The sequence below is a fragment of the Oncorhynchus mykiss genome, chromosome 11, assembly GCF_013265735.2.
Source record: "Oncorhynchus mykiss isolate Arlee chromosome 11, USDA_OmykA_1.1, whole genome shotgun sequence".
NCBI lineage: Eukaryota > Metazoa > Chordata > Actinopteri > Salmoniformes > Salmonidae > Oncorhynchus > Oncorhynchus mykiss.
This window is the reverse complement of record NC_048575.1, coordinates 27,703,892-27,775,980: the sequence shown is the minus strand read 5'-3', so window position 1 is coordinate 27,775,980 and position 72,089 is coordinate 27,703,892. Positions and strand designations below refer to the sequence as shown.

Below are 72,089 nucleotides of genomic sequence, written 5' to 3'. Positions count from 1 at the left end.
ACCAGAGCACCTTCTTCCACGTTTGGTGTGTCTCCCAGGTGGCTTGTGGCAAACTTTAAACGACACTTTTTATGGATATCTTTAAGAAATGGCATTCTTCTTGCCACTCTTCCATAAAGGTCAGATTTGTGCAATATACGACTGATTGTTGTCCTATGGACAGAGTCTCCCACCTCAGCTGTGGATCTCTGCAGTTCATCCAGAGTGATCATGGGCCTCTTGGCTGCATCTCGTCTTCTCCTTGTATGAGCTGAAAGTTTAGAGGGACGGCCAGGTCTTGGTAGATTTGCAGTGGTCTGATACTCCTTCCATTTCAATATTATCGCTTGCACAGTGCTCCTTGGGATGTTTAAAGCTTGGGAAATCTTTTTGTATCCAAATCCGGCTTTAAACTTCTTCACAACAGTATCTCGGACCTGCCTGGTGTGTTCCTTGTTCTTCATGATGCTCTCTGCGTTTTTAACGGACCTCTGAGACTATGACAGTGCAGGTTCATTTATACGGAGACTTGATTACACACAGGTGGATTGTATTTATCATCATTAGTCATTTAGGTCAACATTGGATCATTCAGAGATCCTCACTGAACTTCTGGAGAGAGTTTGCTGCACTGAAAGTAAAGGGGCTGAATAATTTTGCACGCCCAATTTTTCAGTTTTTGATTTGTTAAACAAGTTTGAAATATCCAATAAATGTCGTTCCACTTCATGATTGTGTCCCACTTGTTGTTGATTCTTCACAAAAAAATACAGTTTTATATCTTTATGTTTGAAGCCTGACATGTGGCAAAAGGTCGCAAAGTTCAAAGGGGCCGAATACTTTTGCAAGGCACTGTATATATAGAGAAAAGAGTCGGCCCGAGAACTGAACGCTGTGGCACCCCCATAGAGACTGCCAGAGGACCGGATAGCATGCCCTCCGATTTGACACACTGAACTCTGTCTGCAAAGTAGTTGGTAAACCAGGCAAGGCAGTCATCAGAAAAACCGAGGCTACTGAGTCTGCCGATAAGAATATGGTGATTGACAGAGTCGAAAGCCTTGGCAAGGTCGATGAAGATGGCTGCACAGTACTGTCTTTTATCGATGGCGGTTATGATATTGTTTAGTACCTTGAGCGTGGCTGAGGTGCACCCGTGACCGGCTCGGAAACCAGATTGCACAGCGGAGAAGGTACGGTGGGATTCGAGATGGTCAGTGACCTGTTTGTTGACTTGGCTTTCGAAGACCTTAGATAGGCAGGGCAGGATGGATATAGGTCTGTAACAGTTTGGGTCCAGGGTGTCTCCCCCTTTGAAGAGGGGGATGACTGCGGCAGCTTTCCAATCCTTGGGGATCTCAGACGATATGAAAGAGAGGTTGAACAGGCTGGTAATAGGGGTTGCGACAATGGCGGCGGATAGTTTCAGAAATAGAGGGTCCAGATTGTCAAGCCCAGCTGATTTGTACGGGTCCAGGTTTTGCAGCTCTTTCAGAACATCTGCTATCTGGATTTGGGTAAAGGAGAACCTGGAGAGGCTTGGGCGAGTAGCTGCGGGGGGGGCGGAGCTGTTGGCCGAGGTTGGAGTAGCCAGGCGGAAGGCATGGCCAGCCATTGAGAAATGCTTTTTGAAGTTTTCGATAATCATGGATTTATCGGTGGTGACCGTGTTACCTAGCCTCAGTGCAGTGGGCAGCTGGGAAGAGGTGCTCTTGTTCTCCATGGACTTCACAGTGTCCCAGAACTTTTTGGAGTTGGAGCTACAAGATGCAAATTTCGGCCTGAAGAAGCTGGCCTTAGCTTTCCTGACTGACTGCGTGTATTGAATGACCTGCAGCAAGCTGGGACCAAAGTAACAAAGCCTACCATCAGTAACACACTACGCCACCAGGGACTCAAATTCTGCAGTGCCAGACGTGTCCCCCTGCTTAAACCAGTACATGTCCAGGCCCGTCTGAAGTTTGCTAGAGAGCATTTGGATGATCCAGAAGAAGATTGGGAGAATGTCATATGGTCAGATGAAACCAAAATATAATTTTTTGGTAAAAGCTAAACTCTTCGTGTTTGAAGGACAAAGAATGCTGAGTTGTATCCAAAGAACACCATACCTACTGTGAAGCATGGGGGTGGAAACATAATGCTTTGGGGCTGTTTTTCTGCAAAGGGACCAGGACGACTGATCCGTGTAAAGGAAAGAATGAATGGGGCCATGTATCGTGAGATTTTGAGTGAAAACCTCCTTCCATCAGCAAGGGCATTGAAGATGAAACGTGGCTGGGTCTTTCAGCATGACAATGATCCCAAACACACCACCCGGGCAACAAAGGAGTGGCTTCGTAAGAAGCATTTCAAGATCCTGGAGTGGCCTAGCCAGTCTCCAGATCTCAACCCCATAGAAAATCTTTGGAGGGAGTTGAAAGTCTGTGTTGCCCAGCAACAGCCCCAAAACATCACTGCTCTAAAGGAGATCTACATGGAGGAATGGGCCAAAATACCAGCAACAGTGTGTGAAAACCTTGTGAACACTTACAGAAAACATTTTACCTCTGTCATTGCCAACAAAGTGTATATAACAAAGTATTAAGATAAATAAGTATTTGGTCAATAACAAGTTTTCCACCATAATTTGCAAATAAATTAATTAAAAATCCTACAATGTGATTTTCTGGATTTTTTCTTCTCATTTTGTCTGTCATAGTTGAAGTGTACCTATGATGAAAATTACAGGCCTCTCATCTTTTTAAGGAGGAGAACTTGCACAATTGGTGGCTGACTAAATACTTTTGCCCCACTGTATCTCCCTCACTAGCTTTAAGCACCAGCTGTCAGAGCAGCTCACAGATCACTGCACATAGCCAATCTGTAAATAGCCCACCCAACTACTTCATCACCATATTGTTATTTATTTTGCTCCTTTGCACCCTAGTATCACTACTTGCACATTCATCTTCTGCACATCTATCACCCCCGTGTTTAATTTGCCATACTGTAATAATTTCGCCACCATGGCCTATTTATTGCCTCACCTCCCTTATCCTACCTCATTTGCACACACTGTATATAGACTTTCTCTATAGTATTTATTGACTGTATGTTTGTTTATTCCATGTGTAACTCTGTGTTGTTGTATGTGTCGAACTGCTTTGCTTCATCTTGGCCAGGTTGCAGTTGTAAATGAGAACCTGTTCTCAACTAGCCTACCTGGTTAAGTAAAGGTAAAATAAAATGTTACAAATGGTAATGGTTAGAGGTTAGCATGTCTTGGGGTATCATATTTGCGCGTCTAACTTTCTCACTCATTATTCACAATTAATTCAGGACTATCCGTAATAGCATACCACATTAATGTAGATGTGTTTAGAAACATTTCTATTCTAATTTACAATAAAAGTGACTCCAAATTCACAACACATAATTTACCATTCATATCTATTGGGCACAAAATAGAGATCTGAAACACAGCCAAAGCAAACAGCAAACGCATCCAACAAGTTTGTAAAGTCAGAAGCTTGATATAATCATTGCGTACTAGGAATATGGGACAAAATACTAAACTTGACTACTTTAATACACAAGTCAATTTGTCCCAATACTTTTGGTCCCCTAAAAATGGGGGACTATGTACAAAAATGACTAAAAGGTTCACCCAATATGGATGAAAATACCCTCATTTCAAAACCAAAGTGCTGGAGTAGAGCCAAAACAACTTTTGGTCTTCAGAATAGGGGATGCAGCAATAAAAAAAAAAAATGTTTTTATATATAAAAAAAAAACTGCTGATCTAGGATCAGTTTCACCTGTCAGAACATAAGATCATAAAGGACAGGGGGGGACCTGATCCTAGATCAGACAGTAATGAACCTGTAAAGTCACATCCCAGAAGCTTTAACAAGAAGTAGTCACCGCTCTGTGAGTGAGTATGTGTGTAATGAGTTGATGGAGCCTTCGTTAACCAGAGACTGAACCTGCACCAGGAAGCCGATAGAACTGTAATTACACAAGCTAAACTAGGACGGATTTAATTGGAGCCAATCAGGAATGTGGGAGTAGAGAGGGGAGTAAAGGGGGGGTGGGCAGCGTATTACTTCATATCAGCATTTTCCATATTTTCCCTGATTCTGCAGGGGGAAAAAAAGAAGAAAAAAAAAAGAGGTTGAGGAAAAGAGGGAGGACATATCTGGGGAATAAGGAGAAAAGTCTACGTGCATTCTGTATCTCTTCTGTATGCCATTTCTCCTCCACTGTACTTTCAAATCCCTCAGCCAATCAGATCTTGCAGAGTGGACACGGAACTCATCACACTGCGGGGGGTGTGACCAATGACCAGTGAAAGATTGCTGTATCTACGCCACTGATTGTCCGAGACAATAGACAGCTGACAATAGAGAATAATGTCTCCCAGCCAGCAAAGCTACCCTACTTCTGACGGTGGGTGTGAAAAATAGTTTCAGACAGGGCCTCTTTTGTCCCTCTCACACACTTCCTGCCCTGTTCTGTCCCAGCTAAGCTGACCAGATAAAAGGTGCTTGTCCACACACACACACACACACACACACATCTCTCAACGCGCACAGCCAGAAGGCGGGTGACATTGGTCGACGTCTCTGAACACCCAACAGACAGACCCCAGCAGCAGAAAACCCTTCCTATGTGCCGTCTTAGGTTACATTGGCTGTGGTTTGTTCATACAGTAACAGTGGGTAATGGAATTCATTCTGGGAAACCATGGACCCACATAGGCTCTGTCACTACAATCATACTAGTAAGTCCCTCCTTTTACTCCCTTTCTTCACACCACATTTCATTCCTATTCCCTCCCTGCTAAATGTTTCCCTTCAGTGGTATTGTTCATGCTCAATACAGAGCATAGGCCACCTCCCTTCCCCCACCAGTCCAATTCCACAAAATACATTAGACCCCCTCCTCCTCCTCGGACGATTCATTTCAGATGTATGTGGCCGCTGAATTCCTTATATAGCTTCCTCTTTTTAGTCTAGTCAGTCAGACTTCCAGTAACAATGAATCCTGATCAGAATCAGCGGTCATAGGGAAAGTGAACTAAACGAATCAGACTACCATATGGTATTGTAGCTAGCTAACAGCCCCTTGTTATTCAAACTTACTCACTGCCCTCATTCTGCTGGTCCAAACAAGAGAGGGAAACGGTTGTGTTTGGCTAATTGAAGTGGTATGGTACAACAGAAGTCAGATTAAAAGGATGAATGGATCTCAAGAAGGCTATATTTGGTGTGGTAGTAATTGTGTCCCCTGATAGTGGTTGGTCAGACAGTCTTAAAGTATGGTGGTTTATTAGGGCAATGGGAGGTGGAGATGAGGTGTGTGTGTGTAGGGGAGCCAGGAGCTAGGCTCTCTCTCAGTTCTGGCTGATTATGAAAAAGAGAGGGAGGAGATCTGGCTCTGGCGGATTCTGATCATCTAGTTGGCATAGAGCCATTCGCCAGCTACCCTCCCTCAGCCCATGGACAGACTGTTCCACCCACCTGGATGTATCCTGGATCCTACCAGTGTCCAGGGCAACCACAGAAAGGCCCGCACTGGGCACACAGAGCTTTGCATTGAGACCAACCAACCGGGGGGGGACCAAACAGCTGCTCTTCACAGGGCACTCAAATAGGCAGTACAGGTAGCCTACCAGTCCCAATCTTCATCGCAAACAATGCTAGATTTAACCACAGCCAGGATGTACAGTAACAATGTTGTAAACATTTTGCCATCACATCCTTTTCCAATGAGCAGCTGACCCCTATGAGAAGCCATCCTCGGCCAGCCACCAGGATTCGTCCCAAACGGCACCCTCTCCCCTATATACTGCACTTCTTTTGATCAGGAGCCGGGGCCCTGGTCAAAATTAGTGCACTATATAGTGAATAGGGTGCCATTTGGGAGGCTGTGAAAGTGTTCCGGAGAGGGTGTTACCATGGAGACGGACTCACCCCTTGTCCTTCATTCCGGTAGGGGTAGGTATCTGGTACAACGGTGTCTGTATGTGGCGTGGGCCCATCCTCCAATTCATTTTATTAATTAAAGCCATACAGATGTTGAATCAATAGAAGGCTACTGAACGGGTGGCCTTCTCGGTCACCCACCCTAGCTACTGAATGGGTGGCCTTCTCGGTCACCCACCCTAGCTACTGAATGGGTGGCCTTCTCAGTCACCCACCCTAGCTACTGAATGGGTGGCCTTCTCGGTCATCCACCCTAGCTACTGAATGGGTGGCCTCCTCGGTCACCCACCCTAGCTACTGAATGGGTGGCCTTCTCTGTCATCCACCCTAGCTACTGAATGGGTGGCCTTCTCGGTCACCCACCCTAGCTACTGAAGTGTGGCCTTCTCAGTCATCCCTCCTAGCTACTGAATGGGTGGCCTTCTCAGTCATCCACCCTAGCTACTGAATGGGTGGCCTTCTCAGTCATCCACCCTAGCTACTGAATGGGTGGCCTTCTCGGTCATCCACCCTAGCTACTGAATGGGTGGCCTTCTCAATCATCCACCCTAGCTACTGAATGGGTGGCCTTCTCAGTCATCCACCCTAGCTACTGAATGGGTGGCCTTCTCAGTCATCCACCCTAGCTACTGAATGGGTGGCCTTCTCAGTCATCCACCCTAGCTACTGAATGGGTGGCCTTCTCGGTCATCCACCCTAGCTACTGAATGGGTGGCCTTCTCGGTCATCCACCCTAGGTCTGCTATGACGGATATAAAGGTGCAAACAACTACGGTGCCACCATCCAATTTATTAATAAAAAAATCAGCAATTAAGCAGAGATCCCAAAAGTTCACATTACAGTCCGTAAGTCCTATTAAACAAAACATCTACAACCAATCACCATCATCAATATCTACATAGAAAAAGTTGGAAAAAATTCAATTACCAACTAGGGCAAGGCAGCAGAGCGCCCTGAACCCTGACCTGAAGCAATTGCCCTTTTGGTACAGTGAGACAGAGGCATTCCCTTCCACTGTTCACATTGCTTACATAGTTGGCCAAGTCGCCAATGGCTACCTTTACTCTGCTTTCTTAGAAGTGAAAACGGTTTCCCATAGTTTAACTGCGATAGCTAGTTTTTTTTGGTTCCAGACCTGGTAGCTTTCAGTGACTGAAAATGAAAGCTAGACTGACGTGCCACCGCAACTAGGAGAACTTGAGAGGAGATACACACACTGATAACCTCATGGGACCAGAGTCTGCTCTACCTACACCCCTCCCATGAGAGAGAGACAGGCTAAATGGCATATACAATACAAATGAAAGAGAGACAGACAGACAGACAGGAGGGTAGAGGAAGAGAGAGAGAGTAGTTGGGAGAGGGACAATTCTGCTTGGTTGGATGACGGGGGCGCGGGTGTTGTGGATTAAAATGAGGATTGGTGGAGCTATACACTGATACACTGCCTGGGAGACTTGGGACAGTTGTCCGTATGTCCCGCAACACATGCTGTCAGAATAATTCATGGAACTGGGAGGGGAAGTGATTGGAGATAAAAAAAAAAAAATTATCCACTACTCACAGGTCTCTGTAAACTGAGAGTACAACCCAAATGGCACCGTATTCTCTACATTAGGGTTCTGACGATACCAGTATCATGACACTCGTTAGTACCGTGGCAAGGAAAGTAAACAAACCATATTTAACAACTTTAAACATCGTTGTCATCTAGAGTCGCATGTATTTATTTTCCAAGCTGTAGCACACTATTCTACATAAAGCAGGTTTTTAAAAGGACCAAATAGTTTGGTCTGCTTCGTGTTTTCATTTTTGGAGTGGAGAAAAAGTGATATTGGTATTGTCAAAGCCCTACTTTGTAGAGGGCACTGCTTCTGACCAGAGCCGGTCAAAAGTAGAACACTATAGAGGGAATAGGGTGCCATTTTGGGACACAGCATGTGTGTGGAGCCTGGGGAGTACATGGATCAGATGGTTTGATCAAAGTGGTTCTAAAGAGGCCAAATAAGGACTAAAATGGCAGCCTATTCCCTATATGGCGCACTACGTCTGACCAGAGCCCTATGGGCCCCACGAGCCCCTGGTCAAACGTAGTGCCGGGGCACTATTTGAGACATAAGGTGGCATTTGAGAGACACACTATAGCACTGGAATGTGTTTTCAAACAAATTACAAAAATAGGTTATTTCTGAAATTACAATAAAAACTGCACTCTCAGTGGTCAACTGTTTCACACCAGGTTTTAAAAGGATACATTTAATCTTAGTGTAAAAAAAAAAAAACTAAAGAAATTGTTAAAAGCGTGCAAAATAAAAGCTTTTAAAAGTGGAATTCCAAATCCAACTGCAAGCCAAGACCATTTTTTAATCCTGTTTTCCATCTGATTTTTGCCCCCAATCCCTCCTTTTTTCAAAACCTCAATCCACACCCTTTTAAATTCCTTTAAGGCTCTGAAGGGCGAGCAGCTTGGAGCCAAGAAAATCCCCAAGTAACAAACTGACCAGACCTGGCTTCAACTATATTAAATAATTTCAACTATTCTAGCTGGGCTTGATTGAGCTTGCTTGTACTGTGGAAATAAAACAGTTGTACAACAGAGACCCCCTTCCAGCTATCACTGTAGGCAGGCTAAAACGAGCACTAATAATATTTGCAAGATTTCAAATACTATTTGAACCCACGTCCACGGCGTGTTCGCCGCTAGAACCTCCCGAGTTCCTCTGAGTGTTCCAATCCAGCGGCGACCTATCACCACGTTGGCTCATAAATCAGAGCCGACGGTGTGCTGCCCGCAGACACTGGGGATGGGGGCCAGCGCTGGCAGGTTAGCCAAACACACCCCTTGAGAATCCCAAGAGCAGCTAGACACACTGCACCCTCTTCAGAAGGAGTACCCCTGCACAGAGAGTGAGGGGTGTCTCTCAAATGGCACCCTATTCCCCATTTAGTGCACTACTTTTGACCAGGGCCCATATGGGGAAGTACTGCACTATGTAGGGAATGGGCTATCATTTAGGAAACACCCCCCCTTTCTCTGTGGAGTGGTACGACTTCTGCAGAGGACAGACATGCGGGTGGGCTACATACGGGAAGAACCAGTCAGTTACATACCATAGGTACACATTAAGAGAAGGTATAACACAGTATTATTGTGACCCGGAACCTTCCCACCTCTCTGTTGAGGAAGTATTGGCTCATGTCCGCAAATGGTCAGAAACTACGATTGTATAACAACGTGAATACCTACGGTACCTACATAGCGATACATCTAAGAGAAGAGTTTGTCATGTTAAATCATTGTTCTTGTGTAAGAATACATTCCTAATAGTACGCCGGTCATAATTAAGTACAGAATTAAGGACAGAAAATCTGATTATAGTATGTTTTGCTAAATGAATTTCCATCTCAACGTTCTGTTAAGCTGCACCCTCCTGAACAAACCTCAAACACAAGCTCTCTAAACCTACAGCTACTCAGACGGGGTAGAGAGGGGGGAGGGGGGGGGGGATCAGTGAGAGGAGGAGAGAAGTTAAGTTCAAAGCTATCCTGGCATGAGTGTATAAAATGTATTTGTGTATGTAGTCAATCAGTGTATAAAGTGTGTGTGTGTGTGTGTGTGTGAGTGAGAGAGGAGGCAGTTGGTGCTCCTCTCCTTCCCGTCTCAGAGGAGGAACCGTTAAAACTGGATCCCTTTTCACCCCCTAACCTCCCGCTGCACAGAGTGGAAAAACAGCTGTGGGGCCACCGCACACTCCTGCTCCTGAACCAATCTCCTGGGACCTTCATGCACATACCCACTCTCACTGTCTCAAAACACACCCACACTCTCACTCACTCTCTCAAAACACACCCACTTTTTAGCATGAGTCCTACAGTAGTACCTCTATGGTTTGAAGAACCGCAAATGAGGCAGAAACGTACAGTAGCTGGAAAAAAAACACACATTCCCTTTCCCTAACGGCAAACTATTCAGTGAGTAGGGGGTCATTCACAGAGAGTGCTTAGGTGGCAAGAAGTTTTGATGAAATAACGGTCTAAGTGGCCTGATCTTGTGTACACAGTTCACCAAGCTTATCAGGGCTTGGAAATGCCACATCTCTAATCAACATGACTGGCAATCAGGCATTGTGAGCAGATTCTGTAAAAACAACATTAAGGCCCTGTCTCTCTCCCCGTCTCCACCGAGAAAACGAAGGACCTGTGTTTAAAGTGGAATGTGCCTACTCTCTAGCTACATATTTGACATGTTAGCTTAACCAGTAACCAGGAAGAGGTCAATCCATTTGACAAAATAACCACACCGCTGGTTCCTCTCTGCTCCAGACTGACTGGACAACCAACGGTATGGACTAAGTTGTCCAATGACGCATGAGTGCGTCATTGCAGGTGTCCCAAATGGCATCCTATGCCCTATGTAGTGCACTACTTTTCATAGGGCTCCGGTCAAAAGTAGTGCACTATATAGGGAATAGAGTACCATTTGGGGCGAAGATATTGCTTTTCGACAGTTGATGGTAAAAGTTGAATCCAGAAATAACAGATCCCTTTAGCACATTGAATGAGTGACTGTCATACTGTTCATTATCCTCCAAACATATTTCAATAAACTTGACCACAACCGTTTTTATTATGTCATTAAAAAGTCTTAGTCCATTTTGTGACACTGATTTCAAGGTCCTGAACAGTCAAAGTGATGTTTTTCATGAAATGTGATGATATTTGAAGGAAACCAGATCAAAGTATGAAAAATAACTGTTTCTTCTACACTGATAAAGTTTGATCATAAAGTTACTCTGGTCCCCTCCCCGATGTCAAACACTTGGATCCATTATTAAGGGGACATCAATTTAACACATTTTAATACACCAATGGTAACATATTCTCTTACCTAATTTAAATAAGTAGCACCAACAGAGAAGGCGTGTTTGCAGAGAGGCTAAATAGCTACTCTACTGGTGCCAAAATTTGACTGTAGGGTGTCAGAAAATCTTATTAAAAGTTTACCTTGTTCATCTATGGCAAAGATACTTACACATTTCCCCTTTCATCTGTGTCTGGTGTTAGCTAGTTACTGGCTAGCTAGGGCTTGTCAAGTGAACACAGTGCTGCTGTGAACCACATCACAAGAGACATGCCAAAATGGGGAGATATATTTTTTATTATGTAAACAATGCAATTAAAAAATATATTTTTTAACCCCTTTTTCTCCCCAATTTCATGGTATCCAACTGGAAGTTACAGTCTTGTCTCATCGGTGCAACTCCCGTACGGACGCGGGAGAGGCGAAGGTCGAGAGCCGTGCGTCCTCCGAAACACAACCCAGCCAAGCCGCACTGCTTCTTGACACAATGCCCACTTAACCTGGAAGCCAGCCGCACCAATGTGTCGGAGGAAACACCGTACACCTGGCAACTGTGTCAGCGTGCACTGCGCCCGGTCTGCTAGAGCGCGATGGGACAAGGACATCCCTGCCGGCCAAACCCTCCCCTAACCCGACGTCGCTGGACCAATTGTGCGCCGCCCCATGGGTCTCCCGGTCGTGGCCAGCTGCGACAGAGCCTGGACTCGAACCCAGAATCTCTAGTGGCACAGCTAGCACTATTATGTCGTGCCTTAGACCACTGCGCCACTCGGGAGGCCTAATTGATGCAATTTCAATGTTGTTTGAGTTGCTTTGTGTCTCACAAAATTTGCTTGAGATGATTTCACTGCAACACTGCTAACTGCATCCAAGTTGCTTGACATAAGCGTTTCAAAGAGCTGTCAGTCAAGGCGAGCTCATGAATATAAGCTCCCCGCCCACTCAGCCCGCCTTTTCAAACTTCCTGGTAGTTAGCCATGAGAGAATGACTTTTCAGAATGACTGTTCAGGATCTTTAATAAAAAACATCTGAATACATCGGCTCTAAATGTATACAAACAAAAAGATGTCAGCGGACGCTATAACTTCAAGTCTTTATGTACATCGATGTGCAAACGTCGCCATGTAGAGTAGTCAGACTTTCTTATAACGAGTCTGGTCACAGGTACCCTTTTCACACTACCGTGCTGAACAAAACCAAACTGTTGTCACATTGTCCTTTTCAGGTAGGTTGCAGCAACCATGGCGCAAGCCATATCAGTACAGCTTGGTTTGGCTCTGATCGGTTATTTGCAGTTGTGTGAAAAGCAATTGGACAAGTCCTCACAAGTCCATTCTTTACGGCCATGTAGCCACTGTTACCCATAGACCCAGAACTCACCAGTGACCTCTAGTGGGGCTGTACTGCATGGCCGCTCTCTAGCTCTTCACCTCACTGTTCTTTAGAGACTCCAGCAGGCCCTTTATCCTCTCGCTGGCCGGCTCCCTCTTCCTCTTCTTACGACCTTTAACCCCGGCCACCTGGGAGACCGAGGGCATGAGGAGCGCTGCCAGGCCCCAGGGGGCGTTGTTTCCGGTAGCGCTGCCGCTGTGCGGTACGTTGAACTCCCGCTGCTGCAGCATCCAGGCGCTCTCCCGACACAGCGCCACGAAGCGCTCCAGCTGCGTTCCGTTAACATTCTTACTGACGTTCAGCGCGGGCTCAAAGGGGTTCTGGATGTGCAATGGGGACATCTCGGGTTTGTTTTGCTCCCTGCCCTGTGAGACAGAGAGAAAGAAAGAGAAAGTAAGAGATTGAACGAGAGCAAGCGAGAGAAGGAGAAAGCGTGAGATGGAGAGAGAGAAAAAGAGAGAAAAAGTAAGAGGGAACGAGATGGTGAAAGTGAGAAAGAGCTGTCAAAACACCAACTGGTCTTTATACACGGTCCATCTATCTTATTGGTCACGCTGGTGAGGTCAGGTGTTTTGTGGCTGTTGTTATCTATGCCACATGGGCCCAGATAGAATGGATAGGGCTGGTCTGAGTCTGGCACACCTCTCCTCTTCCCAGGCCAGGCTAACACGTGGATGTGTCCGCGTTCTAATTGGCTCCCTATTCCCTATATAGTGCCCTACAATTGACCAGGGCCCATAGCGCTCTGGTCAAAAGTGGTGCACTATGTAGGGAATACGATGCCATCTGGGACACAGCCAGTGTCAGCTTAGCTATGAGGAACGAGCCTGGGGGCAGCACCAGCAGGGTAGACACAGATTCACCACGCCTCATCTATCATACCACTGACCCTCTCTGACACCATCACTAGGCTGGTCCTAGATCTGTTTCTGCCATCTTGCTAAGTCCTTGTCACGCATGACAGCAAGGCTACACCATTGCTGCTTTGGATAATGTGTCTGTGGCACGGGGATAGGGTGCCATTCGGGACGTAAGCAGAGCCCTCCAAGGTTCTATGCACGCAACCTACCCACCTGGGTTCAAATAGCGTTGGTTTTCTTTCAAAAGCTTTAGCTGCTGCCTGATCGAGCTTGCCTGACGAAATGGAACCAATGGAATAGTCACAAAGGTGCAACACTCCTGTCTGGCTCAGTCTGAACCACACAAGGTATTCGACACTAAACAAGTACTGTTTGAATTCAGGTCAAACATGGCCTGCAAAACATCTAACTCCTATCTAAGCCTGGGGTTGTAACAAATAAATAAAAAAGGCTGACTGGATAGACGGCGAGAGAAAGAGAGAGATGGAGGCTCCAGCTCCATTGGATGGAAGGATTGATGACCATGGAGCATAAAGCCATCAGTCAGAGAGAGAAGTGGAGCAGGTAGAGAAGAGGGGGGAGAGATGGTAGGTAGAGGGAGACAGGAGAGAGACAGCACACAGTAAAGATGATTGATGGTGGTTTCTCAACTACTGAAAGGCAATGGCCCCCAAGCTTCCTACAGGCCTTCCTTCATTACGTCAATCCTGACCCTGGGACATGCACACGACTGACCCCAGGTTAACGTCTTTACTACACTATATCTTTAGACTAAGGAGGAGCGACAATGAAAATGAGCAACCAAGCCAAAAAACTAACTGGGTAAATGGTATCCAAATGAACAGGCGTCTATGACTGAATAAACACGTTGTGTGTTTTTGCTTACTGAGCGCGAAGAACTAGAGGTTGGGTTCATATAGAGATGGGTGGAGGAGGAGCAGTCATCAATCACACAGTCCTCGGACGGCTGTAGTCTTAGCAGGTACCGAGGGACGTCAGTGTGATGTTGGTGTGTGATCGACAAACAACACTTTACGACTACTAGCTTCCCTCAGAGCTGGCCATTTATAAACTATGGCAATTAGGCACAGGGGTGAAAGAGTCTGTGTAGAGCTAAAAGAAAGAGGTAATTTCTGTTTAAAGCTTTCAGTGAAGCACTGTCCCCTTATGTCTAAGGATGAATGGAGAAACAGAATGACTTGCTAGTTGACGCAGATTAAAACAAAAATGTTGTGTGTGTGCACGCACATGCTTTATACTTAAAAAAATATATAATTGAACCTTTATTTAATTAGGCAAGTCAGTTAAGAATAAATTCTTATTTACAATGACGGCCTACACCGGCCAAAACCAGACGATGCTTAGGCCAGTTTGTGCGCCGCCCTATGGGAGTCCCAATCACGGACGGATGTGATGCAGCCTGGATTCGAACCAGGGATCATTGTAAACCTGCCACACACACACACACACACAATACATTTATTAAACATAAGAATGAGTGTGAGTCGTCACAACCCGGCTCGTGGAAAGTGACAGAGCTCTTCTAGGACCAGGGCACAAATAATAATAAGAATCAATAATTTTGCTCTTTATTTAGCCATCTTACATATAAAACTATTTGATCATTGAAAATTGTGAATAACCACAGGTTATAACTCTGCAATGTTGGTTTGTATTGGAGTGAGTCTCTGTCTGAAATAATTTTACACACACAGCCTGTACCTGTATTTAGTGTTCATGCTAGTGAGGGCTGAGAATCCACTCTCACATAGGTTCATGGTTGTAAAGGGCATCAGTGTCTTAACAGCGTGATTTGCCAAGGCAGGAAACTCTGAGCGCAGTCCAATCCAGAAATCTGGCAGTTGCTTCTGATTAAATTCAATATTCACAGAACCGCTTGTTGTAATTTCGATGAGGCTCTCATGTTCAGATATCGGTAAGTGGACTGGAGGCAGCGCATGAAAGGGATAACGAATCCAGTTGTTTGTGTCATTCGTTTTGGGAATGTACCTGAGCAATTGTGCACCCAACTCACTCAGGTGCTTCGCAATATCAGACTTGACAATGTCCGTAAGCTTGAGTTCATTTCCACACAAAAAATAATACAATGATGGAAAGACCTGTGTGTTGTCCTTGTTAATGCAAACAGAAGAGAGCTCCAACTTCATAATCATGGCCTCAATTTTGTCTCGCACATTGAATATACGCTACCGGTATAAAGTTTTTGAACACCTATCCATTCAAGGGTTTTTCATTATTTGTACTATTTTCAACATTTTAGAATATTAGTGAAGACATTAAAACTATGAAATAACACATATGGAATCATGTAGTAACCAAATAAGTGTTAAACATATTTAAATATACACTGCTCAAAAAAATAAAAGGAACACTTAAACAACACAATGTAACTCCAAGTCAATCACACTTCTGTGAAATCAAACTGTCCACTTAGGAAGCAACACTGATTGACAATACATTTCACATGCTGTTGTGCAAATGGAATAGACAACAGGTGGAAATTATAGGCAATTAGCAAGACACCCCCAATAAAGGAGTGGTTCTGCAGGTGGTAACCACAGACCACTTCTCAGTTCCTATGCTTCCTGGCTGATGTTTTGGTCACTTTTGAATGCTGGCGGTGCTTTCACTCCAGTGGTAGCATGAGACGGAGTCTACAACCCACACAAGTGGCTCAGGTAGTGCAGCTCATCCAGGATGGCACATCAATGCGAGCTGTGGCAAGAAGATTTGCTGTGTCTGTTAGCGTAGTGTGCAGAGCATGGAGGCGCTACCAGGAGACAGGCCAGTACATCAGGAGACGTGGAGGAGGCCGTAGGAGGGCAACAACCCAGCAGCATTACCGCTACCTCCGCCTTTGTGCAAGGAGGAGCAGGAGGAGCACTGCCAGAGCCCTGCAAAATGACCTCCAGCAGACCATAAATGTGCATGTGTCTGCTCAAACTGTCAGAAACAGACTCCATGAGGGTGGTATGAGGGCCCGACGTCCACAGGTGGGGGTTGTGCTTACAGCCCAACACCGTGCAGGACGTTTGGCATTTGCCAGAGAGCACCAAGATTGGCAAATTCGCCACTGGTGCCCTGTGCTCTTCACAGATGAAAGCAGGTTTACACTGAGCACATGTGACAGACGTGACAGAGTCTGGAGACGCAGTGGAGAACGTTCTGCTGCCTGCAACGTTCTCCAGCATGACCGGTTTGGTGGTGGGTCAGTCATGGTGTGGGGTGGCATTTCTTTGGGGGGCCGCACAGCCCTCCATGTGCTCGCCAGAGGTAGCCTGACTGCCATTAGGTACCGAGATGAGATCCTCAGACCCCTTGTGAGACCATATGCTGGTGCGGTTGGCCCTGGGTTCCTCCTAATGCAAGACAATGCTAGACCTCATGTGGCTGGAGTGTGTCAGCAGTTCCTGCAAGAGGAAGGCGTTGATGCTATGGACTGGCCCGCCCATTCCCCAGACCTGAATCCAATTGAGCACATCTGGGACATCATGTCTCGCTCCACCAACGCCACGTTGCACCACAGACTGTACAGGAGTTGGAGGATGCTTTAGTCCAGGTCTGGGAGGAGATCCCTCAGGAGACCATCCGCCACCTCATCAGAAGCATGCTCAGGCGTTGTAGGGAGGTCATACAGGCACATGGAGGCCACACACACTACCGAGCCTAACTTGTTTTAAGGACATTACATCAAAGTTGGATCAGCCCGTAGTGTGGTTTTCCACTTTAATTTTGAGTGTCACTCCAAATCCAGACCTCCATGGGTTGATAAATTTGATTTCCATTGATAATTTGTGTGATTTTGTTGTCAGCCCATTCAACTATGTAAAGAAAAAAGTTTTAATAAGAATATTTCATTCATTCAGATCTAGGATGTGTTATTTTAGTGTTCCCTTTATTTCTTTGAGCAGTGTATTTTATATTTGAGAATCTTCAAATAGCCACCCTTTGCCTTGATGACAGCTTTGCACACTCTTGGCATTCTCTCAACCAGCTTCACCTGGAATGTTTTTCCAACAGTCTTGAAGGAGTTCCCACATATGCTGAGCACTTGTTGGCTGCTTGTCCTTCACTCTGCAGCCCGACTCATCCCAAACCATCTCAATTTGGTTGAGGTTGGGTGATTGTGGAGGCCAGGTCATCTGATGCAACACTCCATCACTCTCCTTGGTAAAATAGCCCTTACACAGCCTGAAGGTGTGTTGGGTCATTGTCCTGTTGAAAAACAAATGATAAGGGCAAAGCAGATGGGATGGTGTATCGCTGCAGAATGCTGTGTTGGTATGATGGTTAAGTGTGCCTTGAATTCTAAATAAATCACAAGCAGTGTCACCAGCAAAGCACCCCCACACCATAACACCACCTTCTCATTTTTTTTAAACTCCAGACCAAAAGGACAAATATTCACTGGTTTAATGTTCATTGCTCGGGTCTCTTCTTATTGGTGTCCTTTAGTAGTGGTTTCTTTGCAGCAATTTGACCATGAAGGCCTGATTCACCCAGTCTCTTCTGAACAGTTGATGTTGAGATGTGTCTAACTTGAACTCTGGAAGAATTTATTTGGGCTGAGGCTGGTAACTCTAATGAACTTCTCCTCTGCAGCAGAGGTAACTCTGGGTCTTCCATTCCTGTGGCGGTCCTCATGAGAGCCAGTTTCATCATAGCGCTTGATGGTTTTTGCGACTACACTTGAAGAAACTTTCAAAGTTCTTGACATTTTCTGTATTGACTGACCTTCATGTCTTAAAGTAATGGACTGTCATTTCTCTTTGCTTATCTGAGCTGTCCTTGCCATATAATGGACTTGGTCTTTTACCAAATAGGGCTATCTTCTGTATACCCCCCTACCTTGTCACAACACAACTGATTGGCTCAAACGCATTAAGAAGGCCAGAAATTCCACAAATTACCAGGCACGCCTGGTAATTGAAATTCATTCCAGGTGACTACCTCATGAAGCTGGTTGAGAGAATGCCAAGAGTGTGCAAAGCGTGGCTATTTGAAGACACAAATATAATATATATTTTGATTTGTTTAGTTTAACACTTATGGTTACTACATGATTCCATATGTGTTATTCATATGTTATGTGTTATTCATATTCGTTGTGATGTCTTCACTCTCATTCTACAATGTAGAAAATAGTAAAAAATTCAAATTAAAAAATAAATTTAAAAAAACCTTGAATGAGTAGGTGTTCTAAAACTTGACTGGTAGTGTAGTTCCGGAGAGTCATTCAGGCGAGAAAAATCCCCCAGATAGGCCAGTCGTGTGACAAACTCATCATGCAAGCGGTCAGACAAGTGAAAATGATGGTCAGTAAAGAAAACAAACTAATCTCTCAATTTAAAAAAAAAACATGTCAATACTTTGCCCCTTGATAACCAGCGCACTTCTGTATGTTGTAAAAGCGTTACATGGTCACTGCCCAAATCATAGCATAACATAGAAAATACACGAGCGTTCAGGGGCTTTGCTTTAACAAAGTTAACCATTTTCACTGTAGTGTCCAAAACGTCTTCCAAGCTGTTGGCAGCAAGAGCCTCTCGGTGGATGCAGTAAAGTGCCCAAGTGAAGTCGGGAGCAACTGCTTGCACGCACGTTACCACTCCAATATGTCTCCCTGTCATGGCATTGGTACCAACACATCTTGACCATCAGAGTCCATTTCATTTCACAAAGCTGTCCAGTACTTTAAAATATCCTCTCACGTTGTCCTGGTTTCCAGAAGAGGATGTCTTCCTTAATTGACCCCCCATAAACGTAACGGACATATACCAGGAGCTGAGCCAGGCCCGCCACGTCTATTGACTCATCCAGCTGTAATGCATAGAATTCACTGGCTTGTATGTGAAGCAGTAACTGTTTCAAAACATGTCATGTCCCTGATGCGTCGTGAAACTGTTGTTTGATGGAGGCATTGTCTGTATAGTTTTTTTGGCCTTTTCCTCCATTTGATCTCAGCTATATTTGTGGCAGCAGGAAGTCCTCCACAATAGTATGGGGGTTGCATGTCCTAGCCACTCGGTATATACAGTGCCTTGCGAAAGTATTCGGCCCCTTTGAACTTTGCGACCTTTTGCCACATTTCAGGCTTCAAACATAAAGATATAAAACTGTATTGTTTTGTGAAGAATCAACAACAAGTGGGACACAATCATGAAGTGGAACGACATTTATTGGATATTTCAAACTTTTTTAACAAATCAAAAACTGAAAAATTGGGCGTGCAAAATTATTCAGCCCCCTTAAGTTAATACTTTGTAGCGCCACCTTTTGCTGCGATTACAGCTGTAAGTCGCTTGGGGTATGTCTCTATCAGTTTTGCACATCGAGAGACTGAATTTTTTTCCCATTCCTCCTTGCAAAACAGCTCGAGCTCAGTGAGGTTGGATGGAGAGCATTTGTGAACAGCAGTTTTCAGTTCTTTCCACAGATTCTCAATTGGATTCAGGTCTGGACTTTGACTTGGCCATTCTAACACCTGGATATGTTTATTTTTGAACCATTCCATTGTAGATTTTGCTTTATGTTTTGGATCATTGTCTTGTTGGAAGACAAATCTCCGTCCCAGTCTCAGGTCTTTTGCAGACTCCATCAGGTTTTCTTCCAGAATGGTCCTGTATTTGGCTCCATCCATCTTCCCATCAATTCTAACCATCTTCCCTGTCCCTGCTGAAGAAAAGCAGGCCCAAACCATGATGCTGCCACCACCATGTTTGACAGTGGGGATGGTGTGTTCAGCTGTGTTGCTTTTACACCAAACATAACGTTTTGCATTGTTGCCAAAAAGTTCAATTTTGGTTTCATCTGACCAGAGCACCTTCTTCCACATGTTTGGTGTGTCTCCCAGGTGGCTTGTGGCAAACTTTAAACAACACTTTTTATGGATATCTTTAAGAAATGGCTTTCTTCTTGCCACTCTTCCATAAAGGCCAGATTTGTGCAATATACGACTGATTGTTGTCCTATGGACAGAGTCTCCCACCTCAGCTGTAGATCTCTGCAGTTCATCCAGAGTGATCATGGGCCTCTTGGCTGCATCTCTGATCAGTCTTCTCCTTGTATGAGCTGAAAGTTTAGAGGGACGGCCAGGTCTTGGTAGATTTGCAGTGGTCTGATACTCCTTCCATTTCAATATTATCGCTTGCACAGTGCTCCTTGGGATGTTTAAAGCTTGGGAAATCTTTTTGTATCCAAATCCGGCTTTAAACTTCTTCACAACAGTATCTTGGACCTGCCTGGTGTGTTCCTTGTTCTTCATGATGCTCTCTGCGCTTTTAACGGACCTCTGAGACTATCACAGTGCAGGTGCATTTATACGGAGACTTGATTACACACAGGTGGATTGTATTTATCATCATTAGTCATTTAGGTCAACATTGGATCATTCAGAGATCCTCACTGAACTTCTGGAAAGTTTGCTGCACTGAAAGTAAAGGGGCTGAATAATTTTGCACGCCCAATTTTTCAGTTTTTGATTTGTTAAAAAAGTTTTAAATATCCAATAAATGTCGTTCCACTTCATGATTGTGTCCCACTTGTTGATTCTTCACAAAAAAATACAGTTTTATATCTTTATGTTTGAAGCCTGAAATGTGGCAAAAGGTCGCAAAGTTCAAGGGGGCCGAATACTTTCGCAAGGCACTGTATATATCATTTTTCGTTTTAAAGTGTGAATCACATTTTTATTTGGCGTACCCCCGACTGCATTGCTCGTACCCCTGGGGTTTGGGAATACCCGATTTAGACCATACACAGGTCATAAAGTTTAAACCGGTGCGCTGGTTATATAAAATAATAATAATAATAAAAATTTTAAAAAAGAGTATATGGCGAAGACGCGCTAGACATGTTTCTCTCCACTAATGCGCACTGACTCCCGCCAATTAGTGCGCATTCATTGTTTGTCTGTGTGTTACCTTTCTGATATTGATCGACATGCGGTTGAACGCGAAGGTTCCATAGAACTCAAAGAACTCCTGCAGCAGTTGCTCTGAAAGGAAATACAAAAGAGTATGTTAAGAAATACCACATTCATACGGATGAAGAAACCTGTTTCCATGTGGAAATAAAATACAAAATAATCACATTTATGCTATGGGCCCACCTAATGTCTCTGTGTTGTCTTGCAGTCGTATTTTTGTGAAGTCGCTGACAAATGTGCAGTCGTTTCCCTCGATGACACTCTTATCTAGAGGGCCTTGTAGAAAAGGGTGGGGTGGGGGAGCATAAGGTAAATGATAAGGTATATACCACAAGGTAAGACCCACTACATAAAATGTGATGAGTAGTTGACTCAAAAGAGAGAAAGACAATAGTTGGAAAAGTTTTCAACAAATTAATTTCTTCCAAAATTAAGCAAGAGAGCTAGTCACATTTTGTAGTACATATATACAGTACCAGTCAAAAGTTTGGACAGCTACTCATTCAAGGATTGCTTTATTTTTTACATTGTAGAATACTAGTGAAGACATCAAAAACTATGAAATTACACATATGGAATCATGTAGTAACCAAAAAAAAGTGTGAAATAAAAATATATTTTAAATTTGAGATTCTTCAAAGTAGCCACCCTTTGCCTTGATGACAGCTTTCCACACTCTTTGCACCTACACCCCATTTTCCAGGAATATTCTTATCATGTTACTGAATGTATCCAGAGTATTTTCGGATTTTGTTGTCAACAAATGCGGTGAAAATAACAGTAAATGTAAAATACACATTTTAAATCAACAGTGTAATGTTCGTATTCAGTCATCAACGGTCATGCACTCACCTTTTGTCTAATACATTTCCCCATTATCGCCAAACTGTTCGCTTTCAATTGCTACCATGGTTATGCATATGCTTTTTATATTTCTTCTGAAAGAAACAGTTTAATTAAGCCCTATCGATATAAACCAATTCACATGAGTCTAAAGGAGACCACTGAGTTCTGTGGAAAATCTAAGAAATTTAGTGCACAGCGGCAAAAACAACACAGAGTTACACCTGGGATAAGCAAACGTACAGTTAATAACAATAGAAAGAACTGCCAAATGCCAAACTGCCAAATCTTAACGGAAAATGTTGTAGTTGGGGATGGACCAGTCGTGATGGATCAGCGGGGCTCCGCGTCGGCAATAAAGGGTCCAGGCCAATTGGCAAAAGTATTGTTGCCCACAAAATTAGCAGGTATACCTCTTAGGCTAGCCGGGAGATGGGCCTAGCTCGAGGCTAGCTCAAACCTAACAGGTGCTTGCTTCGGGACAGAGGCGTTAGCCAGCAGTAGCTAGTCAGTTGCAGCTAGCTAGCTAAGATGATCCGGTGTAATGGCCCAGAGCTTGCGGCAGGAATCCGGTGATGTGGTGGAGAAAAGCAGTCCGATATGCTCTGGGTTGATATCACGCTGTGCAGACTGGCAGGTATTGACAGAGCTAAAGCTGGCTGGTGTCCGATCTAAAAAGGAGAAGACCACTAGCCGTGGATAACAGTGACTACTAGCTAGTTAGCTGGCTAGCTTCTGATGGAGGTTCCGGTTATAACGTATAAAAATAGCAGATCAGTACCACATTGGGTGAGGCGGGTTGCAGGAAAGTATATTTAGATCGTCGGTGGAAAGTGAGATTAAAAATATGTACGAATAAAAAACACGAAACCGACTCTTTACATGGGACAAGACAAACACACGTCCGACTGCTACGTCATCTTGGATTAACGTCTGGATTACGTTATTCCCTCCACAACGCAGATTTTTACAGAGCCTTAAAAGATTAATGTTGTCACTCAGAAAACTGACAGGCAAAGAGTGGGATGGATAGAGAGCAAAAAAGGAGGATAAGATGTCAAAGAGAGCAATTACAAACGAGAGAAAGAAGAGGGAAAACAGAAAAAAAAATTCTGATCAAGCTTGGCTCTCCATCAGAGCCTTGGTACCAATCTTCTTGACCATGTCAGCTGAGGGTCAGAGGAGAGGCTGGTGGTGTGTATGAATTAGCTGTGCGTGATTAAATAGATGCCCAATGCTGGGAGGGTCTTGGCCCCTGCCAGAGTGATGGGGCCTTTAAGCACTATGTGATGCTGCCTGAGATAGTGTCTCTGTCTAGGCTAAGGTGGATGGAGGGAGGGAGGAATGCAATTATCTGACAGCCAAGGTGACAAGGGAAGCAGGAGTGTGAGCATCACTGCACTACACCAACACAGATATTTGTTGACAACAAGGCTCAACAATCAATCAATTGCTTGAAATTAAATAAATAATAATTTAATAACCCAATTGGCACTCGCTCAGTGGTCCATTGCTCCCCGCTGAATGTCAATTTCTACCTTTCTGAATACAACTAGGAAGTGTAACAATGCAGAACTACAGACTACTATTTGCTAGCTCTTTTGGAGGTGAGGTACCGATAGTATTGATTGTTAAATTGTCCACAGTGCTCCATTGTAAGATACCTGCTAGTTCCTTGAGGTGGTCCAGGGTGGGTAGGATAGGAATAGTTCTCCTCTGGAGGAAGAATAGGACCATGACAGTGAGAGAGAAGTTTGAGATCCAGGCTCCAGGTATGCTGCTGGTGATACTGTGGGCCCGAGCCCAGCACCGGACACTGAACACCAGGCAACGCACCCGCCGGTCCAGCCCCCCATACAGGTACAGAAGCTCAGAGCTCTTCATCGCTACCCTGTGGACACACAGAATGACAGTTAGGACTACAGTAGTCTCATTAAATGACACACTTAACCCTGTCTGTGCCTTTAAATGGATCTTTCTTAAAATTACTTTCTATCACCATTCCTAATATTAAAATTTATAACAGGTATAACATGCTATTTTCGATCTGATATATATTTGTTTGATATGATAGTTTCTGTACAAAACTTCTCAATCTGATGTGAGAAACCATGAAGGTTACAGAAGTTGGTGAGAAGAGAATATGAAAGACAGTGGCACAATATCCTCCAGAGGGCAGCATTTAGCTGAACTTTACAATTCTCACTTAGTACCAAAACATCCCTCTATTTTGAAAGGTTCCGTATGACAAACCATGCATAACCATACCCTTCTATGATTTAACATAAGCATTGAGAAATGCGCTCTACTCTACTCTATTTCCTAATAAACTGAGGCGTGGGTGGGTTTGTTTCTGAACATTAGAAGGTGTGTATGTGGTAGCTTACCTCTCAGGCTAACCACAGTATCCGTCAGACCAAGAGAAGAAGTGAAACAAGCAGTCTCACTTCCATCTCCCTTTTGCACTCTCTCTCTCTAACCCTCCCTGGAGCCCTCTCTCTCCCTCCCTTCCTCATTGGTGCCCACTCTCTCCCTCCCTCCCTCCCTCCCTCCCTCCCTCCCTCCCTCCCTCCCTCCCTCATTGGTGCCCTCTCTCTCTCTCTCTCCCTGGTGCCCCCCCCCCCTCTCTCTCCCCCCTCCCTCATTGGTGTCCTCTCTCTATCATTGGTGCTCTCCCTCTCTCTCTCCCTCGCTCCCTCATTGGTGCCATCTCTCTCTCTCCCCCTCCCTCATTGATGCCCTCTCTCCCCTCCCTCATTGGTGCCCTCTCTCGCCCCCTCCCTCATTGATGCCCTCTCTCCCCCTCCCTCATTGGTGCCCTGTCTCGCCCTCTCTCCCCCTCCCTCATTGGTGCCCTGTCTCTCTTCCCTCCCTCATTGGTGCCCTCTCTCCCCTTCCCTCCCTCATTGGTGCCCTCTCTCGCTCTCTCTCCCCCTCCCTCATTGGTGCCCCCCTCCCTCATTGGTGCCCTGTCTCTCTCCCCCTCCCTCATTGGTGCCCTGTCTCTCTCCCCCTCCCTCATTGGTGCCCTGTCTCTCTCCCCCTCCCTCATTGGTGCCCTGTCTCTCCCCCTCCCTCATTGGTGCCCTCTCTCGCCACCTCCCTCATTGGTGCCCTCTCTCGCCACCTCCCTCATTGGTGTCGCCACCTCCCTCATTGGTGCCCTCTCCCTCATTGGTGCCTGACTAGTTTCAGGGCATAAACACAAGCCACCTCTTTTTTATGTTCCCTCTTATCCTCCCCCCTCTCTGGTGCCCAACCAGTTTTGGACTAGCCAGCTTGGAACCAGCATTCAGAGCCGTTTCTAAATAACTTAAGTTTCTGTCTCGTTTGTGCAACACCAGTAGATTAAGGGCAACGAGGAACTAACATGGTAGAGAGTTTCGATGAAGCATGAGAGCTAAATGCCATTTAAAAGGGTGACTAATAGTTATGTGAAAGGGAACTTTAAAGATTAACAATTCAAAATCACACCTAGGCAGGCAGAAATGTGCTTTCATGATTCACAATTGTTTAAAAGGCACTGGTTAAGCATCATAAAAGCTGTTCTAATTTAATCACACTGATGATTAACCATGATGGATGTAAACCAACTTCTGTTTGAGACTGATTAAACCAAAAAAATATGTGTGTGTGTGTGTGTGTGTGTGTGTGTGTGTGTGTGTGTGTGTGTGTGTGTGTGTGTGTGTGTTACCTATTGTTAGCCGTGAGGTCACACTGGAACCCTGACGGTTGGTGGGCGAATCGGACTAGGGGACAGCGAGCCTGGAGGATCTTCTGCACCCCGACACAGCCAGGCCCAAACTGGTCTACACACTCCCCGATCACAGACAGGATACTCTGGGTACACGCCCGCTCAGACGCAGACCTCTTTGTCTGGTACTCCAAGGAGAGCCCTGCTTTTGGCTGGGCAGATGGAACATAACATTTTTCATTACTGAAACATAGTGTTAAAATGCATAGGGTTACAGTATTGTGAGTGAAGATGGCAGGCCCAAGGCTGAAAAAAAAATGTATGGACGACATAGACACTAACAATTGTGTGTGCCTGCCCACACAAGGGTTTAATATTTTACCAGAGAATCTATCAATTTTCCTTCCCGAGAAAATTGAAAAAACGTACAAGGCATCCCGTTATTCCCGTTCTGTTGAAACGCATATACTGCCAGCGGGAGAAAAACCTGACAGGATTACACCACTGTTAATGGTGAAATATATACATGAATCTACCATTTTCTTGTTGTATTTGTTGCCATTTAATCAAAGTTCTCTCGAAGTCACCACGCTATTTCGTTGATATAACCTTAAAAAAAAAAAGTTGGCCGAGCAGGTAAAAAAATGACCATAGGTCTAGTAAACATTACATTTGCTTTAGCCTAACTTTGACGGAAAAATGTCAGACAGCTTGTTGACCCGTCTCTCTCCCCTTGCACCTGGCTATCGGGGGAGTTTGGCTGTTTTGCCTTCATGATATCCCGCTTGTTGTGGTGACTGTCACAGGGAATTGTCTACCTTAACTGCGTCCAGAGGTCATGTGTAGCCTGCACGTATAGTAAGCAATTACATTTATAGAAGCCATGCAAGAAGCCTAAGGGACGTTTTACAATTTTGTCATTAAGCAGAAGCTCTTATCCAGAGCGACTTAGAGATTGCATTCATCTTAAGATAGCTAGGTGGAACACCCGCATAGAAAGCACATTTTTCCCTCGATAATGTAGCTGTCAGTAGTCAGAGCTGGGAGGGGGGGGGGGGTTCCACCAATGGAGTGCCAGGACAAGGAACAGCTTGGACTGAGCTGAGCCTGAAGGTAGGGTTCCGTAAGTAAGCACCATGGTCTTGCCAGTGGAGTGTGCAGAGAAGCAGAGTGACATGAGAGAACTTGAGAAGGTTGAAAACCTTATTGAAGAGATGAGCAACTCGGGCCATTTTGAAGTCAGAGGGGACACAGCCAGTGGTCAGGGATGAGTTGATGAGAGAAGGGAGAAGGTCTCCAGAGATGGTCTGGAGAAGAAAGGAGGGGATGGGGTCGAGCGGGCAGGTTGTCAGGCCTCACTAGTTGCAGGATGTCATCTGCTACTGGGGACTTTATGTTGAGTAAATATGGTAGGCTGCTAGCGTTGTGATGACTGGTCTAATGTTTGAATGAAGCCAGAGTTGATAGGCTACGTCGCACGTGCATATTTAGCATTTTTGCATCTCGGCTAAATTGACCTTCTCTCTCTGCATATCATCTCACCAGTTGTGACATATTCAATGGATTCTTTTTTTCTGTGCTGATCTGATGCAACGGGATGGTGGCAAGGTAGGAGAAGCTGTCGCACCCAGCCCTTTCCATTTATGGCGACTTAAGTAAATAGACTTAAGTAAATCACACTGAGCGTTGATGATTGATCATGCAGATAGTAGAGCAGAGAAGGCCTTAGATAAGCCAGACTTAGACTAAAAAAATACCGGTTTCTCAACATTATTTATCTCGGGAAATGAGAATGGGTTTGGGTGGAAAATCTCGGTAACCTGGTTCCCACTTTTAAACCCTACCATACATAGAGAAAAGTTCATCATTTCAATCTAATAAAACCAAGTCAATATTTGCAAGTCAGATTGACTCTCAACATTCACATAGAAGACAGAGCTTTGACAAGCTCTGCAAACTCTCTTTACGCACAAGGGTCTTCTGTTTCTACTGAACAGCCTTGACCACAGGTGAGGAAATGGTGATTTGTAGCATTGTGCACATCTCTCACTTCCCTAAGATCCTTCTTAGCGGAATGTTTACCCAGTGTGTGTGTGTGTGTGAGGGAGCGCACGAGAGAGAAGCACTGATAAAGGCCTTATGGGGCTTTTCCCCCACACTATAATGTCAATGTAAAAAAAAAAAAAATAGCTACAGGAAGTCCCTCCCGTCTCTTTGAACAAATGTTCTACAGCTCAACAACAGTAAGGGTCTGGTTAACAGGGTTCTTGATGTCCTATCTTACACAAGCTATTGTAATGATAGATGTAAACAAAGACAATCTTATTAAAAAGGAGAAGGTATGAGGCAGAAAACATGAGACAAATTTCTCTACAGCTGTTTTATGAGGGAAAAAAAAAACCCGAGGTCAAAATTGGCATCTAAGAACCATGACATGTGGTTTCTACATAGTCCTCATCCTCACCCTTTTCAGATTCCTTCCACTGATGCCGTCCAGGTCCAGAAACATGTCTAGGTCACAGCCCAGCTTCCCGAAGCCGTTGACGGAGGAGCCAAAGGGCCGAATGGTGCATTCTGGGAAATATGCAGCAGCTATGTCCTTTAGAAGAGAGCAGACCAGGAAACGCAGGCAGACGTTCTCTTCCGTCAGCTGGTACGTCTCTGTAAGGGAGGAGATTTGTTGGTCTATCTGAGATAAAGAAAGAGAGAACACCAAAACAGTGTTATTATTTGTGTGTTCAATATTAAGCCTAAAGCAAGGGTTATCTGGAGATCCTTGTTAACCAACAATAATAAAGTTGAATATCTTGGAAACAATTAGCACAAAAGCTAACAATACCTATACGTTGTCCCTGAGACATACAGTACCAGTCAAAAATGTGGACAACTACTCATTCAGGGGTTTTTCTTAATTTTTTGGGACTATTTTCTACATTGTCATCAAAGCAAATGCCTGGCTACTAAAGACTGGCTATATAAAATATATTTTGATTTGTTTGTAGTACCACTGTTTTGGTTACTACATGATTCCATATGTGTTATTTCATAGTTTTTGATGTCTTCACTTTTATTCTACAATGTAGAAACTTTTGACTGGTACTCTATGTATCTATGCTATTCTTTATTCAGACAGACAACTTCAGTCGTTTAGCTAGTATTTGAAACCAGGTCATGTCGACCTACACTGGCTTCTTTGGAAAGTCTCTGTATGAGGTCGTTAATGTGTATGGTGGTCTGTGGTTGGCACGGAGGGGCGGACTGGTCGTTGGACATGTCCACAGGACCAGCGTTTCTGAGCGAAAGCAGTCTGGACTTGAAAGGCACTGTAGCTTCATGGTTGATACTGGGGATGGCCGTCCCTTCGTGGAGTGATGTGAGGCTCTCCTTGTTGGAAAACTCCACCACAGCATATGTACCCTGGAAGGCCAAACATGAGCACAGTGACAGCACAGTCAGTTATCTTTCACAACCTTTTCAGCATGTTTTTTATTTATTTACTTATTTCTGAGTGTTTATTTGTAGACTCACATCTTAGCACAACTGAAATACTTACGTAGCTTTCATAAAAGAAACATTTGTTGATATCTCCATGTCTGGATAAATAGCTGAGGAACTTTTTCTCGTTGGTTTTGGCCGGGCAGCTGATAAGGACAGATCTCTCTGCCTGCTCTATCTTCTCCTCTTGGACTGTGTAAAAAGATTTGTTTCCATCCTTTGAGTCTAAAACCAAGAAAACAGACATACTTTAGCAAGATGATATCATTTATTTTGGTCTGAAAATCGTAACCCATGTCGAAATCTAGCCATCATTAAATTCTAAAGACAAGGCAAAAACAAAGAGTCACATCATGGCAAGTTAATTTATAACATTCATAGGACGCCAACTACCTTCAGTATGTTCTGGCCGGGGGAGTTTTATTAAAGAACCCTGACGCTCGTTCTGAATGTTAAAATGCACAGTTTGGGAAACATAAGGAATGCATCTTCCATATCAGCAATAAATAATTTTCAAAAAACGAAAAAAAAAAGGTTAGATTACTACACTAGCTTTATAGGGTTACGGTTCCCACACTGCCATATGTCCATGTTACAGCGCTTGTTAAACGGAAAACAGACGTTAGAAAGAGGAGTACCTGCGCTAATTACACTGAACAAAAATACAAAAACGCAACATGCAAATTGTTGGTCCTCATGTTTCTTGAGCCGAAATAAAAGATCCCAGAAATGTTTCATGCACACACAAAAAAAAAAAAAGGGTATTTCTCTCAAATTGTGGGCACAAATTTGTTTACATCCCTGTTAGTGAGCATTTCTGCTTTGCCAAGATAATCCATCCACCTGACAGGTGTGGCATATCAAGAAGTTGATTAAACAGCATCATTACACATGCACATTGTGAAGGGGACAATAAAAGGCCACTCTAAAAATGTGCAGTTATCACACAACACAATGACACAGATGTCTCAAGTTGAGGGAGCAGGCAATTGGCATGCTGACTGCAGGAATGTCCACCAGAACTGTTGCCAGAGAATTGAATATTCATTTATCCACCATAAGCACCAATGTCATTGTAGAGAATTTGGCAGTACGTCCAACCGGCCTCAAAACCACAGACCACGTGTAACCATGCCAGCCCAGGACCTCCATATCCAACTTCTTCTCACGCGGCACCGTCTGAGACCGGCCACCTGGACAGCTGATGAAACTGTAGGTTTGCACAACCAAAGAATTTCTGCACAAATTGTCAGAAACCGTCTCAGGGAAGCTCATCTGCATGCTAGTCGTCCTCACCAGGGTCTTGACCTGACTGCAGTTTGGCGTCGTAACCGACTTCAGTGGGCAAATGCTCACCTTTGATGGCTACTGGCATGCTGGAGAAGTGTGCTCTTCACAGATGAATTCCGGTTTCAACTGTACCAGGCAGATAAGCGTGTATGACAATATGTGGGCGAGCGGTTTGCTGATGATAACGTTGTGAACAGAGTAGAGGTCGACCGATAATGATTTTTCAACGCCGATACCGATTATTGGACGGCCAATAAAGCTTATACCGATTATTCTGACAAATTTATCCTCAAGTAAATAATGAAACATGTTCAATTTGGTTTAAATAATGCAAAAACAAAGTGTTGGATAAGAAAGTAAAAGTGCAATATGTGCCATGTAAGAAAGCTAACGTTTCAGTTCCTTGCTCAGAACATGAGAACATATGAAAGCTGGTGGTTCCTTTTAACATGAGTCTTCAATATTCCCAGGTAAGAAGTTTTAGGTTGTAGTTATTATAGGAATTATAGGAGTATTTCCCTCTATACCATTTGTATTTCATTAACCTTTGACTATTGGGTGTTCTTATAGGCACTTTAGTATTGCCAGTGTAACAGTATAGCTTCCGTCCCTCTCCTCGCTCCTCCCTGGGCTCGAACCAGCAACACAACAACAACAGCCACCATCGAAGCAGCGTTACCCATGCAGAGCAAAGGGAACAACTACTAGAAGGCTCAGAGCGAGCGCTAACTAGCTAGCCATTTCACTTCGGTTACACTTCGGCCTAGTTAAATAAAGGTATAAAAAAAACATTGCCCAAAAATGTCCGATTGTTATGAAAACTTGAAATCGGCCCTAATTAAATCGGCCATTCTGATTAATCGGTCGCCCTCTAGAACAGAGTGCCCCATGGTGGTGGCGGTGTATTGATATGGGCTAGATATAAGCTACGGACAACAAACACAATTGCATTTTATCGATGGCAATTTGAATGCACAGAGAAGCGTAATGAGATGCTGAGGCCCATTGTCGTGCCATTCATCCGCTGCCATAACCTCATGTTTGAGCATGATAATGCACGGCCCCATGTCGCAAAGATCCGTACACAATTCCTGGAAGCTGAACATGTCCCAGTTCTTCCATGGCCTGCATACTCACCAGACATGTCACTCATTTAGCATGTTTGGGATGCTCTGGATCAGCGTGTACAACAGCATTGTTTCAGTTCCCGCCAATATCCAACAACGTCGCACAGACATTGAAGAGGGGGACAACATTCCATAGGCCACAATCAACATCCTGATCAACTCTATGCGAAGGAGATGTGTCAAGCTGTATAAGGCAGATGGTCACACCAGATACTGAAAGGTTCTCTGATCCACGCCCCTACCTTTAAAGAAAAGTTTAAAAGCTATCTGTATTCCCAGTCATGTAAAAATAAATCCATAGATTAGGGTCTAATGAATTTATTTCAATTGACTGATTTCCTTATCAAATGTTATTGGCTGCACACACATATTCAGCACATGTTATTGCAGGTGTAGCAAAATACTTGAGTTACTAGCTCCAACAGTGCAGTAATATCTAACAATACACACAAATCTAAAAGTTAAATAATGGAATTAAGAAATATAGAAAAATTAGGACGAGCAATGTCGGGGTCCGGAATATAAATATATATGATATGGGATGTATAGACCTTGTGGACAGGAAGTGGATAGAATACATAGTATATCTGTAGGATTGAATAGTATATGTACAGCAATAGTTGAAAAGGATGGCCTTGACTAGAATACAGTATGACGCATATGAAATTAGTAAAACAATACGGAAACATTATTAAAGTGTCCAGTGTTCCATTAGTGACCAGTGTTCCATGTCAATTTACATAGGGCAGCAGCCTCTAAGGTGCAAGGTTGAGTAACTGTGACTAAGTTCAGGGCAGGTTCACTGGGTGGAGATTTTTTGTGGCCCCTACCTCAAAGTTACCCATCCCTGACCTAAACGAAGCCAGGCGGCACAAACATTTTGTCACTAAAAAAAATCCTATCGGCTGCAACTGTTAAAATAGGTTAAAACATTGTACAGCAGAGGAGGCTGCGGAGGGGAGGACGGCTCATAATAATAGTTGGAACGGAGTAAATGGAATGGCCTTAATCTGAAATGGACTCGATTCATTTTGTTCCTCATCAATCTACAAACAATACCCCATAATGACAAAGCAAAAATAGGCTTTTAGACATTTTTGCAAATGTATTAAAAAAACTGAAATAGCATGTTTACATACTGTACCAGTCAATAGTTGACACACCTACTCATTCACGGATGTTTCTTTATTTTGACTATTTTCTACATTGTAGAACAATAGTGAATACATCAAAACTATGAAATAACACATGGAATCATGTAGCAATCAAAAAAAGTTTTAAACAAATCAAAATATATTTTATATGAGATTCTTCAAAGTAGCCACCCTTTTCCCTAATGACAGCTTTGCAAACTCTTGGCATTCTCTTAACCAGCTTCATGAGGTAGTCACCTGGAATGCATTTCAATTAACAGGTGTGCCTTGTTAAAAGTTCATTTGTGGAATTTATTTCCTTCTTAATAAGTTTGAGCCAATCAGTTGTGTTGTGACAAGGTAGGGGTGGTATAAAGAAGACAGCCCTATTTGGTAAAAGACCAAGTCCATATTATGGCAAAAACAGCTCAAATAAGCAAAGAGAAATGACTGTCAATCATTACTTTAAGACATGAAGGTCAGTCAATCCGGAAAATTAAGAACTTTGAAAGTGCCGTTGCAAAAACCATCAAGCGCTATGATGAAACTGGTTTTCATGAGGACAGCCAGATTATTGGTTCTGAAAACCACGTCTTAGTGAGATGCAGAGTAGGTGAAAGTAATGATATCTGCATGCTGCATGTGTGGTTCCCACCGGGAAGCATGGAGGAGGAGGTTTGATGGTGTGGGGGTGCTTTACTGGTGACACTGTCTGTAATTTATTTAGAATTCAAGGCACACTTAACCACCATGGCTACCACAGCATTCTGCAGCGATACGCCAGCCCATTTGGTTTGCGCTTTGTGGGGCGATTATTTGTTTTTCAACAGGAAAACGAACAAACACGCCTCCAGCCTGTGTAGGGGCTATATAACCAAGAAGAGTGATGAGTGTTGCATCAGATGACCTGGCCTCGACAATCACCGACATCAACCCAATTGAGATGGTTTGGGATGAGTTGGTCCGCAGAGTGAAGGAAAAGCAGCCAACAAGTGCTCAGCATATTTGAGAACTCCTTCAAGACTGTTGGAAAATCATTCCAGGTGAAGCTGGTTGAGAGAATGCCAACAGTGTGCAAAGCTGTCAAGGCAAAGGGTGGCTACTTTGAAGAATCTCAAATATAAAATATATTTTGATTTTTGGTTACTACATGATTCCATGTGTGTTATTTCATTGTTTTGATGTCTTCACTATTATTCTACAAAGTAGAAAATAGGACAAATAAACAAAAACACTTGAATGAGTAGGTGTGTCCACATTTTTGGCTGGTACTGTCAGTATTCACATCCTCAAAATTGAGCTCAGGTGCATCCTGTTTCCATTGATCATCCTTGAGATGTTTCTACAACTTGATTGGAGTCCACCTGTGGTAAATTAAATTGATTGGACATTATTTGAAAAGGCACACACCGGTCTATATAAGGTCCCACTGTTGACAGTGCATGTCAGAGCAAAAACCAAGCCGTAGAGCTCCGAGACAGGATTGTGTCGAGGCACAGATCTGAGGAAGGGTACCAAAACATTTCTGCAGCATTGAAGGTCCCCAAGAACACAGTGGCCTCCATCATTCTTAAATGGAAGATGTTTGGAACCACCAAAACTCTTCCTAGAGCTGGCTGCCTGGCGGGGAATGGCCTTGGTCAGGGAGTGGTCACTCTGACAGAGCTCCAGAGTTTCTCTGTGGAGATGGTAGCACCTTCCAGAAGAACAATCATCTCTGCAGCACTCCACCAATCAGGCCTTTATGGTAGTGGCCAGACAGAAGCCACTCCTCAGTAAAAGGCACATGACAACCTACTTGGAGTTTGCCAAAAGCCACCAAAAGGACTCTCAGACCATCAGGAAGAAGATTCTCTGGTTTGATGAAACCAAGATTCAACTCTTTGGCCTGAATGCCAAGCATCATGTCTGGAGGAAACCTGGCGCTATCCCTAAGGTGAAGCATGGTGGTGGCAGCATCATGCTGTGGGGATATTTTCAGCGGCAGGGAGACTCGTCAGCATTGAGGGAAGGATGAAAGGAGCAAAGTACAGAGATCATTGATTAAAATCTGCTCAGGACCTCAGACTGGGGCAAGATTCACCTTCCAACAGGACAACGACCTTAAGCACACAACCAAAACAATGCAGGAGTGGTTTGGACAAGTCTCTGAATGTCCATGAGGGGCCCAGCCAGAGCCCGGACTTGAACCCGATGGAACATATCTGGAGACCTGAAAATAGCTGTGCAATAATGCAGAGAAGAATGGGAGAAACTCCCCAAATACAGGTGTGCCAAGCTTGTAGCATCATACCCAAGAAGATGAGGCTGTAATCGCTGCCAAAGGTGCTTCAACAAAATACTGAGTAAAGGGCCTGAATAATTATGTAAATGTGATGTTTATTTTTTATAAATTTGCCCCCCAAAAACAGTTTTTGCTTTATCATTATGGGGTATTGTGTGTAGATTGATGATGGAAAACACTATTTAATCATTTTCAGAATAAGGCTGTAACGTAACAAAATGTAATAAAAGTCAAGGGGTTCGAATACTCTCCAAATGCACTGCATTTGATGTCATTCCGCTCCAGCCATTACCAGGAGCACGTCCTCCCCAATTAAAGTGCCACCAACCTCCTGTTTTGTACAGTAAGTGTATATTGTGATATGAAAGTAGAGGGCTTTATTTTTCTAGAACTGTACCACAATTGAGAATCCATTCACGTTCAGATAGCTTATTTGGCTGCCAGAACCAATTCGCCTCGAAACAGAACATGTAGCTAAGGTCCTTGGTTTAACGTTAGGCTTATTGGGCTAGTCGATTTCATGCAAGAGACAATGGCTACATGACCTGACAAGTGGAAGGGAGTTTGTGCTGGAGATAAGCAGTTATCCATTGATACTCTTTGGAGAACTGGCAGCTCACTATAATTAATAGACACGTGACTCGTTTCAGAAAACCAGGCGTATGTCGCTTGTCACTACTTCACAGGAAAGTCATTTGAATGTAAACATGCATTTTGATAATTAAATTATTATTTTTTTTGCCAGAAATGCCTTCTGGGAAAATGTGAACTTTCATGTGCCTTAATAACAAACGTGTATGCCATCTGTAAATACGAATACAATTGTTAAATTACGAGCCTAGTTGGTTAAGCCACAGAAAAAGCCAGCAACCTTCCCACTAGCCATGATTAGCTGAGATAATGAGTGGGCTGGACATGTGAAGAGAGGAGTACAGATTGGTCTGCCATATAGATTGCTTCTGTCTATTTGAGCTGGCCAGTCTGTGTTGGTAATCCTGGTGAACTCGTCTTTTTTTAATGTAATGTGTAGTGGAACTGCATAAGTGTTGATCTCCACTCTCTGGCGGATCTAGTTTTGAAATCAGTGGTAAACAAATCGTCGGCCTGAGCGTGGCTCTGTACATCCGAGATCGAAATGAGATGGGTGGGGCTAAAGCTTAAGAGGGTGTGAACGATGCTGAATGGGTGTAGACAAAGAAGAGCTCTCCAGTAGCTACCAAAACATTCAAAGGCCGTTCTCAAAAGTGAGAAGTTTATCAACTTTCAAAGCAGAATTACTTAACCATTGTTCCTCAAAAATGATGATATACCATTCTGTAACTCTGAGTCTCTACTTTATCCAATGTAAACAAATAAATAAAATGCAAATGTTGCTACATAAGACCTATTTGATCCGGTCGGTCGGTCACATTTGGCTAGGTAGCAACGTCAGCAATCTAACGTTATAAATCATGTGGTTACAGCCCTGTTGTGTGTGTGGTCGGTGGATGAGAAACCTACCGATTTTATATTTCTTATTGGGTGCATCGGTCTTCGTAGCAGCAGTACTAGTTCCGAACTTTCTTTGAAAACATGAATCTACTTTTTTAAAGCATTTAGAGAGGCTGCCCCTCAAATGCAACCTGCACATCGCAATGGAAGACGCCATCGCTGCACTGAGACTACCGTGAAAGCGCATGCGTGTGTATGTTCTATGGCATCCGAAACCTGCCAAAAATCAAAGCTCAATCAGCGTCAAACATGAGTTTTGCGTTTTTCCTATATTTGCAAGGCCAAAGTGATCAATTGATTGAAACGAGTGTATGGTATGGGCCCTCAGTTATGTAACCTGCAAATAGTCTCACGATGACACTTTTTTTAATCATGCTGTCACTATATAGTCAGTTCTCTCATATACAACAGGGCACATTGCGAAATATTTGTATCGAAGCACAGGCAGAATTGTTGGAGTAGTGAAAATACCGCACTATCCCATGGAATTTGATGAATCCGTTGCCTACAGAAATCAAATATTAGGGGGAAATCCAAGACTATGAAAAGAAAAACGAAACTACAGAGGAATACACTAAAGTTGCAAGACACCACTTTCGGCTTATGTTTTTATTTACACAATGCCACCTAAACACAGAGACTGATAAGGACTTCCTCTTGTACTTCCTAGCTCGTGAGTGGGAATTACAGTCCGTTGGTTCTTTAGTGCGCGTTAGAGTTGACAGCAGTCGGACGCAAGAATGGAGTAGCGTATTCGGAGGGGATCCTACCCTACGTTATTTATTACAAAGAATCAGGTAAGCACATCGTTATTACGCTATTTCAAACAAATAATGGTCCGTTTATATTTGCTATGTTAGTGACTTTAGTTATGTTGAGTGTTCAGTGTTGCAGTGTTGGGAGGGCAATTGGTTGACGTAGTCTACACTCGAGTACATTCTTCTTTCACTTAGCGATAACATACAGCAGGGTAGGTCCGCGAGTGATTTTATTAGCCACCCAAGTTTTCTAAAAAAACACGAGCAAGTAATCTACAAGTGGTTTTAATTTAAGAAATCTGTTCAAAAGTATTCCCACGCATAATAGAGAGGTATATGATTGTATACATGGTTTGAAATATTTTAGTCAGATATTATATCTGTTTAGGCTTCTTGCGGTCAATTTGCAATCTATAAATTATATGTCATTATTTTCCAGCCCATATTGGAATTTCAGTTTCCTAATGAATCATCACCGTTCCATTTCAGAACTCAGCAGAAGCTAGAATATCAAAATGGATTACAAATATGCCAATGCTGGAATAGAACTCCTGCTGGCTCACATGAACATAGAGGATATCATTGGCGCTGTTGAGAATCTCTATCACACCGAGGAGGAAGAGGCTGGGGCATTGTGTGAAGAAGGTCTCTCTCAGGAGGAGATGGATGAGAACGAGGAGACTGTGGATGATTCGGGGGACGAAGTGACAAGGGTGACGGGAGGGACCCAAGGCACACAGCAGGGGAACGGTGGTGGTATGGTCCGGTACGGGACGGTGTCGGACTTGCTCTCCTTCGTCAACCTGATCTCTAACATGCCACCAGAATCACTGCAGCACCAGCCTGAGGAGATGGGTGTGTTACTGAACAAGGTGAGACTTCAGGACATTAGTGGGGTTTTTGTATGTTTTTGTATCTTTCCCCACAAAGGTCTCATTAGATACTTTTGGTCATGTGGTGTACAGTATGTGGACATCACAATCCAAAATGTTGGAACATTGCTGCGGGGACGGGCTTCCTTTCAGCCGCAAGAGCATTAATGAGGTTGGGCGCTGGTGTTGGGCGATTAGGTCTGTCTTGCAGTTGGCGTTCCAATTCATCCCAAAGGTGTTCAATGGGGTTGAGCTCAGGGCTCTGTGCAGGCCAGTCAAGTTCTTCCACACCGATCTCAACAAACCATTTCTGTATTGACATTCGCTTTGTGCACGGGGGCATTGTCATGTTGAAACAGGAAAGGGCCATCACCAAACTATTGCCACAAAGTTGGAAGCACAGAATCGTCTAGAGAATGTCATTGTATGCTGTAGCATTAAGATTACCTTTCACTGGAACTAAGGGGCCTAGCCCGAACAATGAAAAACAACCCCAAACCATTATTCCTCCTCCACCAAACTTTACAGTTGGAACTATACATTTGGGCAGATATCGTTCTCCTGGCATCCGCCAAACCCAGATTAATCCATCGGACTGCCAGCTAGTGAAGCGTGATTCATCACTCCAGAGAACGCATTTCCACCGCTCCAGAGTCCAATGGCGGCGAACTTTACACCACTTCAGACAACACTTGGCATTGCGCATGGTGATCATATTCTTGTGTGTGGTTGCTCTGGCATTGAAGCCCATTTCATGAAGCTCCCGGCGAGCAGTTATTGTGCTGGCGTTGCTTCCAGAGGCAGATTGGAACTCGGTAGTGAATGTCGCAACTAAGGACAGACTATTTTTACGAACTGCGCTTCAGCACTCGGCAGTCCCGTTCTGTGAGCTTGTGTAGCTGAGCAGTTGTTGCTCCTAGATGTTTCCACTTCACAACAACGGCACTCACAGTTGAGCGGGGCAGCTCTAGCAGGGGAGAAATTTGATGAACTGGCTTATTGGAAAGGGGGCATCCTATGATGGTGCAACGTTGAAAGTCTCTGAGCTCTTCAGTAAGGCCCTTCTACTGCCAATGTTTGTCTATTGAGATTGTGTGGCTGTGTGCTAGATTTTATACACCTGTCAGCAATGGGTGTAGCTGAAATAGCCGAATCCACTAATGTGAAGGGGTGTCCACATACTTTTGTATATACAGTGTATCAAAGTTTATTTGTCATATGCAAAGGACAATGAAATCTTAGAAGTGGCATTGTGTGTATAAGTGTGGTTGAAACTGTCTGTCCCTTCGTCTGTTAGTCAATCGGTCCGTCTGTTTGTCTGCGTGTATGTATGTGGTCAAGTATAGACCATCTGTCTGTAGGGTTATTTAAAGCCTTTACTGGTTCAGCAGCACCTTTCACACTGTATTTCACTACTTCTGTGCAGAAACACATGGTGCTGAAGAAGGGACGCTATCGCATCGATTTGGATGTACTTCTGTTTCCATGGATGTGGACCTACAAGACTCCAGGTTCCGGCGGCCATGTTCCAAAGGGCTCATTTGGGAAAGTCCACTTGGCCCAGGATACCGTTACCAGGAAGCGAATGGCATGTAAACGGGTGAGTCAATGAGTCCGCGTGCAGGAATGTCTGGCATGTTTGCAGAGTGGATTTCTCGAAACTGCCGCTGGCCGATCTATGTGCCAAGATTGATTTCTGGCAGGAAGTTTTGTTTTCAAAGCAATAGAAACTAATTTGTTAGGCCAATATAAAAGCAGAATGTCACATGTGAAGTCAGTCAGGTCTTTGCACCCAAAAACTTTGAAAGCTGCAACAGAACATCTAGAAAGAGGAACACTCTGTACTGTAGAAAGAGAAAAATATTTATCTGCGACATCTCAAAAGCCAGTATTGCAGACAGATAGAAACTGAAAGTGTTTGTCTGGTTACCCCACAGGAAACCCCCCACGCTAGTCTATCGCAGGGCCTAACCCCCAATCTATCTCCTTAGTGCTGAGTGTCAAGCAGAGACGCATCAGGTCCCATTTTTACAGTCTTTGGTATGACCCGGCCAAGGTTTGAACTCCCAACTTTCCAATCTGAGGCAGGCACTCTAATCACAATGGTACTTCAGAGGATATGGCTTTTATATTTATATTATTTCCGCCCACAAATAGTTACACACGATGGGAGTGGCTTCCTGGTCTGGCAATTCCATAGTCAGTGGAATGTTTACATACTAAAGACTGTGTAGATACTTTGCATAAGACATATTTTACTGTACATGTCTAAATCTCTTTTTAAATATAATGTCTATAGGATGTTCTTTAATGCCTTAATGGTTCTATTCATGCTACTAGATCCCCATGGAGCATTTCAAACCAGCCGATGTGGAGATCCAGGCCCGGTTCCGCCACGAGAACATTGCAGAGCTCTACGGTGCTCTGCTCTGGGACCAGAACATCCATCTGTTTATGGAGGCCGGCGAGGGAGGCTCGGTTCTGGAGAAACTGGACAGCTGTGGACCCATGAGGGAGTTTGAGATCATCTGGGTCACCCAGCAGGTCCTCAGGGGCCTGGAGTATCTGCACTCTCACAATGTCATCCACCACGACATCAAACGTGAGTGGAACATGCCCAAAACAAATGTAAAAAAAATGCACATTAGTACACTCAATTAGTAAGCATTAGAGTTAGAGCAAGTTATAGGCCTATAGCCTCTGCTTTTACCACGGTTTAGAAACTCAGTTTTTCTCAAATTCTAGCCCCAAACACATCAAAAATGGAACCCAGGTATGTGTCCAAAACACACACATGTACACTAGTAGTATATGTGTTACCTCCACTGGGCCCAAGCTGGTTAAATCTATGTTGTTTCAACATAATTTGTCAGTATATTATGACATGGAATCTACGTGGAAAATACATTGAATTTTAAAAAAAAAAGTTGTTTTGAGGGTAACGTTTCATCCACAGGATTATGCCATCACGGTAACCAATTTTCAACAGAGACAAACCTTGTATAAGATATGTTGAATTTGTACCTTTGAAAAAACGTCAGATCTTCAACGTAATATCCACTAGAAGAAAAAAAACGTAGGCTGGGCTGCACCTCCTACTGGAGAGTCGATCTATCTACAGCAGTTTTTATTTCTGTCTCCCATCCAGGGTTTTAACCAAGCCCAGTTTAGCTTTGATATTTGTCACTGACTATTACCAATGTGCTATCGTGAGAATTGTTGTGGAGAAATCTACACTTAATAGAGTCACTGGCACTATCAAATGACTTCCAACATTAGGTTCAACAGAGCAAATTAAATGTAACCATACTTTATGAATCATATATCCTCAATGATGCTATTTAGGCCTATATAGCATTTGAGCAGTCATAAACAGATATTGTTTCAATTCAGCCCTTGTAGGCCTAGGATTTCAAATGGAACATACAGGTAATAATACATGTTGGATTCATGTCTCCATCTCAACCAAAAATGGAAGTTAAAGAATTTAAAGTTTGATTTGATTTAGTCCTATTCTTTCACCTAGATTTTTGGTCAAAATGGAGACGTGAATCCGACATTGTAAAGCAAGACTCACTGGCAAAGATGGAGCGATCTCCTTCAAAAGTTTATATTTGGTTGCGTTAACAACCAAACACAATTCAATATCACTTTTGCAATACAGTAAATAGCCTATTAACTGTCGACAAATTAACAAATGACATGTTGGATTCACATCTCCAGCTCAACCAAAAATAAAAGTTAAAGAATAGGATTAAGCCAGTGGATCAGAGGGAACTATCCACGCAGTAGAATTGTGCTTGATTGCATTGTCAACCAAACACAATTCAATATTACTTTTGTAAGAGACTTAACTTTAGGCTATTTACTATCTTACAAACTAATGTAACATTCAACTTTAAAATGAGTAACGCATCCATGACCACATTTTGAAGTTACTGTAACAAATGTATTTTTATATAATCGTGGAAAGCGTGCATGTTCAGGGTTGAAGCTCTTTGGAAATCGAAACAATTGCTATAAAAATCTTCACAGATTCTCAAATGGCATTGATCACTTGCACCATGTACTTTAATGTAATTTCAACTAACTGCATTCCAGTTCATTTGGTTGTGCTACTAGATGAAGCAGTGATGACACATTAAGTTGTTGTAAAAACAAAACATCTGACATTGTAGTCCCATTTGAACTTTGGTGTGCTTTTAAATGGCTGAAAGTGCAGTTTAGGTGACAACCAAACCAAAAACTAGACAGTGATTTTCTATTGGAATTTGGTTGTGCTTTTAGATGGTTGAAAGCATGGTGATAACATATTGGGAAAATAGGTTGAAATCTCATTGATCAACGTATGTAACCAATACTGCCCAATGCTCCACATTGAAATGACATGGTGTGCCCAGTGGGCTGTTACTGTCACTATCCACTTTATGTCAAATGTAACCAAGATAGGACTTTAGAGTAAACTGCACCTTGAACCAACGGCTTCATAGGAAACTCAACCACAGACAACTAAAGAAACCACCTTGTAAGAAGGCAGGATGAAGCTGTGGTGTTGCTGACGGTGTTCAGGTCAGACAGGTAGCTAACGGGGTTTTTATAGGGGTTGTCCCAAATGGCACCCTAACCCCTATTTAGTGCACTACCTTTAACCTGGTCAAAAGTAGTGCACTATATAGGGAATAGGGAGCCATTTGGGGCAACACCCAGTATCTGATTAGCTAGCTACTGAAGTTGCTGAAACACAGGATTTTAGAGCGAGATAGATTAGATAGCAAGGCTAGGGCTGCAGGCAGGTGGCAGTGAGCTAACAGTGGAGTAGCGCAGCGCTGTCCGTCGCACGTGAGATTTGCTTCCAAGATTGTAGTGAGCTAAAGTCAATCACAACACAGCATTCAAAGCTCTGTGGCGTTACCGCTAACATCAGTCAAAACTGTGTTGATAAATGCATTTTTATTTTACCTTAATTTAACCATTAAAAGACCTTTGAGGTTAGAAACCCCCTTTTTTGAGGGGGACCTGGCGAAAGGTCAGCAGGAAGTAGTCCGCGTGTACATGCGACACGAGCACAATACTGTAAATTAAAAACAATTGCAATGGTCAGCAGCAGAGCTTTAAACTCAGCGAGCGATACCCTCTCCTCCAGTAAATGTATTGTATTAACGTTAACTTTATAATGTTGGGTGTTCCCTAGTAAAAGTTATACTATCTATAGAGGTTAATGTATTGCAATGAACTTTAAACAAAGACCTGTGGACCAGTCTATTATCGTCCAGTCAGTCAATCAGGGCTTGGCTAAAGACTAAATGCACTATATGTAGCATCTGGAAATTCCAGTCAGACCCTCCCTCCTTCCCTGCAGCAGGATTGACTGTAGGGCTTCTTAGAAGAAACCAGTGAGTTATTACTTTCTGACGTTTCACTGTGGTCTTGTGCTCTTCCTGTCCTCCAGTCAAAGGACGCATCCCAAATGGCGCCCTATTCCCTATGAAGTACCCTATGTAGTGCCCATAGGACTTTGGTCAACAGTAGTGCACTATATCGGGAATAGGGTGCTATTTGGGACACACAAAATATGTAATGTTACCTCAGTGAGGTAAGGGATCAGGGGGGCAAGGATGGAGAGGAGGTTTGGGAAAAGCCTGCTTATTCATTATAACTGTCAAATTCTGTGCCAAAACCCTGAAAGATGTTTGTTTGACTTCAGTAATGACTTTTAAACGCTTTAGTTCCCTTTTTCTTTAAGCTCAGTCAAAAGCCATTCAGAGACTCAACATGCCTCATAGCATGCTCTGTGTGAACTTTAACTTTACATCAGTGCAAATTTTGATACTTCTCGCTTCCTTAAATGTACATACAGTTCCTATCACACATACTGTATGTCAAGAGCAATTTCAGCAAATGATAGAAGAAATGTGGACCTTGTGACAAACATTTAACAGAATAGCATGTTAGCACACACTATATTAGGCTCTGAGATTATACTGTATCTTGCAACACATGTTCTTTAGCTTTGACATGGCTGAACTGCACAGCTTTTCTGGTGAATCTCACTCACCCTCTCCCCCCCCCCCTTTCTTTATTCAGCCAGCAACATTGTTCTGATGTCAGACAAAGCGGTGCTGGTGGACTTTGGCCTGACGGTGCAGATGACAGAGGAGTTGTACACCCCTAGGGACCTGCGCGGCACAGAGGTAAGTGACTCTGCTCTCTTCAACACCCTCCGGTCTATGACATAACGACAAAAGACACTCTCAAGCCTATGACATAACAAAAGACACTCTTAGGCTTATGACATAACAACAAAAGACACTCTCAAGCCTATGACATAACAACAAAAGACACTCTCAGGCCTACGATATGACATACAGGGTTAGGGTCAATTCATTTTCAATTCAGTCAATTCATTTTTTTTGGGGGGGGGGGGGTGGGGGATTTCAGTTTACTTCCTGGTGACCTATGACATGACAACAACAATAACAACTTCTTACTTTGTGTGAAGTTCAATAGGTGTGTTTACTAAAAGGGAAAGCGGCAGTTTTTCCGTTGAAGATTGAGATCAAGCGATGCCTCAGGGCATTCTGAAAATTATTTAGTTAGTAGACGTGTCAGTGTTTGTCTCACAGTGTCCCATAGCAAAGGAAATGGTGCAGGGGGATCACATCAAACACGAAGAGATAATGAGATAATGTATAGGTTTATAGGTGGACTATAGGTTTTGTGTGCATTGCATAGGCTACAGAGTTGTTTCAAATTGACATTGTTTATCAGTAATAATACAGTAATAATACAGTAGGTTGAAGGCCTTTGAACACTAGCATTTTCAGATTCCAATTTACATCCTTATTCAGTTGGGAAAATCTTGGAGGAGGCATTCACTCTGTTCTTTCTCACGACCCTCCCTCTGCTCCGTCCTCTTCCTAATCCTCTCCTCAACCCTCTCCTCCCCTCTGTGGTGACCTATACCCCTGATGGCTGAGTGGGAAAGTCCCAGGGCAGAGAGACTGACACCCAGCATTAATAACAGGGAGGGAGATAGCTAGCCAACAGAGTGGAGCTGCTGAGACTAGGCTGACATTAGCTAACATGGGGGAAGGCTGGAAATTCCAGTTGAGAGATGGACTCTGGTCTGATGTTTACTGTTTCACATTTCACAGACCGTACACAGTGCAGTTCCGAGCCTAACACCAGCCCAGCTGCTCTTAGGGTTCCTGTATTAATACATAGTCATAGAGACACTTTATTATTCATTTTATAACTGTTATGATTATCACTGGCAACATGACTACATTTATTTTTTATTTTTTTTACATTTGATGAAGAAAAATATGGGGTACTGTCCAAACACTCATTTTCTTCTTCAACAATTGACATTATGCCATTGACCCTGTGAGTAACCATTGACCCTTTGAGTAACTGTGCTCTTGTGTTTTCTTCCTCAGATGTATATGAGCCCGGAGGTGGTTCTGTGTCGAGGACACAACACCAAGACGGATATCTACAGTCTGGGAACCACCATTATCCACATGCAAACTGGCAGCCCGCCCTGGGTCAGGAGATACCCACGCAGGTCCTACCCATCCTACCTCTACATAGTAAGTGCTACTCTCCCTATCTCCCTCTCTACCCATCCTACCTCTACATAGTAAGCATCTCCTGAAAGTAAAAAAACAACAACTATTAGATGATTTTTGCACTTCCAATAAATGCACAAATATATAAAGTAGTGTGGCAGAGGTTGTTTCTGCATAGTCATTCCACTAAGTAATGGGACAATGGAAAGTGGATGGATGAAGTGTATAGATAAGTGAATGGTGAACATACAGGCTTTCCTCTTGCTACACTGACAGGGCTGAAGGAGGGGAAACCCCCACTTGTAGTCAGTCTTTGAAGCAGACAGATGTTTTCATCACCCAGTTTAGATTTCCACGGCATAGGCCTAGATTCTTGCAAGATCATTTCTCAAACATCATGTGATCCCTTAACGTGACTGCCTGCATCCCAAATGGCACCCTATTCCCTGTATGGAGCACTACTTCTGACCAGAGCCTTAGGGGCCCTGGTCAATAGTAGTGCACTATGTTGGGAATACGTTGCCATTTGGGATGCTGCATCTGTCTCTGGCACATTGTCAGCATACTCCTTCAGGCTCAGTACAATAGTTCTGTTTTGCTTTTAACAGTGTTTTTCATGATCACATTCCTGATTTGATTCTTTTTTGGGATTGGCTGCAGTTCCCGAACCTGACTTTCTGTCGCTAAAAATACTGAGATTTCTGCTTATGCGGCATCCAATAGCCTAAGTCCTTTCAGCTGCTGCTCAGTGTGCAGTCGCTCCACGCTGCCGCCTGTACACAAAACAGTTGGAACAACTGTAGTTATTTGTCTGTTGTAATATTAGGCTATTGCAAACATAAGCATGACACAAGCAGGTTGTTTAGCAATTCGATCTTATTCCAGGATTCAATATTTCGGGAAAACCAGGGAATTTATTGAAAGCTCAAGGAATTTTGCAATCCTACTTGTACATGAAACTTGTTTTACACTCGGGGAGTTGTGCCCAGAGATAGCATGAGTTGCAGGATAACTTTTATTCTTACCTAGCCATCTCCATGACTAAAAAGACAAGGAATGCTTATAGTGATGGTGGCTAGGTCTCGCCTAACCTGACATCGCATTCTCACATTCCATAGAAGACTCATATGTGAAACTGTTGCATCAGACCTAGTTGGGTTGTTTTCTTTAAAAAGAGCAGTGTTGGGTTGTCGATGCTGGGTTATTGAGACCGGAAGACTGGATGCACAGTTTTGTTGTTTTTAACCCAGCATTTTTTTTTAGAGTGTAGAACCTTAAGAATAGCTGTGAAACCCTAATTATCTATATGGTTCTACCACAGAGGTAGGATGGCTTTACTCCAATTATAATTCCATGGCTCCCCTCAGATCCACAAGCAGGCCCCTCCCCTGGAGGACATAGCAGAGGACTGCAGTGGTGCCATGAGGTCCTTCCTGGAGCGAGCCCTGGAGAGGAACCCTGCCCAGCGCAGCTCTGCAGCCGAGCTCCTGAGGAACGAGGCCATCAACCCTCCCAGGGAGGAGCAGCCACGCTGCTGGAGCCTGGACTCAGCCCTGGTGGAGGCTTCCCACCCTCTGAGGCAGCACAGCCAGCAGCCTGACACCACACAGGGTAGGGACTTATATATCTTCCTGTTCTCTATTATCGTACTTCCCTAAAATATACTTTCTTCCTCATATTCCCTACAGAGGTAGGCAGGGACTTAAAATGTTAACTGTGCTGTGGTAAAATGCTTACGCACTTCCTCACACTAACATCTGTATGAAACTTCATGAGAGCGTATGTTACCAATAACAATACAATTCCCTTTTTTTGCAGAATCGTCTCTGTACTCTGAGCCTGAGGACTCTGCCCACCTGAGGAGGAAGGGATCACTGTACATCGACCTAGGGGCAATGACTGGGTACTATAATCTAGTAAGAGGCCCCCCTGCTACAGAGTATGGCTAACCCTGACCGTAACCCAAAGACACATTTAGTAAGACCTCTGACAGAATTTGGTCTGGTAAAGCTATAACTGTAACCTTTAACCTTAGCCTGGTACTAAGGTAATGACTTTATTATCCCCATGGGGACATTTTGGTATGGGTGAACTGATAGGTCAGAGACTCTCAGGAAGTTGAGTTTGGAACTCATGAAGACTCAATGGTGAATGTGTGTCTGATATGTTTTGAAAGAGTCACCAGAAGGACAGAGGGTTGGGTAGAGCAGGTGAAATGGACGCTGTAGCTATCTTAGTTTGCCATCTCTCAACAGTGCTGAGCCTCATTGGTTGAAAGAGATGTTACTCAGTAACTCTGGGTTTCATTGGTCAACAGTGGAATAAGCGACATCTTGTGATGTGCTCTGTAGATACATGATATATTAGCATGTTTTACAAGTTTGTTTCTTGCTCTCTTAAAAATAAAGGTGCAAGTTGGAACCAAATTACATTCTCGAGAGCGATGCCATAGGGGAACCATGTTAGGGTCTTTGAAGAAGCATAAATGGGATGGTTCTTTGAACAACCATACCAAAATCCAAAACCGGTGTAGGGTTTTAAGCCTTATTTGCATATTTCCCAGGGTGCCTTTCGAGTGAATATTAGAGTTAAAAGTACTACCCATGACTGTTTGCTAGTGATAAAGACATGCTTGTTGCATTCACTAATTTTCAGTTCTGTGGCTTCACCAAGAGAAATCCTAAGTGAATATGTTGTCATTAAAATAAAATTATTTAAAACAAAACATATTTCATAAGGCCTTTTTTGAGTCCCTAGTTGCGGGGCCTGAAACTCATAGTTTTACAGGCCACATTATGCTGGCTTTATAAGTGATGTGTAATTCCTATTGGAATCCAGCCAGACTGCAGATATTCAATGTTTGACATTTTATTCACCCACAACCTGCCTTCAAAATGACTGCCAGGGTTGGGGAGACTAAGATACTCATATCTTAAACATCTAAACTGGAACAACCATTTCAGTAACGGGTGCAACAAGTCCAAGTAACAGATTGGATTTGTTTATAAAAATGTATGTTATTTATATTTGAGTAGCATAAGATTTCAGAATCAATCAATGTGCATGCAAAAACATTTTAAAAACAATGTAAAAAAAATCTACCTGCACTAGGGCCTGCTGGGAAATATGATAATGATGGGTGTGGTTTTGGTTCAACTCTGGTTATTAACACCAACAATGGGGTTCTTTTACACTACTGAGTGTTCATTTACCTCTACAGTGTTAATTTAACTTGAATCAACACTAGAAATGTTACACTGAAAAATCAACACTAGTTAACACTGGCCAATTTATTGTGTGCTATGAAAGGGACAAATCTGCAGGCTTCAATACAATTCAAAAACCTTTTAGAATTCCGAAGAATCATCACGTTAAGAACCCCACATTTAACTCAAAGGTTCTTTATCGAGAAAGAGTTCCCCAAGGAACCTTCAGAGTTTAGGAAGAACCATTTAAAAACTTTTTTTTTTTTTTTTTTCAGCGTAAAGAAATGTCTGCATGTGTCTTATGATTGAGACATTCTGTGTGTCAATATGATTTCTGACAATGTATTTGCGGTTTGTACAAACCATATTGTCTGAATGAACTTTTTGTTTGTTCCTGTGGAATCTGAATATTATATTTTGAGTACTTGCTATGCAAGTTACACTGTGTAGTACATGTGTAATCAATGATCTTTTACATGTATTTTACCTATTGGATTTGTGGTTTTCTAATGAGATAAATGTCTATAGGATTTTGTAAATTGACTTCAGTCTCTTTGTCTCAATATGAAGTTGAATTACTGAATAACATGTCATATAATTCATCTGAATAAAATGAAAAAGTCAACACCTGTGTTTTTGTCATGTTAATGGTTGAATAACTAGATCAAATGGAAGGGGGACATCATATTGAAGGTATAGCCATCTGTTTCTATGGTGAGTGAGTGGGAGGTTTTCATTTTTGGTCAGCTTCCACTCTGTGTGATCATGTCACAGCGCAGGCAGTCAGCTCATACACACAAACACCTGTAGTTACTAGTTCCTACTCTGAAATGTTTTTGAAGAATTGCAAATTGTTATTATAAAGTTTGCATACTATATACATTACAACTCTTCCTTCAACTACTATGTGAGTGGGCTCCATCCAACATGCTCAAATGTTTCTGTTACACAACTACAGTATCCGTCTCTGTGTTTTCTGGTACTTTGTGTATGAAGAACAGTTCCTTGATAGCATTGGAGATCAATTTCCTTATCAGGAAGCATGTTGCTCCAATCTCGCTGATGTCATGGTAACAGTGTGTGGGCAGGACCGGTGACAGGGCGAGGGCGGGTATCAACTAGGTATTCCCTGACCTCAGCTAACTATGACTAACACTGACATGTCATGACCATATATGGCTGTATGAGTGGCTGAGATGCAGAGAAACCTGCTACTGTAAATTCTATGTTATTCACTAATAGATCTGAGGCAAACCCCTCTGATGATCACCATCCCCCACACAGTGAGTATCCCAAATGGCACCATATTCCCTACATAGTGAGCCCAATGGGCTCTGGTGAAAAGTAGTGCACTATATAGGGGATAGGGTGCTATTTGGGATGCAGTCAGTGTGAAAGGGAAATGCACGCAAAGATAATATGATAAATAGCTCACACCAACGTTCGCCCTGAGGTGGAATCTCTGAGAGAGAATGAAAGAGAGAGAACAAACATACCCCACATAATAGCCCCAGTATAGAACACAATTTGACCCAACCAAATCAGGAGAAAACAAAAAGATAATTACACATTAAACACATTAGAAAGAATTAACAAAAAAAAGAGTAAACTAGAATGCTATTTGGCCCTAAATAGAGAGTACACAGTGGCAGAATATCTGACCACATTGACTGACCCAAACTTAAGGAAAGCTTTGACTATGTACAGTGAGCATAGCCTTGCTATTGAGAAAGGCCGACCGTAGGCAGGCCTGGCTCTCAAGAGAAGACAGGCTATGTGCACACTGCCCACAAAATGAGGTAGAAACTGAGCTGCACTTCCTAACCTCCTGCCAAATGTATAACCATATTAGAGACACAAATTTCCCTCAGATTACATAGATACACAAAGAACTCAAAAACAAATCCAATTTTGATAAACTCCCATATCTATTGGGTGAAATACCACAGTGTGCCATCACAGCAGGAAGATTTGCGACTTGTTGCCACAAGGCAACCTTTTGTACTTTCACTATTTGCACATAACATGACATTTGTAATGTCTTTATTCTTTTGGAAATTTTGTGTGTAATGTTTACTGTACATTTTTATTGTTTATAATCTAGTTCACTTGCTTTATATGTTTACCATGCCAATAAAGCCCTTAAATTGAAATTGAGAGATAGAGACCATAGCTGGTTTCTCATTATGAAGCTATGGTCAACTCATTATTGACACTGAGTCAGTCTTTGATCTTATCAGCGATGAGCGTTGCAGGGGAATCCACTGAAGCCATTTTATGTCGCTGTTTATCAATGAGCCCCCAAGGGAGAGTATGAGGTAAATCCGGTGATGTACACTGAGTATACAAAACATTAAGGACACCTGCCCTCTTCATGAAAGACTGCTGTGTTGACCATATCAACGCCAAACCGACAGTCATGTGTCATGACAGCAGTAAAATTCCGCTGAGTGACCATTGAGTCACGGTAATCTCCTCTTATGCACTCTGGACATGAGTTGGTAGTACCCAACTCCTTAAATATCAATCAGGTCTCTACTGGCCTGGTACTACTGGCCTAGGGCTCTATTGTCCCTCTAACACTCTGACATCAATGCAATTGAAAATCACACCAAACACTTATCCTGAAAACAGTATGTGCTTTTAAAACTCACCTCATTGTGATTGATCGATTTGACAGGTTGAAACTAAGTGGACAACATGGTCTTTGTGGATGTTCTTTAAAACCTAACACAATGAAATGGATAGCGCTTTCTAAGGTAATGATACATTCAAAACACCCATATGCATAGGCCTATAAAGTACTGAATTAAAATAGTACTGAAAAAAATTTCAGGACCCTGTCTTTGAAAGATAATTAGTAAAAATCCAAATAACTTCACAGATCTTCATTGTAAAGGTTTTAGACACTAACAGCTTACAGACGGTAGGCAATTAAGGTCACAGTTATGTAAACGTAGGACACTAAAGAGGCCTTTCTACGGACTCTGAAAAACACCAAAAGAAAGATGCCCAGGGTCCCTGCTAATCTGCGCGAAAGTGCCTTAGGCATGCTGCAAGGAGGCATGAGGACTGCAGATGTGGCCAGGGCATTAAATTGCTATGTCCGTTCTGTGAGATGCCTAAGACAGCACTACAGGGAGACAGGACGGACAGCTGATCGTCCTCGCAGTGGCAGACCACGTGTAGCAACACCTGCACAGGATCGGTACATCCGAAAATCACACCTGCGGGACAGGTACAGGATGGCAACAACAACTGCCCTAGTTACACCAGGAACACACAATCCCTCCATCAGTGCTCAGACTGTCCGCAATAGGCTGAGAGAGGCAGGACTGAGGGCTTGTAGGCCTGTTGTAAAGGCAGGTCCTCACCAGACATCACTGGCAACAACGTCGCCTATGAGCACAAACCCACCGTCGCTGGACCAGACAGGACTGGCAAAAATTGCTCTTCACTGACAAGTCATGGTTTTGTCTAACCAGGGGTGATGGTCAGATTTGCGTTTATCGCCGAAGGAATGAGTGTTACACCGAGGCCTGTACTCTGGAGCGGGATCGATTTGGACGTGGAGGGTCCGTCATGGTCTGGGGCAGTGTGTCACAGCATCATCGGACTGAGCTTGTTGTCATTGCAGGCAATCTCAACGCTGTGCGTTACAGGGAAGACATCCTCCTCCCTCATGTGGTACCCTTCCTGCAAGCTCATCCTGACATGACCCTCCAGCATGACAACGCAAACCAGCCATACTGCTCGTTCTGTGCGTGATTTCCTGCAAGACAGGAAAGTCAGTGTTCTGCCATGGCCAGCGAAGAGGCCGGATCTCAATCCCATTGAGCATGTCTGGGACCTGCTGGATCAGAGGGTGAGGGCTAGGGCCATTCCCCCCCAAAAATGTCCGGGAACTTGCAGGTGCCTTGGTGGAAGAGTAGGGTAACATCTCACAGGAGGAACTGGCAAATCTGGTGCAGTCCATGAGGAGGACATGCACTGCAGTACTTAATGCAGCTGGTGGCCACACCAGATACTGACTGTTACTTTTGATTTGACCCCCCCTTTGTTCAGGGACACATTATTCAATGTGGAACTTGTTCAGTTTATGTCGCAGTTGTTGAATCTTGTTATGTTCATACAAATATTTACATATGTTAATGTTTGCTGAAAATAAACGCAGTTGACAGTGAGAGGACGTTTCTTTTTTTGGCTAAGTTTACAATACTTAGCCTACCGCATATTACGCACAGGACAAAATGATGAAAAAAGATTTAAGATGTCTTTGGAATATAATTGGTCTAGCCTATAGTCCAAAATGTAACAAATTCTAGTAATCGCCTTTGACTATGGACTGTATTATTATGTGGATGTACTGGTTACCTTATACGACGCTCCAAACATTCTATCCATGCGTTTGGTAGAGAGCGTATTGAGTACAACAGTATGAGTCATAATACCCATAAAACTTAGTTGTTAAACCCGGAAATGGTTCCAATCATTTCTACAACATTCATTTTTCCGTAGGGGATTTTAGAACTACTTCGTATAGGGTCTATGTTTTGTGTAGGCTTACCCTGGGGAGATGTTTTGATAACCTCTCTCGGACAAGGTACATTTAATCAGTATATTCGCCTGTAATTACACCCCCCCCCCCCCACCCCACCCCCAAAATGAAATTAACCGCTAATGTGGATATCATACAGAACTACACATCCTGTCGGACGCTTTGAAGTAATCACTTAAGGTACAGGGTGGGTAAAACCTCCACATTTCTCCATTACAAGCTACATTAGCATTTTTGAATTACTATCATTTTTTCAATTACCTTTGCACCTAACCTTAGGTCTCTCAGTTGATCAGAAGCAAGGATGGTTCTGTGCTATGTACCGGATTGTAACCACTACTCTGATAAGAACACATGCATTTTATGGTTGTCCAACCATGTTTGCTGGCTGCTAACAAGCAGCTAGTTAAGTCAAAGATCTGTGGTTAACTATATGCTTTTGAAAATTAGCTAGATAACCAATGACTGTAGTTGCACATTATATTCCTTACAAGTAAAAAGAAAACCAGCATAGGCTAGCATAATGTCTGTTGTGACCTTATCACTGACAAGTCCTTTGTGAGCTAGCCAGCTAGTTAACATTAGCTCATGGTTTGTGTGGTCATACTTTTTCACGTGGTGACATGCTACCTAGCTAACGTTAGCCCACCAGTGCATGGATATAACGTAAACGCACCCCATTCCGTACAAATGTGCGCAACCGCAACATTCAAACGAGGCTACAAAGAAGACTAAAGGTGACTCTAGCGACTGTGTTGACTTCAAAATCGGGGGTGTGAACTAGGTTTCTATTCAAGCGTTGCTCGACATGGTAATGGCTCTAAAGTATTGGAGAAAAGTTTAAAAAACGGACCCTCCGTTACATCGTGACGTGTCATGTCGTAACGTACAGCACGCATAAAGCAACTATTTCTGTCTTACAATCTCTCTCCACCAGGTGTAGCAATTCTCTCATCGTTTAAAAACAAGAAATGGACAGTGACGGGGGTAAGGGGGGGATATCTAGTCATTTTTTGCATCATCATTGCATGCGATCATCATTCTCAAAGCCACTGTTTACATCTAAGATCACTTTAGCACCGCCCTAAAAACCCGATTCAACTTCGACACAAACCTTCAAATAGATATGCAATGACACATTATATAAACTCTTAATAATGTTTTATTTACATTTTTAGAGGCGATAAGGTGATAAGTTGGACATATCGAGTGAAAAAAGCAATTTTCCCACGCAACATCTCTCCTTCTCACTATCACGCATTAGTTTCGCCTCCCTACCCGCCATTTTTAAAAAGACCCGACGGGGCTCATTGTCTTCTTGAATTATGCAGAAACGGGCAGCGTAATTGATTCTGTTGGAAAGGGGAGAAATTGTGCTTTACAATGGTATTGACAGTACAGTTGATCTGGAAGTATTACGTTTTTGGGGCGCTAACATAAGGTCAATTGTACCAAGGCGATGTACAAAAGTGAGTGAGTTTACGTTAGCTGGAATCACTGGCCACTTTAATGGAAAACTAGTCATTTTAATGTTTACATGCTGCTTTACTCATCTCATATGTACAGTCAGAAGTTTACATACACCTTAGCCAAATACATTTAAACTCAGTTTTTCACTATTCCTGACATTTAATCAGAGTAAAAATTCCCTGTCTTAGGTCAGTTAGGATCAACACTTTATTTTAAGAATTTTAAGCTTTTATTTATTTCATTACATTCCCAGTGGGTCATAAGTTTACATACACTCAAACATTTCGGGTAGCCTTCCACAAGCTTCCCACAATAAGTTGAGTGAATTTTGGCCCATTCCTCCTGACAGAGCAGGTGTAACTGAGTCAGGTTTGTAGGCCTCCTTGCTCACACATGCCTTTTCAGTTCTGCACACAAGTGTTCTATAGGATTGAGGTCAGGACTTTGTGATGGCCACTCCAATACCTTGACTTTGTTGTCCTTAAGCCATTTTGCCACAACTATGTAAGTATGCTTGGGGTCAATGTTCATTTGGAAGAGCCATTTGCGACCAAGCTTTAACTCAAGACTAATGTCTTGAGTTGTTTCTTCAATAAATCCACATAATTCTCCTACATCATGATGCCATCTATTTTGTGAAGTGCACCAGTCCCTCCTGCAGCAAAGCACCCCCACAACATGATGCTGCCACCCCTGTGCTTCACGGTTGGGATGGTGTTCTTTGGCTTGCAAGCCTCCCCCTTTTTCCTTCCAAACATAGCGATGGTCATTATGGCCAAACAGTTCTATTTTTGTTTCATCAGACCAGAGGACATTTCTCCAAAAAGTACAATCTTTGTCCCCATGTGCAGTTGCAAACCGTAGTCCGACTTTTTTATGGCGGTTTTAGAGCAGTGGCTTCTACCTTGCCGAGCAGACTTTCAAGTCATGTTGATATAGGACTTGTTTTACTTTTGGTATAGATACTTTTGTACCCGTTTCCTTCAGCATCTTCACAAGGTCCTTTGCTGTTGTTCTGGGATTGATTTTCACCTTCCGCACCAAAGTATGTTCATCTCTAGGAGACAGAACGTTTCTCCTTCCTGAGCGGTATGACGACTGCGTGGTCCCATGGTGTTTATACTTGCGTACTATTGTTTGTACAGATGAACGTGGTACCTTCAGGCATTTGGAAATTGCTCCCAAGGATGAACCAGACTTGTGGAGGTCTACAAAGACAATTCTGAGGTCTTCGGCTGATTTCCAATCTCCAATTGACTCAAATTATGTCAATTAGCCTATCAGAAGTTTCTAAAGCCATGACATCATTTTCTGGAATGTTCCAAGCTGTCAACATAGTGTATGTAAACTTCTGACCCACTGGAATTGTGATACAGAAGATCCGCTACAATCGTCCATATGTATAGCAGTCTACTGGTCCAGGTCTGCACATTTGACTGAGCAAAGAGGTTCTTTTTGGAATTGAGTTTTCTTTTTTAAATGCAGATTAGAAGGTCGCATTTTTTATTTATTTGTTTATGTTGCTCAATAAGTTAAATAATCTGTTTGTAAACAATTGTTGGAAAAATTACTTGTGTCATGCACAAAGTAGATATCCTAACCAACTTGCCAAAACTATAGTTTGTTAACAAGAAATTTCTGGAGAGGTTGAAAAATGAGTTTTAATGACTCCAATCTAAGTGTATGCAAACTTCCAACTTCAACTCTGTATACTGCATTCTATTCTACTGTATTTTAGTCAATGCCACGCCAACATTGCTCAATCTAATATTTATACATTTCTTAATTCCAATCTTTTACTTTTAAATGTGTAGGTGTATTGTTGTGAATTGTTAGATACTACTGCACTGTTGGAGCTAGGAACACCAGCATTTCGCTACACCTGCAATAACATCTGCTAAATATGTATATGTGACCAATAAAGTTGGATTTGATTTGAAACGTTAGCTAAATAGCCCTGCACTGGTGGGCTAACATTAGGTAGCTTGTCACCATGTGGAAAAGTGTGACTACACGAACAGTGAGCTAATATTAACTAGCTGACTAGCTATCTCACAAAGGACTTGTTCCACTGTTTTCCCATACAAAACACAAACGGTTTTGTGCATCTTTTGTACATGACTAATCAAATGATCTGTGAAGACAGTTATACGTCAGCAGGGATGGAAATTAAGTTAGCCCGAGGCTAGCCCTTTTCATACTGGGCTAGTAGATGATCCTTCTATCACTGTTGGTACTTCTCAGTGACCTCAAGGCTGAGGGTCTAAACTTTCCTTTTTAGAATAAGAATCAGAAGTACAGTCGTATATCTCATCGCAATACTTCACCTCTTCGGGCAAATTGTACCCTAGACAGTGACGTGTATTCATGGATCCAAGCTTCCCCAAAAAAACTTTCAAAAAATGTATAAAATAAAACATCAAATAATGTATCTTATGTGTTTCATAACTTTCCTTAAATTCGTAAGAGGCTGAATGTACCTCACAGGAGAAAGCACTGTGCGAGAGAAACAGCGCCCCACTGATACTGTCTGGTCCAAACATGCCATTGACACTTTTGCCGCCCGTAGCATTGAATGCAAGGGAAGCCAGCGAGCATTTGGCCTCTCTTGACAAAAAAAGTATGGAAATCAGCATGGAGCTAAACTGAGCATCGAAAGAAAGAAAAAAAGTGTCAAGGGAAGCCAACTTGGATTTGGAGTCTCTCCTATCAAATCACTTCATTAACAGAAAAAACTTGAATTGTTAAAACGGGCCCTTTCCTAAATTACTGGCCAATGATTATAACGGCGATTCTGATCCAAACATTAATTCATACATTGTTGTGCCCCTGACCTGAGAGGCTGGAAGTTCAATATGTAAAGTAGCTAGATGTAGAAGGCTAATGTTAACTAGCTAAGTGTAACCGATGTGAGATGACTAGCTAGTTAGCGGGGTGCGCGCTAATAGTGTTTCAATGGGTGACGTCACTCGCTCTGAGACCTTGAAGTAGTTGTTCCCCTGGCTTTTGTAGAGTGATGGGTAACGATGCTTCGAGGGTGGCTGTTATCGATGTGTGCAGAGGGTCCCTGGTTCCAGCCCAGGTAGGGGCAAGGAGAGGGACGGAAGCTACACTGTTACATAACGTTGCCCATGAATGTAAGTTAGGCTTGTGAGAAAGCATTTTAGACATGTAGCCTAGGACAACAAATACAAGTGTGTACTGTATGATAGTGATAGACCGTTTTGTCAACATGAGAGAGAGGAGGACGGCATAGGCGTTTCTCTACAAGTACACGTGTGCATACACACACGCACAAACAGAAATCGGAACCATGGATAGCCACATCATATTTAGCTTATGTTGATTGGACAAAATAGTTTTTGGTATCTTTTAGTTATTAAACTAAGCAGAGGTGATTTGATGATGTTGAAATGTTGAAGTTGAAATGGTGCTGGAATAGTGGAGGCAGCTCCTGTTTTCTTTGCGACTTGTGGTAACTCTCTGAGGTTCTAAATTAATAGTTGTTCAGTGGTCTGACAAGCCATTCCACTGAACCTGCTCCGTCCGGTTCCTTATCCACTAAAGATCCTTCTCTGTGGGCTCTCGGGACAAAGGGTTATAGTCTTTGGCCGGGTACAGGTCCTCCACTGACTGCACCTGGTTAGGCATGGCTATCTTCATCCACTCGCATTCCACATCCATACAGACGATATTGTGAACTGTTAAAATAGGCTCCATGGCTACATTGATGAACTTCACGGAGGCATTCACATGTGGTAGAGAGAATCCCCTGGTCACTTATAGAGATCTGCCAACAGGAAGGATGTTAAGTGCCACATGCCTTTCAATGCATGACTTTGAACACCTTGAAATGCATTTGTTTAACCCTCCTGCTGTGTTCCGGTCGAATAGGACTGATTTACAAGTTCTCTCTGAAAAATGTAGTTAATTCAATCTGATTGTCATAAGGTTCCATGACTTTGTCCACACCGGGCATCTGAATAAAAAAACACATTTTGATGATTTTCATCAAATTTGGGGTGTTTTATTTCACTTTTGTACACCTGTGGTGTTCCCGGTCTTGACCGGTCATTAGAAATCAATGGGTGAGACTACAATTAGTGTATACAATTTAGTTCAGGCACATGCCCATTCATCAGATGGACACACTTCCTCTCCCAGACCCCCACATGCATGTGTGTTTGAGCACACACACGCACACACACAGACACACTTCACTCCTCTTCTTGGCTTCCATGGCAACCCCCACGGGAACCTTTCCCCAATAGAATCTTTCCCCCTAGGGAACCACACCTGTTGGCATTCTCACAAACAATCGCAACATCGTTTCAATAATATATAGAACTTTTCTCGCAGCTTTGGTATATAAAGGCCTTGCTCACAATTCATTCTGTGGCAGCACAATGACCAAACGATATACTGTATGTGAGGCTCTTGATCATATCTTTGATCATGACACTGTAGTCCTTGTTAAACTTTGACACAAGGTAGTCTGTGATAAATAGCACAATACGTTTAATCTGAGAATTTGTTATAGTCAAAATAATCCATACATGCTTTTTTAAAACAAAAACAAGTTGTATGAGCTCAGGTCAATGATGCCTACAGGCTATAACTAGCAAATAGAAGTTCAAAACGTGTAAAGTTCACAAGAACTTAAGTTGACAAAAAGGATCTAACACAACATTAGGTGATAATATATGTATTATTATGGATTTATAATCAGCTATAATGGGGCGGTAATTTTGGACCGGGAACACAGAATTAATTAACATGAGGACTTCTCAAACTAGACACTCTAATGTACTTGTCCTCTTGCTCAGTTGTGCACCGGGGCCTCCCACTCCTCTTTCTATTCTGGTTAGAGACAGTTTGCGCTGTTCTGTGAAGGGAGTAGTACACAGCGTTGTATGAGATCTTCAGTTTCTTGGCAATTTCTCTCATGGAATAGCCTTCATTTCTCAGAACAAGAATACACTGACGAGTTTCAGAAGAAAGGATGGAACATCTCTGGGAACATCTCTGGGATCTTTTATTTCAGCTCATGAAACACAGGACCAAAACTGTATGTGTTGCATATATATTTTTGTTCGATATATGTTTTGATTTCTAAGACATTCTAAGGTTTGCATCATCCACAACTAAAGTTACCAAATAACTCTAAATCTAGCTTATAGGACCCGTTTCAAATGATCCCTTTTATGCTCAACATAGACATTTCATATGCGCACTCGCGCCGTAATGGGGAAAATATCCTTTCTATTTTATTCAGCTAAGTTCAATTATATTCTTCTTACAATAAAATCATGTAAAATAATGCCACGGGACTTAAACACATATCTTGTCTGCTAAATGAACAAGCCTACAGCCTATGGCATGGTGTATAGCCAGATTACATACAGTTAAATGTTATCAACTCATTTTCTCTTCTTCTGAAATACATTTTCTTCACATCAAAATGTTTCTTTAGACCTGACTAAAATAAATAATGGATTTATTGTGATGGTGCATACTAAATGTATCTATTCTACTTTTTTAAATGTAGACGTCCATAAGGCTGCTTGTCATGGAGGCCTGGAGACGCTCAACGTATTTATGTTAACTAATGGTCAATTACTGTGAGACCAGCAGTCTTTCGCATGACATTGACCTGCGGAGCTAATTTCATTCCTGCCACAGCCCTAGCTGCAACTCAATATTAGGTAAGTGTTCCTAATGCTTGCTACAGTATACTCAGTGTATATCAAATCAAATCAAAGTGTATTTGTCATGTGCACCGAATACAACAGGTGTAGACCTTACAGTGAAATGCTTACTTACAGGCTCTAACCAATAGTGCAAAAAAGGTATTAGGTGAACAATAGGTAAGTAAAGAAATAAAACAACAGTAAAAAGACAGGCTATATACAGTAGCGAGGCTATAAAAGTAGCGAGGCTACATACAGACAACGGTTACTCAGGCTGATTGAGGTAGTATGTACATGTAGATATGGTTAAAGTGACTATGCATACTGTATATGATTAACAGAGAGTAGCAGTAGTGTAAAAGAGGGGTTGGCGGGTGGTGGGTGGTGGGACACAGTGCAGATAGCCCAGTTAGCCAATGTGCGGGAGCACTGGTTGGTTGGCCCAATTGAGAAGCCTTTTTGTCCTAGACTTGGCACTCCGGTACCGCTTGCCATGTGGTAGTAGAGAGAACAGTCTATGACTGGGATGGCTGGGGTCTTTGACAATTTTTAGGGCCTTCCTCTGACACCGCCTGGTGTAGAGGTCCTGGGGAAAGTGCAAGGGTAAAAGTGTGGGAGTTTGCTGAATGGGATGGTGTGGTGTTTGGGAAGTGGGGTGATAGCATGAGGAAATTGGTAGGTAGGGGGTAAGTGGATGTGATGCAGGAAGGAAGTAGGAAGGTGTTGTAATGGTATTTTGGGTGTGGTGTGTTAATGGTGAGTCCAGAGGGTAGAAAATGTAATTAGTTCTCATGGGGTGGTGGTGATCGGGGTGTTGGGGATGGGTACTGTACTTGCTGAGGCCTTCAACATTATAAAATAACAAACGTGATAATAGGCTATAGCCTACATTTCAGTTTTTAGAAGAAAATGTGTTTAAAAACCCTGAGTTTACAATGAACTGAATGGTAGAACATTGGGAATTGAAGGTCTCTGATTGGGTCAAGTCTAGCCTGGGTAGTGTAGCAGTCTGTGCCATCATTCGACTCCTTGGCACTCCTTATGCCAAAAATGATTTGGTTAGGCCAGACAAGTCGCGTCATTTCATTAAAATGACGTGGAAACAATGTTGATTCAACAGTGTGTGCCTAGTGGGTGACATTTGTTGACCCCAATAACTCTGTTGCCGTATCCACAATAATATTCAACCTGCCATTTCTGCTTTCTACAATCCGAGTCACGATGATAACCTTTCCAATGAAAGCTATAAGTCAAATGTATTTACTATCAAAGTGTCCTTTGACAGTTATGGCAGCAATTTCTCTGAATGGGCCTCGAAAGCATGCCAGGATTAGTAGAAGCCCCAGTTCTGACAGTAGGTCCACTTACTACGGGAGCAGCCATGGTAGCACCATCAGTCCACCTAGTAGTTCCACCAATCTGCCTACAGCCTCTGCATATGAGACATCATGGTTGATTCTATATCTCTGGGCCTCTCTCTGCACCTGGCATCAGCAAATGCTGCACTATGTTCCACCCTAAAATTACAACACTTAGCCTTCACATTGTTCCCACAGTGACCGTAGTTATGTTCCCCTCCATACTTGGCACATATTTTCTTTACTTTCCACTGAACAGCTACTAAACACCGCAAAGGGGATGGGACAAATTCTCTGACATTGAAACTAAGGAATCCTGTCCATACTTTTTCAGGCAAAATCTTCTCAAACCTCAGTAGCAATGCTAAACTAAAAAATCACTATGCCTCCCTTCAAATTTGATTTAATATAATCTATGCACAGAGATAATGGGTTCCCCTGAACTTAGCATAAGTAGTGGGTTCCCCTGAACTTAGCATCTGTGCTGAGCATGGCTAGCACAGAATATTAGCAGTCTAACATTTCCAATGAAGTTAGTTAGTTTTACTTCTCCTATCTCTTTCTTTACGTCATTGGTTAATGGGACAGGGTGTAGATGCGGCCCTGTGGTCACATCAAACACCATCACTACCTTCCACTCTGATACATCATTACTCTTGTTCCCTAACTTAACCATCATCACGCTCTCTCCACTAGAAATGCCACTGTTTTCGGTAGGATGGTCTCTCTTGTTCTTATTGCTGATCCTCATCCTCCCAACCAATATCATCAGAACTGTCAACCGTATTGAGCGCAGCTGTTGCTTCTCCAAACTTCTCTCCATATCCTCCGTAGCCGCATCCTCAGTACTCGGCGCAAACAACGCCTGTCAGGGAGCAAGGCCAGTTGGCTGTCTAGCTCCCACTTTTCCTGCGATTTGAGGACATTTCCCATATTTCAGCCAATCCAATTTCTCTGTTTCAACTTTGACCTACCGTCTTTGGCGTCAGTAGATGGTAACTAAAGACAAAGGTGTGTGTGTTCATTTCGGACCATTATTTGGATGAAGGAACACTTCATAAGAGATTTGAGATTTCATTCGATTCTAGAATAAAACCCTCCATTTATACGCAGTCTCATCATTGTGAGAAAATAAGATATACATTATAGAACGTCGGTTATGTAGTTACTACCCCAGAATGTCTGCCTGCTTTTCCAGTGGACGATTCGGGCGGGATTAGTTTTACCTAACTGCCTGCCCCTGTAATTCATTTTTTCCCTCGTTCACAATTGGCCAATATGACGGAATCCTGGAGGCTCTTCTAGGAGTGAAGATATTTTAAGTGTCTAGGAATAGCCTAATATTGGCCTCATATCCTTCAGTTCGGAGAAAGTCAAAATAATAATGCATATCAATAAGAACCATGAACTATAAACTATGCAGACAATAACTTAACTGATGTATTTGGCAATTTATGGAATCATTGGCACAATATCGTCCACTTTATCTTTTTAAAGAGACGTATGGCACTATGAAAGTTGATATATGACAAAACAGATCATTCATCTGTAGGCTACATGAATAAGCTTAAATTTGTTCCCATGTGCTTACCCAAACTGGGCTTCAGCACCTGTTGAACTCTAATATCCCTCAAAACACAGGGAGGGCGATTCACAGAGATAAGTATTATCAGAGGACCTGGGAGTTTGCTGAAAAAATGTCGTTTTTTTAGGGCTGGGACAAAACATTCCCGCTGAGTAAAATGTGACTGACACAGCAGATTCGGGACGGGACTAAAATTATGGATGTGGTGATTTGTGCTGGTGCACATTATTGCATTACCTGAGCTCCCCCAGTAAAACTATTACAGTCCGAATAGGGCTTTACAAGCAAAATAAAAGCACACAGAGGGTTGGCATGGTAATTACCGAGCAGTTTCCCACACCAGGGAGTTTGTGACAGACACAGAGGTTGCCGCAGGCGTTTTTTCTGCATCAATCTCCCTACAAGACAACTGGCACAACATTATACAAGTCCACCAAGCAGGAGTAGCCTATCTAGTTAGATAAAGTAAGTTTGCATCCCTCATTCCCTCGCTGGGCAAATCTATTCATTTCTGTACCAAGCCAAGGAGGCACAAACAAGCAGAATGATGAGGCATTGACATTGGCTTTTCAATATCCTCATCTTGTCAATGGGACAGAGCGAGACCTGCATTGCGCATCTACAAGGAGCTAGCGTTTACTTGGTAGGACATTGCCATACCTTTTTGCATAGTTCTTTCTTTGAAGTCACATCTCACTCAGTCAACTACTAATTGTCTGTTTTTCTAAAAAAGAAAATTCCTCAAGGCATACGGCAAGTAGTCGACTATTAGACCAAGTACTACCACTATTAAACACCCACATCAGGAGAAATCCACTTCTTCGAGCTGAAAGACGAGGGCCAGAGCTTACCCATGATGTTGCACATCGATTTACATCAAAAAGTCATAATTTTAGTCAAAGTATGGTATATTTGGGCTTGAAGTGACAAATCCCAACTGCAAATGTGAATGGAGTGTCTTTTTCCTATGTGTGTCTTGTTAAAAGTTAATTTGTGGAATTTCTTTCCTTCTTAATGTGTTTGAGCCAATCAGTTGTGTTGTGACAAGGTAGGGGTGGTATACAGAAGACAGCAAAGACCAAGTCCACATAATGGCAAGAACAGCTCAAATAAGCAAAGAGAAATGACAGTCCGTCATGACTTTAAGACATGAAGGTCAGTCAATCCGTAAAATCTCAAGAACTTTGAAGGTTTCTTCAAGTGCAGTCGCAAAAACCATCAAGCACTACGATGAAACTGGCTCTCATGAGGACCGCCACAGGAAGGGAAGTCCCAGAGTTACTGAAGTTTTGCTTCACTACACACTCCACTGCTTTGATTGGTGTAAAGTTCCACTGCTTTGATTGGCGTAACGACAGCTAGAAACCACAAGTGTCTATCCAGATAATGATAAGAGACCCACAAAAGAAAATTCAAGAAACTTATAGTTACATGCCATTTGCGGTGTGCATGATCATGAACAAAGTCATTGTTCTATCATATTACTTCCCCTGTTAGAACCATGAGCATGGGCTAACTTGGCTTTGCTGTACCACAGCTGAAGCCTGACAGCAGCCTACCTACCAAAGGTTGAACCGTGTCCATTACAATGTAGAAAAATGCATATTTGCTGGCCTACCTGTCAACTCCACCCTAGAATGGCTTCAGCCCAGCGCAACTGCTGATGGCATGACAGATTCGTAGCACAGTGCCAACACTCCCATCGCTGCTAAACCCATCACTCCCAAACACAGCTGTGATCAGCTCAAAGGACATTAGAGAAGGACTGCGGATCAGCAATGCTTCAACAAGCGTCTCAGAGTCAGCGACCTCAGCAGACTCACACCTGGAAAACAGGCGTGGGTGACTGACTCAAGTCACACGAACAGTGCTGAGGGAACCAAAAAAACAAAACAAAAGACAACACAACAGATGTTAAGTTGTTACAGTTCTAAATTACCTGTGGGGTAGTTTTGTGTTGAAATAAATTATATGCATTTTGGGTTAAAGTTCATATTTTACGTTCATGACTATATTGAAATGTTCCAGAAGAACTAGGCAGGAACAGACCTACCGACATAAGGGCAGAATAATCCCTTGAGGTCTGCTGAGACAAAGGCAGTCTACCGTTTGTTCTCTGAAAAGGGGAGATGTTATCCTTATTTGCCATATGCTGATGAGGCCTGTGGGAATGTAGGAGTTCATGAGGAACGCATCTCTCTCTCATGTGGCTTATAATGTGAAGCAAAGTCAAGTTGGCAGTAAATGTGCCTTCATAAAGATACACCGTTAGTAGTTATTTTACTCCGTTAGTTATACTAACACTGTTAGTAGTTATTGAAGTTTGATTACATGACAGGTTGCAACACTCACTACCGAGTTCCAAACTGCCTCTGGAAACAACGTTAGCCCAAGAACTGTTCGTCTGGAGCTTCATGAAATGGGTTTCCATGTTCGAGCAGGCGCAAACAAGCCTAAGTTCACCATGCACATTGCCAAGCTTCGGCTGGAGTGGTGTAAAGCTCGCCGCCATTGGACTCTGGAGCAGTGTGGAAATCCATTCTCTGGATAAATCACACTTCACCATCTGGTAGTCTGACGGACTAATCTGGGTTTGGCGGATGCCAGGAGAAAGCTACCTGCCCCATTGCATAGTTGCAAAAATAAAGTTTGGTGGGCTGTTTTTCATGGTTCGGGCTAGGCCCCTTAGTTCCAGTGAAGGGAAATCTCAACACTACATCTACAATGTACAATGACATTGATTCTGTGCTTCCAACTTTGTGGTAACAGTTTGGGGCCCTTTCCTGTTTCAGCAGGACAAAACGAGGTTCATACAGAAATGGTTTGTCGTGATCGGTGTGGAAGAACTTGACTGGCCTGACCTCAACCCCATCGAACACCTTTGGGATGAATTTGAACGCCGACTGGAAGCCAGGCCTAATCACCCGACATCAGTGCCTGACCTCACTAATACTCTTGTGGCTGAATGGAAGCAAGTCCCCACGGCAATGTTCCAACATCTAGTGGAAAGCCTACCCAGAAGAGTGGAGGCTATTATAGCAGCAAAGGGGTGACCAACTCCATATTAATGCCCATGATTTCGGAATGAGATGTTTGACGAGCAGGTGTCCACATACTTTTGGTCATGTAGTGTACTCTTAGACTTTTTACTCTAGTATTCACTTTTACTTGATTCATTTTCTATTAAGGCATCTTTTATTTATACTCAAGTATGAGAATGGAATACCTTTTCCGACCACTGCATTTTAATTTAATTTAATGTATTTCACCTTTATTTAATAGAAAAAGTATATATACAGTGTGTACAAATGAGGTAGGATAAGGGGGGTGAGGCAATAAATAAGCCACAGTAGCAAAATGATTACAATATGGCATAAAGCAGGGTTTCTCAAACAGGATGCACGTTTTGCTTTGGCCATAGTTAGGAAACCCTGGAATAAAGGAGGGACTTCCTCAGGCTAGCTAAATCAGAAACTTGAATTCAACATGTTGTGCTTTATCCCCCTCGCTTGGGCTTCAAGCGGTATTACACATGAAATCAGAAAATATTAACATCTCCAGCAGAGGATGCAATTGGCCTGTGTTTTGAAATGGGACAACAAGTAGAATGCCCTTACGTCCCTCTTAACTTCACTAGATTCTATTGAAACAAATCATTTTTTTGGTGTGAAAAATGCCAATATTAGTCCATGAATAGGAGAGTGACTAAAGAGATTCTCATGGACGTCACATGATGTGTTGTGAGTGAGGAAATGTGGCTGAGTAAAAGCACATCTAGCCAAGTCTCCGTGAGCGTGTGTGAGAGCTGTGCTGGCAGGTGTGAAGCCCCTCACACACACAGGAAGATTAGTAGGGTCCCATAGGAGAAGGTTGAGTGAGTTGCTCCAGACGTTGGGGTGTGTGTTTGTGTGTGTGTGTGTGTGTGTGTGTGTGTGTGTGTGTGTGTGTGTGTGTGTGTGTGTGTGTGCCAGTGCTCACAAAAGGGATTGCGCGTGTGCATGCTTGCATGTGTGTGCATATGTGTTTGCGAGTCAGGACCCAGTGCTGCTGTGCTGGGGCTCTAAGCTCACCCAGGGCACAAAGAAATCCACTGGTCACAATGGAGCCATTGTTTCCTGTAGAAACACTGCAGTCAACCGAGCAGGTGATTACTCCAGAGAGACCAGGACAGGCCATGGAGAACTCCCCTTACTACACTCTACTTTGTAATCTGTTGTACCTCAGAACATGTATGTGTGTGTGTGAGAGTTGTTTTTTGTGTGTGTGTGTGTGTGTGTGTGTGTGTGTGTGTGTGTGTGTGTGTAGAGTTGTAAATATGATGTGCAAGATGCTAAAACGCCGGTACCTGCAATGGCAATACGGTTGCTTTCTTCACACAACAGTTTGGCCGTAGGGGAAATAAGTAATTTCAATGTTTGCAAAAACAGAAATCGGTCATTTCTGGCTGAGGCTTTTCAAACTGACATGCCCATTGAGAGTCTATGGCTGTCCCACATGGCACCCTACAGTATTCCCTATATAGTGCACTACTTTGGTTTTCACCAGAGCCCTTTGTGCCCTAGTCAAAAGTAGGGCATTAAATAGGGAATAGGGTGCCATTTGGGACACAACCCATAGAGTGGCAGTCTCTATTCAAGTCAGGAGTGCTCCATCATCACATGCAAATATGCATCAGAACAGGAGCCCTCTCCTCAGCCCCCCCTGACAAAGCTTTGTCTGTATGGCCGTAGTTCTCTCTTGTGTCCAAACGGTCACCCTATTTCCTACATAGTGCACTACGTTTGAGGTCACTACATAGAGAATAGGGTGCCATTTGGGACGTCACCTGAGTCAGAAGCACCAGCTGGGGCAGACTCCAGAACTTTATGACTGGAGTGTATTCTGTATTTGCCAATGGATGACATTTGACGAGCCATTTACACGACAGACTACAATGAAGAAGCCTCTTTCCTCTCAGTGCTTCTCTTATGGGATGCGACCTGTGGCACCTGGCACATTGACATTAGTAGGTTTTAGGGTAGTGGCTTCAGACCACTTCTGTGTCCTGTATTGTAAATGAGGCTACGTATGAGGCTACGTCCAAAACGGCACCCGTTCCCTATTTAGTGCACTACTTTTGACTAGAGCCCTACGGCCCCAGTCAAAAGCAGTGCACCAGTGCATAGGGTGCCATTAGTGACACAACCTGAGTCAGCTGTAGGGGAGTGTGAGTCATTCCCCCGGTGTTTGCCATACATACATTATCACTGTTTATGTATATGCATGACTCGGGAGTCACTCATATTCTGTTTATTTTTCCTCCTAAAATTGGTTTGGTCTGTGGGCTGTGTGTATTTATTTGTGTGTTTGCTGGTATGTGTGGGTGTATGTGTGTGTGCATCCCTCCGTGCCCCTGCATATTATCTTTGTTTTATTTGGCTGTGGTGTCACCCTGACGTTGTTTGCCTGTTTGTTTTGCCCTCTGCTGGGCCGAGCTGAGATGAGGGCTGAGGCCCTTCAGTTTGACTCGAAGCAGGAACATGATACATATTCTCTGAGGTGCCTTTCCCCTAGGCTTCCTTGCAATGCCTGGACAGTCCTGGCTGAGGATCTATGGGGAGAGAGGGATGCCCGGGGGCACAGATTGGCTAGAGACAGCCTGGCCTAGCCAACATCACACAATCTGAAGAACACAAGTTGTTCCTATAAAATGTGTGTACCAAATGGCACCCTATTCCCATGTAGTGCCCAACTTTTGACCAGGACCCATAGGGTATAGGGTGCCATTTGGGACGAAGCTCTACTGCTTCTGGCCGAGTCTTCATCAAGCCTTTCTCTATGGATCTGCAATTTGATTGGGATCTCAGTATGACACAAACAACTGTGGGTTGGAGACACTGAGACTGCCAGGTCACCCCAATTCACTCTCTCTATTTCATTTCATTTCAATGTTTGTTTTACTTCTGTGTTTATCAAGTTACCTCGCATCCCAAATTCTGTTTAGTTGACGTTGAGTCCTGAAATAATTATTTTGGAGAAGAACCTGCTCCCTTGGGTGCAAAATGGCCTCCAGAATCTGAATGTCTCAATAAGAAAAACAAGCTGATTTTGTCTGTGGCAAGACAACATCTCAGTCAGAGTAGTTTCATTTCACCAGAGCTCACCACCAGTGGTTTTTCCAGTTTAGAATTTCTGCCTGTTCCTACCTGAGGTGCTTCTTGAGGACACTCAGTATGCATCCCAAATGGCACCCCAGAGCCCTGGTCAAAAGCAGTGCACTATAAAGGGAATAGGGTTCCATTTGGGAAGCGTGGGTTCTCTTCAGCCAGAAGGAGCTAGTTCAGTTTTCTCTCCAGCTTATACTGTGTACAGTAGGCTACTGTATTGTCATTGGCAATGGCATTATAATGACATGGAGTAAAACATATTGAGAAGGGGGATACCTCGTCAGTTGCACAACTGAATGCATTCAACTGAAATGTGTCTTCCACATTTAACCCAACCCCTCTGAATCAGAGAGTATCTGAGTATGGAAGCACTTTGACAGGGACTGGGTGGGTGGTGAATGTTTGCCACCATGGTAGTGAGGTGATAACTGTTTCCAGATGTGTTTATCACCAATAAACATTTGGAATAATACGTCCTTTGTTGGCCGCAGCAGTAATATCTAAAATCTCCATCTTTTGCAGTTTGTGTTACTCAGTCAAAGATTGAAAGGTGGTGGATGTTTGATATGAGCGTGGGTTCTACTGGACAGGACCTCTACAGGATTTTGTGAAATAACATTCTTTAGGGGCAAGTCAGATTGTATCAAATGTAAATCTGCATCCAAAATAGCAGCCTATTCCCTATATAGTGCACAATCAGGGCCCATAGTGCACACGTAGCTACAGTATGTAGGGAACGGGGTGCTATTTGGGATGCTGGCTGAATGTTACATGTTTAGTGCTCCCAATGTCAGTTGAATTTATGATATAAATGTCTGCCTAACGTCTGTCTAATACCTTCACCACAACATACTGTGTGTTGTGACATTGTGAAGAACTTTAAATACGATCAATCAGAAGTTGAGGTATTTTAATGCTGTTTTCACTGTAGGCTCTTTCTGTTGAGTACCTACACAGGACCTCTCCACTCCACTACCCTACCTATAGATTCCATCAGTAGCCTGCTATCACATTACACAGTTCTGCAGCTTCACGCGCTGTTTGTGTTGCTGTTCTGTATGTTTCCCAGTCTTGCAGTAAAGATAAGGGTCGTAATCTCTGCTCCAGCCTCAGTGAAAGCACCTCTCTTCCCCAAAGGGAGACCCCCTTGAAAATATGGACCTAAGTCTTTGTACTTATCTGTGTGTGTGTGTGTGAACATAATTTGATTGTGATAGGCAATAACTTGATACACATAGAACTACTGTAAAACAAACACTCAAATGAAACAAGCTGATAGCCAGTGGTCGGACTGTAGTGGGATGCCTCCTAAATGGCTCCCTGTTCCCTATTAATGAACTGGTTTTGACCAGGGCTCATACAAAAGTAATGCAATATATAGGGGATAGGGGGCCATTTTGGGATGCCGACTTAGTCCCTCAACATCCTGGCTGTTTGAAAGGCTAAAGAAAGCGCCGCGAAGTCTATGACCCTGTGTAGTTAAAACAACATATCCAGAACCAACCCTGTGGGGGTGTCTTAGGGTTGCAAAAGTCCTGCAACTTTCCTAACATGTCCCGGTTTTCCAACTACTTTTGAGCAGGGCCATTTGTCTCACGTTGAGCATGGTTAACATGACTTTCTCACACTCCTGTCTCTGAAACACAGCACTCACGAAGCAAACCCCACTTTTTCCTCCCATGAAAACCTACAGCGCAAACCAGGTAAAATCACGATATCCAATACACAGAACAGAGTGGTCGTGGTCATGTCTATACTGGGGAAATAGGAGCACATTGAGTGAAAAATGTGTGGATTGTAGTTAACAGAACTTGGCAGAAGTTATTTCATTATTTCACTGTCTCCTTAATCTTCTAATCCCTATTCCAGAGTACTTGGCATGGTGTATCTGGAGTTTTGACACACACACACGCACGCACGCACGCACGGACGCACACACACACACACACACACACACACACACACACACACACACACACACACACACACACAAACAGAGCACCGGCAAGTGTTGTTAATAGAAGCACTAAATCTTAATTAACGGGAGGAAACACATTCTGTGGCTTCAACCCTGATTTATCCCACTTAGGCTGCATTGCAAACAGTTATTTTTTTGGTTGCCTGCTTTCCATGTTATTTTGGCATTAATACGTGTCACATATCAGTTTGCAAACAATGTACAAAACATTGTCACTGAGTTAATAAAGCTGCATACAAACATGGTTGGTTTCTTGAGTAAGGCAGTTCCAAAATGTAGGTATTTCAGCCCAACTCTGTGCTTTCTGTGGTGGTGGACGGCACACAGTGGAAAAAAACAGAGCATAAGGGTAGGTAATCTTCTCTAGTTGTTCCGTGATTGGCTCAGTGTTCTGTCACTCATGGGGACATCACTGCACAACCTACAGGGAGATAAATGATAGATAAAACGTATCAGTGCTCATTGGCCATTGGACATGAACATTACACAAAAAGTTGGAAATCACAAATTTAACAATGAGTTGTTTGTAAGG

General features: G+C 43.2%; 2 protein-coding genes across 3 annotated transcripts; one reads left to right on the top strand and one right to left on the bottom strand.

Moving 5' to 3' along the window:
• Positions 1–11,810: 11,810 nt before the first annotated feature.
• On the bottom strand, positions 11,811–36,600 carry mtpap (mitochondrial poly(A) polymerase). The gene is made up of 9 exons (XM_021620616.2): positions 36,375–36,600; positions 29,099–29,265; positions 28,729–28,962; positions 28,010–28,234; positions 25,546–25,757; positions 23,516–23,742; positions 21,192–21,284; positions 21,004–21,077; positions 11,811–12,565 (listed from the first exon to the last, which is right to left on the bottom strand). The coding sequence occupies exons 1-9, from the start codon at positions 36,550–36,552 to the stop codon at positions 12,227–12,229; spliced, it is 1,749 nt and encodes a 582-aa protein (XP_021476291.2). The 5' UTR covers positions 36,553–36,600; the 3' UTR covers positions 11,811–12,226.
• A 196-nt stretch (positions 36,601–36,796) lies between these two features.
• Positions 36,797–49,397, top strand: LOC110535550 (mitogen-activated protein kinase kinase kinase 8). 2 transcript variants are annotated; one of them, XM_036935256.1, is made up of 8 exons: positions 36,797–37,162; positions 37,563–37,995; positions 39,422–39,595; positions 40,336–40,597; positions 44,080–44,186; positions 45,435–45,587; positions 46,934–47,177; positions 47,385–49,397. In XM_036935256.1, exons 2-8 carry the CDS (start codon positions 37,639–37,641, stop codon positions 47,513–47,515), a joined length of 1,428 nt encoding a protein of 475 aa, XP_036791151.1. In that variant the 5' UTR covers positions 36,797–37,162; positions 37,563–37,638; the 3' UTR covers positions 47,516–49,397. The 2 variants fall into 2 exon arrangements, with proteins under 2 accessions (XP_036791151.1, XP_036791150.1); XM_036935255.1 differs by having other exon boundaries at positions 36,806–37,162; positions 37,613–37,995.
• Positions 49,398–72,089: the final 22,692 nt, after the last annotated feature.

Coding starts and splice junctions, on each gene's coding strand:
- LOC110535550 (XM_036935256.1), top strand. CDS start 37,639: ATGGATTACAAATATGCCAATGCTGGAATAGAACTCCTGCTGGCTCAC. Junction 39,596..40,335: donor AGCGAATGGCATGTAAACGG/GTGAGTCAATGA, acceptor TCATGCTACTAG/ATCCCCATGGAGCATTTCAA. Junction 40,598..44,079: donor CATCCACCACGACATCAAAC/GTGAGTGGAACA, acceptor TTCTTTATTCAG/CCAGCAACATTGTTCTGATG.
- mtpap (XM_021620616.2), bottom strand. CDS start 36,552: ATGCGCTTTCACGGTAGTCTCAGTGCAGCGATGGCGTCTTCCATTGCG. Junction 29,266..36,374: donor CAATAAGAAATATAAAATCG/GTAGGTTTCTCA, acceptor TCTTGGTTTTAG/ACTCAAAGGATGGAAACAAA. Junction 21,285..23,515: donor CCACCTCAAGGAACTAGCAG/GTATCTTACAAT, acceptor CTTTTCTACAAG/GCCCTCTAGATAAGAGTGTC.